At 41.9% G+C, this 57444-nt stretch overlaps 1 long non-coding RNA gene and 1 other non-coding gene across 2 annotated transcripts; both read left to right on the plus strand.

The window, feature by feature from the left end:
• Positions 1-14164: 14164 nt before the first annotated feature.
• TRNAR-UCU lies at positions 14165-14238 on the plus strand. Its single transcript has one exon. It is a non-coding gene; the product is annotated as a tRNA-Arg (tRNA).
• Positions 14239-29196: 14958 nt separating this feature from the next.
• Positions 29197-38809, plus strand: LOC122427007. The gene is made up of 4 exons (XR_006265340.1): positions 29197-29304; positions 36409-36471; positions 37724-37845; positions 38000-38809. It is a non-coding gene; the product is annotated as an uncharacterized LOC122427007 (long non-coding RNA).
• Positions 38810-57444: the final 18635 nt, after the last annotated feature.

Raw genomic sequence — 57444 nt, forward strand, 5'->3', positions numbered from 1 at the left:
CCAATGTCAGTGGCAAAAATTTTTGAAGCAGAATGTTACGTGATTGAATTGCTATTAATCCTAAGATTCAGTGCAGCCGAGATGTTAACTCTGTTCCCCTCTGAATCTGCGAATTCAGTGCAATCCCATGCTAACTTCCAATGTTTTGTTTTATGGGACCTGATTAATTAGTTCTAACAATCCATTGGAAAATAAAGTCAGGAATACCCACGATGTTTAAAAACCATGTGGAGAGGTGATAGTGGGTCTTCCCACTGTCCTTAAGTTACTTTAAAATTGTAGCAGTAACTTGTCAGGAGCTGTCTGTTTTACACGTGGTGGTGTATGAAAGTCAAGGCTGCTTTCTCCATTCAGCCTGCTTGCTCCACTGTGCCCACAAGTCATTGTCTGTATCTGACCTGGAGAGGTGGGCCGAGGGGAGGGGAGGGGGGCACGGGAGGGAGGTGATACCTGTAGGATTATGGCTGATTCGTGTTCTTGTTCAGCAGAAACCAACACAACATTGTAAAGCAATTATCCCCCAGTTAAAAATAAATTAAAAAAAAAAGAACGTGAAAAAAATTGTATCAGTGAAAATGTTGAGGCATTGACATAGAAATATGCAGATAGTTTCAAGGAACAAGAAAGAGCGGAGTGGTCACAAACCAATGTGAGAATTTAGTGTATGAGGGATAATACACTATGTCGTACACTATACATCTAATCAGTGCCCAGGGATTCAACCATTTAATGACTGGCATTATAATAATTTGATATCTATTTGACAGTTGGGGTGGGCTCAAGCTCTTCCTTATTGCATATACAAAACTAAATTTCAGATGGACTGACATGCTAAATTTTATAAATAAAACAAAACTAAAAGAAATTGTTAAAAACTATAGAAAGTATGTTTAGTCTCAGAGTGGGAAGGACCTTCCTATGTAAGACCCCCAAACTCACAATCTCTAAAAGGAAGGACAGGCTAGTTTATGATTTTTATTTTCTCTTTTTCCCTCTTTTTTCACATTTTTATTTTATATTGGCTATAGTTGACTTACAATGTTGTATTAGTTTCAGGTACAGCAAAGTGAGTCAGTTATATGTATACATATATCTGTTATTTTTCAAGTTTTTTTCCCATCTCTCAGTATTACAGAATATTGAGCAGAGTTCCCTGCGCTATACAGAAGGTTACTGTATGATTTTTAAAAGCTGGTATGTTTTGTAGATGCCATTAAGGCAAAATTTTAAAGTAAGTTACAGATTGTGATAATTTAATTATAACATAGCCAAGTTTTAAATGGATATTATGCAGAATATTCAATAAATACATGTAAAAGACAGTTCAGTAGAAAATTACACAAAGGGTATGAGTAGGAATTTTTAGAAAAGGTTTAGTTGTCCAATAGACATCTGAAAAGATCTGCTCCATGTGAATTTTGAGAAATACAAGATAAAGCAACAAAGAAATCTAAGATTTTTAAAAATTAAAATGATGGAAAATATCCAGTGTTGGCAAGCATTTGGGAAAACAGGTACCTTTGTTTATTGTTAGTAAGAATGTAAATTGGTGCAGTCTTTTTGCAGATATTTTGGCAGGATGTATCAAAATTAAAAATGGAAATACCAGTAGTGCTATTTCCACCAACCTGTGCTATAGATCTATTCACATGAGTGCCATGATTTATGTACAATAATCACATCATTGATTGCAGTAGTGAAAAATGGAAAATAATCTGACTATCCATCAAGAGTGAATTGGTCAAATAAATTACGCTATAGTCATACTTTGTAATAACATTTAACAGTTAAAAAGAATGAGGTGAATTTATATGTACCAACAAGGAAAGATAACCAAGATGTATTGTTAAGAGGAAATGCAAAGATAATACACATATTGTTATCCCTATTGTGTAAAGTAAGAGAGAAACCTAAAAAGACATGCTTGCATATGTTATAGTTCACATATAACATGTGAAAATGTGTGTTAATGTAAATGAATAGGTACTTCCTGGCTGTGTATCCTTGGGCAAGATGCTTAACCTCTCAATGTTTTATTCTCCTTGAATGGAAAATACAGATAATAGTAGTACATATCCCCTAGGGTTGTGTGATGTGAGGCTTAAATAAATTAATCTACTTAAAGTGCTTTGAATAGTGCCTGGCACACAGTAGTCACTTGATGAGTGCCCCTATTATTCAAACACATATTAAACTTGGAGAATTATTATTTGGGAGGATGGGAGTGAGATTTCAGATTCTGAATTGTTTTTAGAGCTTATTCTAAAGAAGGTCATTCAAAGCTGATTTAGAAATCCAGGAACAAAATCAGACAGTCCTGAGTTGGGTGATGCTGTTGGAAATGGAAAGGAGACTCTGAGTTTGGTGTTGGTGACGGAAGGGCCGAGGGTCAGAAGGCAGGGGCCGCTCTCAGTGTGGGGTTTTGAGTGATGGACTTAGAAAATGCTGCAACGTGGAACAAAGTAGTGGAGATAGGAGACTGTTTCTGTGGGGTGACGTATTTTGGAATGCAGGAAGATTAGTTTTGTTTTAAGTTATGTTCTTTACGCTTCTGGGAACCCATCTACTAGGAAGTAGTCAGTAGACTGGATGTAAACACTGGCACTCTGGAGAAAGATGAATGCTCCAACTACCCTTGGAGGTAGAACAGCAGAAAAAGTCTCCAGTTCTTAGGTCTCATTTTAAGGATTTCCATCTAATAGTTCCATTATAAAAATAAATGATTGTGATATTATGGAACAATCTCTGGGTAAGAGGGGCAGAGGACCTGTTCTAGTCAATTTGTTTGTCTATTCATTCCCCCCCACCCCCAACAAATATAAATTGAGCAACTCTCGTGTACCAGACGCTGCTCAGACTGATGAGGTAGAAGGAGCTCAGTTGCTCACCGTCTGATTTAGGAGACAGACATGAACAAAATTGCAATACAGTGTGCTCAGCGCTCTGAGAGCCATCTGCACGGGGCTGCATGAAGATGGGTGTGATCCAGTCTGCTTGGGGGTGTGGGGGAAGCCAGGGAAATGGGACAGAAAATGAGACTGCGGAGCTGAGTCTTCCAGGAGGGAAACAGTCCTCCAGGAAGATGTGAGGATGGGGAGAAGGGAAGGGCCTTCCCGAAAGAGGAAGCATTGCATCTTAAAGCGTGTTAGCATGGGACTGGAACAGCTTCTTTGCTGGCGGTGGTAGCTTTTTTGGGTTTCTATTATAGAGAACTGTAAGTACTTTGGCATGGCATGGCATGGGGGTAGGGGTAGAGAATATTAGCAAGTGAATTGAAAAAAGTGGCAGGGATCAGATCGTAGGTGGCGGGAGAAATATCAATAACCTCAGATACACAGATGACACCACCCTTACGGCAGAAAGCAAAGAGGAACTCAAAAGCCTCTTGATGAAAGTGAGAGGAGAGTGAAAAAGTTGGCTTAAAACTCAACATTCAGAAAACTAACATCATGGCATTTGGTCCCATCACTTCATGGAAAATAGATGGGGAAACAATGGAAACAGTGAAAGACTTTATTTTGGGGGCTCCAAAATCACTGCAGATGGTGACTGCAGCCATGAAATTAAAATACGCTTGCTCCTTGGTAGAAAATCTATGACCAACCTCGACAACATATTAAAAAACAGAGACATTACTTTGCCAACAAAGGTTCGTCTAGTCAAGGCTATGGTTTGTCCAGTAGTCATGTATGGATGGATGTGAGAGTTGGACTATAAAGAAAGCTGAGCACCAAAGAATTGATGCTTTTGAACTGTGGTGTTGGAGAAGACTCTTGAGAGTCCCTTGGACTGCAAGGAAATCCAACCAGTCCATCCTAAAGGAAATCAGTGCTGAATATTCACTGGAAGGACTGATGTTGAAGCTGAAACTCCAGTACTTTGGCCACCTGATGCAAAGGACTGACTCATTGGAAAAGATCCTGCTTCTAGGAAAGACTGAAGGCAGGAGGAGAAGGGGACGACAGAGGATGAGATGGTTGTATGGCATCACCGACTTGATGGACATGAGTTTGAGTAAGCACTGGGAGTTGGTGATGGACAGGGAAGCCTGCATGCTGCAGTCCATGGGGTTGCAAAGAGTTGGACATGACTGAGTGACTGAACTGAACTGAACTAGGCCACAGGGGAACATGGAAGGGTTTCACCTTCCAGAAAAATCACAATTGCTCTGGTTGGTGGCATGGCAGATGGGTGGGAGGGGAAAAGGGATGGTTACGGGTAGACAAGTGAGGGGTTATTCACATTTTCACATCGCCATGGTTTGAAAAGAAGAAAACAAAGGAACTAAAAGCAGTGACAATCGAGAGTGAGGGACAGATTTGAGAGCTAGTGAAGAGGCAGAATTGGTAGAACTCAGCAGCTGATTAAATTTGGAAGATAAAGGTGAGGAACGGAGCACTGACAGGCTCCATGTTTCCAGCTTAAGTGACTGGATGGTCTGTTCCTTCTCCCCAGGATATATCACATCAGTCTTCTTCTTTCCATTTGCTGTTGTGTAATCTGTTCTATTTCTGGGGTCCAGATCTCATCATAACTTACCTTGATGACTGCCACAGCCTCCTCGCTGTGACCTCTTGAAGCTATCTACCATGCAACATCCAGAGTGATCTATCAAAAATGCAAATCAAGTCATAGTTTCTCCCTTACTTAAAACCTTTCACTGCCTCTGCATCTGCTGCAGGATGAAAATCGGAAGCCTTTCACATGACATTTAACAGTCTCTAAGATGTGGTCTTTCTAGCCATATTCTTTGTCATTCCCTGCCTGAGACTTTGGACTTAAGCAACCCCTCATATCTTGTCGTATCACACGCAGAGCTGTCTATTTGCTTGTTCTCTCCCCTCTAAAGTCTTTAGTGAGCCTTCCTTTCTGTTTCCCCAACACACACACAACCACACACTCTCCCGGCCCCAACCTCTTTTGCTCCAATTAACAACAGTTCTTACTTTAAAACTCAGATTAGGTCTGCAGCTCTTGAAAACTCAGGCCTCACAGCCTGGATTAGTTTGCCCATATTTTCGGATATTATAGCACACTGGACCTACCTCTACAATCGTTCAGCTTTTTTTGTTTTATGATTCTGTTTATTTTCTGTTTCTCACCATAATCCAGAGCAGACACAGTATCTTCATGATCTCTGTGTCTCAAATGCCTAGCACATTTCCTGGTATATAGTATGTGTTTATGGGCCTGTGGAATAAATAAATTAATAAATGAGTAGGCAGTCCCATTAGCTAGATAGGTGGAACAGGAAGAGCAGAAGATTGATGGGGAACTGTAAGCTCAGGTTTGCACATTTTACAGTTGAGATTCCTGTGAGTCACATAGGGATGGCTATTTCAGGGCAGCCAAATATATCAATCTGGCTTTCAGGTGAGATGTCTGGCTTTCAGATACGGGTATGGGAATTTTTAGCTCATAGTTGGTAGTATATGGTGTGGTGCTGTTTAAGATCATTCACGGTGAAAATATGAGGAGAGAGAAAGGCACCCTTTAGGGTAGTATTTTTGACCACAACTCACAGAAAAAAATTAGTTTTTACTATGCCCCAGAACACATACACTCACACAAATCCATGTACATCTAACTAAAACAAAAATTTTATGAAACAATATATAGTCCTTTTAGACAGTGATGCCCTCTGATGTATTTTTTTTATTTCATCCTGTCTCATCCTATCCTATCATTTCTTTTCTATTTAATAATATGCAAATGCTGCTATACATTCTGACTGGCAGTCTGATAAACAGTCCTCTGTAGAACACTGATTTTAAGAAGGAAGAGGAGGGGCTCGTGAAGGAGGCTGAAAAAGAAAGCCTGGTGCGGTGGGGCAGGGGGCCATTGAGAAGTAGGTGGCAGATTAGAAGAGAGTAATGTATGTCTCAGAAACCAGAGGAGCGAACATTTTTGAGAGAATAGAGGTGTGGTCAGTGGTGTGAAATGCTGCAGAAAGGTGAAGTGAGACTATCGAATTTGGCGAGGGCATTTTTGCATTACCCCGGTTGAGGTCATTTGAGGAATGGGTAGGGGGTAAGGGAAGAATGCCTGAGCCTAAGCTCTTCTCTATAAAAATGGAGAGTACCCAGCAGTAGTCTGCTGAGGATTTTCTCATCCTTTATCTCATTTACTCCTTCAAGGCATTATTATTTGTGTGCACTTTAGAAATCAGAAGAGTAATTCAGACCTCAGAGAGGTTCATTTAGGTGCCCCGTGGCACCCGCCATCACATAGTAAGTTGGAGAACTGAGATTCAAACCTTGGTCAATCCCGACTTTAAAGTCTGCAGTTTTCCGATTGCACCGTAATGGTTAGTCTATTTTTGCAATTTTGGATAAGTAATTTAATTTCTATGGTCACAAGTTTACTAATCTATGTAATTACAGATGGAGAGGGTTGGCAAAAATTACAGACTAGAGAAATATAGAAAATAAAGAGCTTGCATGTACTCACTTAGCATTATCAATTTAATCTTCCATCTATTTTAAAAAATTTATTAGTGTCATAAGAGCATGTGGTAAAAATTCAACTGATGCATAAGGTTAAAAATGAGACAATAATTTTAAACTCATTTTCCATTTGGAGCCTTCAGTGGTCCTGGGAAGAGTTTATTCAATACTTTTGATTTTCTAATTTATCAGTTAAGACTGAATACTTAACTGAATTTGGCATTTTGGTCTTCTTCTCCCTCCCCTTCCCCTTCCCAATGCATAGTGACTGTGTTGAAGATTTAAGAGTGATTCAGTGATACCATAAAGGAATAAAAATGGCACTGAAGTTTAACACTACTCTTTGTTACATATGAAGTTAAGAGTACATCCTAAGAGTTCTCATTACAAGGAAATGTTTTTTTCTGGTTTTTTCATTTGGCTGTACCAGGCGTTAGTTTTGGCGTGTGGGATCTAATTCCTCGACCAGGGATTGAACCTCTGCTCCGCTTGCATTGGGAGCACAAAGTCATAGCCACTGGGCCACCAGAGACGTCCTGGAAAAAAAACTGTTTTCTAATGTTGCCTCTATATGAGATGAATGAGTGCTATGTTTTATCTAAGGATTGAATCTGTTATAATGTGTTTTCACCTACCTGTTATTTGATGTATTTCATTAAAAGATGTTTTGATGATTGATTAAAAAAAAAAAAAAACTGGAATTGAGGGTCAGCTTTGTGAATGACTGATCTTGAGGAAGTTACTTTATTTATCTGGAGGGCAGATAAAAGTTTCCTGTGTTTTTCTTAAGGTGGCTGAAAGGGGAGTGAGCCACTAAAGGGGGCCTACATAGAGCTGCCTTACCCAAGGCTGCTGTCTGCCTTCTAAACACCATAGCCTCTATTGCCTCTGTCTCCTCCTCTGCCCTGTGGCCCACCTGGCCCTCCTGTCCTTCCTTGGGCTGTCACCCTCTGAACACAAATGCGGGGACAGTTCTCAGAATCTCACTTCCTGGGACGAATCTTCAGGGCATCCCCTGCCTCTCGGTGGATGCCTTCTGTGAAGTGGTGATGGAGGTCAGGACACGGCTCCTCAGCCCCACCACTTCTGAGCTGAGTAACCTTGGGCATATCACTTCGTGTCTTTCATCAAGGTTTTTCTTTTGTGAAAGGAGCACAAGGATAATCACTTTTCCCATAAGCTAGGGCTGTTCTGATGATAAAATGAGATAAAAAAAATTCGAAATCCTTTTATCATCATTATGTCTATCATTAACAATGGTTCTTAGAATCATAGATGGGCAGCATGAGGAAGGACCACTTTTTAAAGGAGGAGAAACTGGACCTGGAGGAGATCAGCTGGTTCACTCCAGGAAAAATGCTTCCCCTTGGCCCTGTTTCCAGGCTGGGGACTGAGTGCTGTCTCGCTCCGGCTTTAGAAGCCCCAGTCTTCTGTAGGTAGTAATGGACCGTCATGTAAGGATAAACTGTATAGTATAGATGTTGCTATGGCTTGTCACGGGCATCACCGACTCAATGAACATGAACTTGAGCAAACTCCAAGGGATAGCGAAGGACAGGGAAGCCTGGCATGCTGCAGTTCATGGGGTCACAAGGAGTTGGACACAACTTAGTGACTGAACAACAACAGCTACAATGACAACAGTCGCTTGTCAAGCAGAAGGTCCTTGCATAAGGACAAATTTAGTTCCTGGAGTTGAAACTTTCATGGATGTACTTTTTGGTTTAATTACTGATGTATTGTGAACGATGAGTACCTTTCTCATCCAGCCATTACGGAGTCTGCCTTGCTGTGTTCACCTCAAGGTTTCCTCCTGGCTGAATGGGAGGGGGAGCTGAGGTAGGCAAAAGAGAAAGAAAGCCCAGTTTACTCCTAATATTAGGCAAAACCAATGTTCTTGAGTCCCTTGGCCAATGACTACAGAGTAATTGGCGTTTTAGGGATCCAGCCTCTAATTCTTTGACCTCTAGCCTAGAGCATTTGACCTTTTAAGAACCAAGGGCCCCGTGTCACTATGAAGATTAAGAAGCCGAGTTGCCAGCCCGTCCTCTGGTAACTCAATGCCATGGGGATTAGCAGGGCCCTGTTCAGGGCCTCCCGGTTTTAAAGCCAGTGGTGCACAGAGCCCTGATCAAAGAAGTAGAAAAGACACAGGTGTGTCGTGGAGACAGGAAGATTCCAGGATGTCTAGAGGTGAAAATGGAAAGGAAGGGAAGGACCAGCAAGTCATTCTGGACAACCCTCAGGAATCTTGATCTGTTATGGACTGGGTAGAGGAGATTCAGAACAAGAACTATAAACTGAAGATTTAAGAAGGAGAAAAGGTCTGGGCTAAGAAGATGGGTGGAGAAGAAAGAGATCTGGGAAATGAAATCTGGAGGAAGGAAAAAGAGAGCCGGAGGATGAAGGATAGACAAAATCAAGACTCTGGAGCCAAGTGACAGTCTACTGAGAGAGTGAGGATCAAGGAGCTTGAGAGGCTGGGAAACTCTAAAAACCTTCAGGATAGTGGTTACGGAGGGCAAAGACAGAGAGGAGCGGTGGGTGGAGTCTGGGGGAGACCAGGAACAGTGAGCATGGGCAAGAGTCTTTCGAGTAGATGAATCCAAGGGGAGATGAGAACAGATAGGGAAAGGGTCAAGAAATTGTGCCTTGCAGGGGATAGTGACTGGGTGGGAAAGGATTAGGGAATGCCAGCTGCAGAATGTGGGAAGTAGCGACATGAACACGAGTGAGGAGCGGTGTGGACAGAGGGGAAAGGGCATTTAAATCCGGAAATGACTAAGGTTGATGTGCCCCGAGGAAGAAGGAGAAACTGATGGAGATGGTGAGCAGAAGAAGCACTGAGAAGGCACGACAGGGAAGTTAATATTGAACACACGAGAAGGGGATGACTTAGAGTTAGCAATGGAGGCACAGAGAGCCTGATTTTTTTTCTTTTTTTTTTTTTTTTGATTGCGTTGCAAGGCATGTGGGATTTTAGTTCCCTGAGGGATCTAACCCGCACCCCCTGCATTGGAAGTGCAGAGTCTTAACTCCAGGACTGCCAGGGAAATCACGAGAGAGCCTGGATTTTAAAGAGAAGAGTGTTGAAGTAGAGAGGAAATACCAGAAATTACACATTTGGGGGGAAAACCTGGGTGAAGCTGAGAGAACATTTCCCAGGAAATTCCCAGCAAGATCTGGTGGGATGTGTCAGCCCACTTCCTCTTTTGTTAGACACTGCTAGCTTCCTCATACTTTTTGACCAAACAGAGCATTTCATATCCTTGGAGATCTCTGGAATTTTCTAGTCAGCTGAAAAAGATGGAAGATAGAAGCAACCAGGAAGGAGAGATTCTATCTCCACATTCTTCAGCATTCCTCAGACCACCTCTCCCCACCCCCCACAAGAGGCTGACCTCCGTATCTCCACTATGACCTTGAGTACCCATCAGAAGTCCAGCCCATTTTTGAAATAGATTGGTTCTAGTCTACTCTCCAGGAAGCTTGAAAGGGCTGGGTATCCCACTGGGACTGAGTTAGACCTGGAATGGTGTCTGAAAGTTGGATGTTGTGGTTAAAGCAAAATTTGCTCTCTATTTGTGCTCCTTTGACTTGATTATAAGCTCAGTTATTACTTGGATTATCTCACTTCTTTCTACTTAAAGGACAGGGAAAAGATGAGAAGGGAAAAAGCAATCTACAGTCAAGCTCCTTGACTGAAAGTGAAAAAGTGGAAGTTACTCATCACGATCTTCCCAACCCAGGGATTGAACCCAGGTCTCCTGCATTACAGACAGATTCTTTACCATCTGAGCCACCAGGGAAGTCTTGGCTGATGAAGGAAGGATATAGAAGGCTTTAGGAACATACATACTTTATTATCACAGGTTAGAAAAATGCATGAGACAAACAGACAAATGACAGGGAGCAAGGTCCAACAAAGATGCAGTGTCTGGAGAAGAACCAAAGACCCTTTGCTTGCCTATGGGTTTGTCCCTATTGCCTTCTGTAAAGAGTAGGGAATTAGGAACTGAGCACCTCTAACTTCTCCAGAGTAGGGCCTCGCCCCACAGGCCTGACCTTGCAAAGCACCTTTCTCAGCCTCCCTGGGAGGTGCTGACAAGAGGAATGAGATGGGCTGACTCTTAGGGGTGAGAAAATAAGATAGTTGTTGGGGACATTGAAAAATGATATATGGAAACCACTTCGGGAGAATGTGGCCACGTTCATGTGAATGAATAAGATTTGGGACACCGCAGGGGCTAGATGAAAGCATAGTGTGTAAAGGCTATACTCTCTAAACTGTTACATCGTCCTTCTCCATCTAATATCCTTTAGCATTTAAAACATGGATTTGTTGGTATAGCTATAGGGGAGCTGTGAGCAGGGCCAAGGTAGGATGTGGGATTTAATTGTATTTGTTTCTGGGCCAGCGGGAGAAGTTTCTGGCATTTACCCCGTGTATCCCAGCAGCACTTTATGAATGAAATAAGGTGTGAGCATCAGCAGTGTGTCTGTGGGGTCAGAGGGTGGTATTCAATTAGAGGCATGAGTAATGCTTGAGTCATAGATCTTTGGAGAATTCAATCAGTACAAAAGTTTTTTTTGGATGGAGAATGTACTCATCTTCTTAAGGGTTTACATAAACACAAATGACATCCCTAGCTTAGAGAAGAAAAAGATGTACTGTCTTTAATCATTTTGATGGCTTAACCTTATCTTCCCTTCCCCTTTAAAAACTACCACTTTCTTTGATTGTTTCCCTCCTTATTTTTAAATTAAAAACCTAATTGAGAGACATTATTCACACTTATCAAGAAGCTTTATCTGATTGATGGATTTAAAGTGAAATAATAGACGTCAGAGGAATGTCTCTTATTTGATAAAAGCCCTTGGACAAAGTCCAGCATATTTTTGTTGATATAGAATATAAGTGTAAAGGGTCCTGGAGTAACTCTTGTTGGGGAGGGGTGTTTCTTTGCTGGAATGGAGAGGTTGAGGTGGGGAGTAAAGAAGGGATAAAGGAAGGGTGCTCATGAGGAAGGAGGCAACTCAGGCAAGATAGTCAAGAATTATAACTCATGGGATAGAGGAAGGAGGGGGACAACATCTTGAAGTCTTAGCTCATCTTTCGCAATAGCATTTTTTTATTGCCCCCAGTTTACAACGAGGAAATGGAAGATTGAGAATTTAAGTCACATTCTCGGATTTTTGAAGCAAGCAAACTACATAGCTTGCTACTGAAGCTGGCCCTTTGGTTAGTGTGAACCTGGAAAATCAGCACTTCATTTGGTGGGCAATAAGACTAATTCCATCCTCCCAGGTGGCTGGGTGGTAAAGAATCTGCCTGCGAGCAGGATACACAGCTTTGCTCCCTGGGTTGGAAAGATCCCCCGGAAAAGGAAATGGTAACCCACTCCATTATTGTCGCCGGGGAAATCCCATGGACAGAGGAGCCTGCTGGGCTACAGTCCCTGGAGTCACAAAAGAGTTAGACAGGATTTAGCAACTGAACAGCAACAAACAGCAAGACCAGTTCCATCTTTTCCTGTCCATCTTTCAGAGTAGTTCCTAGATTAGAATTTACCTGCAGGATCCTTGAGGGTGGGACCATGTCATTATTATCTCTTGTCATTGTATGCCTTTAGCCCCAAATGAGAACATTTCAAACGGTGACTGAAGGTCTGGAGGGAGTTGGAGAACTGGGGCTGTTCATTCAGGTTGTGGGGAATGCATGATCTCTTAAGGTAGTGAAGCTTTGGGCAAAACTCGGGACTGGTTGATTTCTTGGGTCTGGGGCTAAATCTCTATGAAGAGCAGAGGATGTGTCGTGTCTCAGAGAACACTGACTGAGTCTGGTGGGAAGTATCCCAATAACCTAGGCTTTCCTTTTGCTCATGCCTGGGGGGCTCATGGCTGGCCTGAGCATGGAGCTTCCCTTTACGAGCACGTGGGCCTCCTGATGAGTTCCCTGGCCAGCACCTTGCTCCTGGCCACTCAGCATAGTACAGTCTTTGGCCAGCACCAAGTCCTGGGTGTCAGATTCTTGGAGTTGCCCAGGGTAAACGTATGAAGAATGGTGCATTCTGTGCTCCTTGCTTTAGGTTTGTAATATGCATAAGCAGTTTTGCTTTTCTCAGCTCCTCTCTCTAGGTCCTAGACGAAAGGCAAGCTTGACTAGAGTGGCTGCTTCTCCCCAGGTGTCAGACTCTTCCCTTTGCATCCCAGCCTGACTGCATCGCCTTGCTCCCTGTTGCTCCCTGATCCCATCACTGGGGCTGTAGGAACGGGTAGGGAAGTATGAGCTCTTACCCTAGGATACAGTCTTCGAGTTAGAAGGGCCCTTTAAGCTCTTCTGGTTGACGCCCCTCATACTGTGATGTTCTCACTTGGCCATCGCCTGTATCTTGAGCTGTACTTGGAGGCAGGTGGTAGTGACCAGAGCTGTAGCCCCAGAAGCACACCCTGAGGCTGGGCAGAAGGGGATTCTGAGCCAGCACTTCACTCTAGTTGTAACCTTTTGAGTGGGAGTGGGGTCATGAGCACCGAGTCAGTCTTTCGATCAATGTGCTGTCATTGGGAACACAGAGGCCAGTTGTCCCCTGATGTGTCTGGGAATCAAATAGAATAAAATGAGCTGGAAGGTGAGGTTAGAAGGACTTAGATTAGACTTTCAGAAGGACCGGCATAGCGGAAACAGTGATTGTAGTATTGTTTTCTCTAGAAGGCTTTTAAAAATAGGAACTGATTTATTTGATCTGGGGTAGGTATGGAAGTCGTTATGCAAGGTTATGGAGTGATGGTCAGTTTGATTGTCTGGGGTCACCTCTAGCAAGCCCAAACAGCTGAGAAATCCTCATTCATTAAATAAGACAGTCCTGGGAGGAAAGAAAGGCAGGCTTGGAGCTGGGGAAGGTGGGGGAAGGGAGGCAGGTATTCGTGGAGGGTTGCTTGAAGACCATCTGTGTTTCATTAGAGCTGCCACACTCACCCTCCCACCGGGTGCCCTCCTTCCCACCTTCCCTCTCTGTCTGTCTGTCTCTCTCTCAAACACACAGACCACCGCTCCGTCTCCACTCCCATCCTTAATTCTAGAGAGGATGCTGAAGGAACATCATATCAGACTCCCGTTCCCTCTCCCCCAGGCTCCGTAGATACAGCGCGCAAAGCTGAGAACTGCACTGTCTTCTGGAGCCCAGTTTCCCTGTCGTCTCTGCTGCTGCCGTTCACACTGTTTCTTTCCGGAGGCAGCTTCTTTGTCTGGGGATCGAGGGTTTTCCTAAATCTCCCAGCTTTGCCCAGCCCCTGCCTGAGAAGAGCTGGACTGGGATGAAACCACAGTGAGGGAGAGGGGTGGAGGTAGAGAAGGCTTCGGGTTTTCTCTGCTGGACTGGGTGCACTCTGCTTAATTAGCATGAGAATAGAAAGACATTCTCCCTACCTCCCTTAGGGATGGAGAGGAAAGAAGAGCAAAGACTCTAGCTCTGTCCTACTCCACCAGAGATTCTGGGACTGGGGAAATGACCACTTTCACATTCCTCCGATCCCCTGAGGACCCCAGGACCCACGGTACTGAGAAAAGCTTTGATGGAGCCGGCTGGTGGATCTCCACTCCAGATTTTCCAGCTGTCCCTGTCCCCCCACCGCTCAGAGAGCAGGATGCTGAGATGGCTCGGTGATGCAGAAGGTATGTGCTTTTTCAGTTCTGGTGCTGATGCTGTGTGTGTGGTGAGGTCTCTGTGGCGCAATGGACGAGCGCGCTGGACTTCTAATCCAGAGGTTCCGGGTTCGAGTCCCGGCAGAGATGGTCACCTGGCAGGTACCTCTTTTATTTTGTGTGCTATCATGCTAGGTTGATAGTTATATTTATTCCTCCCTGGGGGTTCTGGGAAGAGAAAGAAAACCTGTTTCCTTGGGAATCCTGGACCTCCCCTCTTTTTCTGTCTCCTCCCTCTTTGTTCTTTCCCTGTTCCTCCCTTATTAATTTTCTATTGTCTAGTGAAGGCTCAGATGCCTGCTACATCTCTCTGCTCAGCCTGACACAGCCTTTGAATCCTTTGCTTCGCAGAAGAATCACTGGCAAAGAGTGACCGGGATGCCTGGTCATAGGTTTTGAAACCACTATGGCTCCATTCCTTTACCTCTGAGCGCATGAAAAGGCAGATCATCCCATATGCTGATAAGGAAAAGTGCAATTGTCCTCTAAGGTAACACTCACCTTGACCAAGATGGGTCGGGAGGTGGATGGGGTCCTGTAGAGGGTGATTTCCTATGCCATCTTTGTCAGCTATCCTTTTGTATTCCAAAGGATAGGCTTTTTGTGTGTATGCTAAAACTCATCACTCACTTCCTCATCTACAAGGTGAGATGTAATCATTGTTCTTCATCTCAGTGGAATAAACTACAGAGCAGCACGCTCATTATCAGCAGCAGACGAACTTGTCCCCAGAAAGCCAAGGTCTTATACTTCAGTGGTCTGGACTGAGAAGTTTGCAGCCTTTCCTGCTTGCAGGACAGGCTTTGAGGTTTGCATCCGAATGTTCTTTTCATAATTCTTGGTTTCCGGCAAGCAGTTTTCTCACCAACTCTCTCATCCTGCATCCACTTCAGCTCTCTTTCCCTGTTTCATCTAATGAGCCATATTCAGGAAGACTGGAAGCTTGGTCGAATTGGTTTTCTATTTTGGGCTGGTCTGGCTCTCTGCATTTCATATTGCAGCCTCTCCTCTATTAGCTAGAGGGAACCGCCTGAGCCGGGAACTGACCTCCACCTCAGGTGAACTCCGGAAACCTGAGGAGACTCACCTCTCCTCCTGACTGCTGGGGAGTCAGCATCTCTCCCTCCCAGGGCTCTGAACAGGTGACCAGAGCATGCAGGCAGCTGTCACTTGCACTCTAAAGAAGCTGGAGGGGGTGAGATCGGAGAATCCGGCCCATGCTAAGAAGTGGGGAATTGATACGGCAGGCAGGAGGACTCTGGAAGGAGATTGATTTTTTTTTTTTTTTTTTTTTAGCTTGTGTGTGTTTGCAGCAAACTGAAACTCCTGAAATTCTTTTGAAGTTAGTCTGGTACTTTTAAAGGGACTTAGGAATCTTGCAATAAGAACCAATACAGCTTTCCCTTCCTGAGGTACTTTGATGGAACACCAGTTCTGATATTAACTCTTTCCTGACAGCCCGATGGATTATGGCCTTTGGACCTGAAATCCCTGGACAGCCCTTCTGGAGCCTTTTATTTTTAGCTCAGCTTATCCTAGATCTTTTTGCTTTAAGGTCAGGCCTGAAAGGAAAAAATGGTCCCTGTGTGTGGATGGGGGCATGGAGGGTTGTAGCGAGGGAGTTTACAGAAGAGGCATTTCAGAGTTTTCAGCCATAATCCAGAATACTACCTACATCTTTCTAGTCCACCCCTCACTCCCCTGCATCATTCTGTTATAATGGTGCTGCTGAATGCTAACAGTTTTGAAAAGTAAGAGGGTTGTCCTTCTAGCACTGTGAAAGTTTGGGACAAGGGTATACATTCATCATGGCTCACTCTAAGCTTTTCTCGATTCTGGACGCTCTCTATGAATGTATTCTTTATGAAATATAATCCTTATGAAATTGTGGGAGCTGGGATGGGATGTGTGCCCAAGTAGGCAGTGAATTGAGATTCATTTAAGTGCTTGATCAGGGTGCAATATAGCCAGCTCCTCAGGTCAAGTTCTATATTAGTGAGAATTTAACTACACAGATAATTCGCCGAACCTGATTGTAGCTAGACAATGGTTTCCATTTTCTAACTTGGAATCAGGAGATCCTGGTTTAAGTTGCAACTTTGCCAAGTTTCCAAGTCTCTCTGATCTTTAGCTTGCTTATTTATTAAAACAAAGTTGTACTATCTATCTTCCAAATGTGAAAATGAATGAGAAAGCCCATTGTACAGTTCTGTATAGCTCTGTAGAGCTGTGTACGAGTGTATAGGTTTTGTTAGTTTGGGGGGTGCTTTTGTCTCACTCCTCAGCATGAAGAAAAGGTGCCTGGCCAGAGAGTAGGGAAATGACAGGCTCTGAATGATCAGCCCCTGCCTGGAACCTCCAGGGTGGCTGTATGCCACCAGCTGGGGCTGGTACTGACCTGTGCTACCCTAACAAAGAGGATGGAATGGGCTTTCTAGCTGGTGGAATCCTTCAGAGGGCAGATGGCCCCTCTGTGCCTTACATAGGTGACTTCATCTCAGCCAGGTAGGTAGAGGTCCCTGCTGGCTACACCACTGAAGGGAACTAAGAGCTTCCACTTATTTAGACATCACCCAGCTTTTAGCTCCCTCAGCCTCTGAGGGGTGATGTTTTGGGAACTTGTAGAAGAACATCGCCAGGACCAGTGGCAAGATTTTCCACATTGGTAAAAATTCCTATATATGTGCTAGCAACATTTTTCTTAACACAAGAGAGAGAATTTTTAATTTATGAATATCATAAGTATTACATTTTAAAGATATTCAGAATGTAAAATAGAAATGGGTGGATTTTTTTTTTTAATAAAGTCACTTCACTGTAGGACTCAAATGCTTCACAGGTACTGAAAATGACCATTAATTACAAAGTGTGCAGACAGGATATGTCTTATTTATTATTGTATTCTCACTGCTTGAAATATGGTCAGCATTTGATGGATATGTTTGAAAGAATTAATGCTGACTTAGATTGGCTATAAATTATGTAGGTAAGAAAGAGAAAGAACCATAGCTCCTAGGGATCAGGAGCACAGGCAATGTCTTCTTTCATTAATTCATCCACTTTACAAATATTTATCAAGCACCCACTTTATGCCACTTTCCAGGCACAGGGATCCAAAACAGCATTTCCCACTTCCCTCATGGAGTGCATATTTCTGTGACAGAGACAAAGAATAGGTAGGTAAATAATATTATGATAGAATTGTAGATAGAGATACCTGCTGGAGGAATCGATGATAAAAGAGTGATGTGAAGCCTGGTGGTCACGGAAGACTTTCCCAGGAGGTAGCATGTGAGTGAAGATAAATGAAGCAAGAGAGCCTGATGAAATCCAGATGATGGGCATTCCAAACAGAGAAACAGCAAGAGCAGAGAACCTGAGGCAGGCATGAGCTTGATGACTTTGAGAGAAAGCACAAAGTTAGTGTGGCTGGAGTGGGAACAGCGATGAAGAGAGTCATGCTCAGAGACATGCTGGACATGCTGGACATATGGGACATGCTGGAACTTCCCTAGCAGTGCAGTGGTTAAGATTCCATGCTTCTAATAAAGGGGCATGGGTTCAATCCCTGATTGGGGAACTAAGATCCCACATGCCATGGTAGTGTGGTAAAAACAAAAAAAAACAAAATATGGGGCATGTCATACAGGATAATGTACTCAGCCCCATCACAGCCAACTCTGCCTTGTGTATTAACTCTAGTATCTCCTCACTTTTTCTTTACTATCCTGCAATGAAATTTGTAGGTAATACAACTTATAAGTATAATTAAAACAAATCAGTAACATATCCTTTTTTGAAATATAAGGAAATGTAATAAATGCTATGTATCTTAATACATAAATGCCACGCTAACAGTCTTATACCTATATGAAGAATCACCTCCAATGCAATAACTATAGATGCAGACACACAAAAAAGTGCAGGTAATTATAAATATCACAAAGAATATCAATCATCAGCAGTGTTGTGATTTTCCAAACTGGTGCACACTTGTTGATAAATTTATGATCAAAACAAATTAAATATTCTTGCAAAGCATGCACCATTTTGCATTCCTGAATATTTTAGGAAATTTTAAACCATGCAGAAAACTGTATTTATATGGAAAAATGAGATAGACTTTAGGTCCAGATACCAGCAACTAGCCTTTTAGTAGGTCATTCAAAAGAAGTACACCACTTGAGGCAAGTCTTCTTTGTGTGAGATACATCTACATATTGCAGGACATATGAATCCCAGGTACCCTTCCTCTCTGTAGCTAGTAGTGGTCCCAATCATTAAGAAACAAAGCAAAAAAAAAAAAAAATACTCCACCAAATTTTCAAATCACTACCTCAGGGCTATTGCAGACCAAGTGGTAAGTCTTGTAGATCAAGCTTTCCTTCATGCTAATGAAAAGTCATTGGTGGGTTTGAGCAGAGGACTGGTAGAATCTGATTTATGTGTTAAAGGGCTAATTTTGACTGTTGGTAAAGAATAGCCTGTGTTGGGGAGAAGGGAACGTTTGCTGGTCTGTTGGACGCAACACCTTTTGGAAGCAGCCGGGTGTGGCACTGGGGTTCCCAAGTGACACCACTAGAAATGGTCCACCCACAAAAGTCATCTGTCATCTCTGGAGAGCTAGCCTGGCATGGATCATTTATATATTGTCTAGGAACTAGTTAGTTTATTGTCCTTACAATGATTCCACTTATTAGCAAAAATGTTCATGTTTGTTTGCATTTAAAAGCCATAGGAGATGGAATCTACTCTCCTAAACATGATTTCAGTGTTTATGTCTTTTTTCAGTTTCTATAGATTATAATGGAACAGAATGTCTTTAAACTTCTTTGTGTCCTCCTTGGAAGATGTATCTTTTTGCTTCTGTAATGTAATGTTGTCCTGTGATGGTTCTCCTGAGAGAATGGACGGTGGGTGAGACGGAGTCTTCTGATACGAGGAGCTGGAAAACACCAGCATTAGCGGAGGAAACGACTATGGGGACGCACGGACCCGGGTCTGCGCCAGAGGTCTGCTGTCTACTTCTGTAACTTTGGGCATGCACTAGGTTTCTTGAGCCTTGGCTTCCTATTCTAGAAACTGAGCCAACTGTTATTTAGAATTAAATAAGGTAAAATGGAAAAGGGTCTGGATAGGTAGATCCACAATGGGTGCAGAAACAAACACTAGCTTCCTTTGTTTACGGATGGTTTATCCAACCAACCTTCTTCAGATTGAGCGTTTCAAGCTAGTTTCTTGGAGATTGTGTGTGAGGCTCTGGGGGACTTAGCCATGGACCACATGTCTCCATACCTTGAAAATGCTTGGGCATAGTGGAGTGCTAGAGGGAGTAAGAAATGCATGATGCCTCTTACAGTAATTACCACCAAGAGGACTGTCTCTCTCCCGTGTTCCCTATGGAAGCTCTGGACTTCTCTCTGGGGCTCTGAGCATAGAAACCTGCAGGAATCATTAGTCCAATTCTGGGAACAAGGTTTCACAGGCCCCATGGAGAGGGCCACGTGAAGTCTTTTCAACTAGGAGAAATGCTGGGCTTTAAAACCAGGTATGAGAACCAGGGTGTCCAGAGAACAGACAGATTCCTGGGGAGCTGGGAAGAGATAGGAGTCCAGAGGTCGGCTGCTGTGTTCCTGGCCAGGGCACTTTCTGGGAGTTGCCTGCCATGGACCCAGCCCAGTCCTGAGTTTTGGAGGAGCATCATCTGGGAATCGCTCACAGCCCCTAATAATCTTCCTTTTGCTACATCTATAGTCCACTTTTGAGGAGGGACATGGTGCCATCCAAAATATCAGACAATTTAGAACCAATTATACCTATTTTGAAGGAATATGCAGCTTATTTTCTTTTCTAATTGTGCACAAACTTCCAACAGTACTTTAACATCGTTTTACTTAACTGTGCCCCTAACAGTGGAGGAGAGTGATGTTTTTACCCCCAGATGTCAGGAAGCAGAGACTGAAGTGGCTTTTGACAAGTACAATATTTCTTTGAAGTCTTATGCTTTATGCTATATTTCAGTACAGTTTTGGGGTTCTGCTTAATTATATCTGTGTTTTTAGGTACATAAATAATTATCTGGCTGCAAACTTTATAGTAAAAATAGTGTTTGGCATGTCCCACATATGAGTATCTGGTATATACTAGTTATAAAAGCACAGAAATATATTAATATTAAAAACGAGTTTGCGACCCCTGAGTGTTCACTCAGAGTTGAGGGGGGATATAGCCTGGAGACAGGGGAAGTAGTAGAAACCTGACAGAGAATGAACATTCATTCAGTTACTCATTCAACAAACGCTTACATAGCACCTACTATGTGCTAAGCATTGAAGTAGGTGCTGGCGGGACACAAGGATGGACAAAGAGAGGCACAGATTATCACGCAAATACATTGTAGAATTGTGACTATGAATGAAAGGGCAGACGATAGAGAAGAGGACATTTATGATGGGGGGAGCTGACCTCCTCAGAGGGGCCAAGGAAAGCTTCTTCCAGGAAATGTCTCTTGACCTGACTCTGAAGATCAGTAGCAAATAACCAGGCAGAGAATGAAGGAAAGAGCTTTTCAGACAGAGGAACAGGGAGCACAAAGGTCTCATGGTGGGAGAGAGAATAAATGGCTAAAAAGCGAGTGTGGTTTGACTTCAGAGAGGAAGGCAAAAAGAGGCATGAAATGAAATTGGAGAGAGACAAGAAGCTAACCCACAGGGCTTTGTCATGACTGTAGGGGTTTTATCTTTATCTGAAAAACAGGGGGAAACCACTGAAGGGTTTTAAGCCAAAGAATAACGTGATTAGCTTTGCATTTTAGAATGATTGTTCCAGCTGCTGTTCAGAGGACAGGGTGGAAGGGTGCCAAGCTGAATAGCAGCTCAGTAGTCGTGAGAAGTGAGGTTAGCTTGGATTGGGCGATGGTGGTGGTGGTGTAGTTAGAGAAAAGTAGATGGGTTTTAGAGATTTTTATGAGCAAAAATGTGCAGGATTTGGTAGTAGGTTGGCAATGGTACAGAGAGGAAGGAGCTGTCAAAGGTGACTCCAAGATTTCTGGCTTGCCTACTATTGACCAAGACAGAAAACCCTGCAAGAAGGCCAGGTTTGGGGTAAGGGAGCTCAGCTCTGAGCTTCTAACTTTAAGGTGCTTTGAAGCTGAGAGCTGGGTCAGGGCCTGAATCAATGATTTAATTTTGGGAGTCATCTGCATGTTGGTGGAATTTGAAGCCAGAAGTGTGAATGAGATCACACAAGAGGAAAAGTATAGTGAGAAGGACCTAAGAATGAGCTAAGAAAAACTCTACTGTTTAATGGCACAGTGGAAAAAGAGAAGCAATGGCAAGGGAAGTAGGAGGGAAACCAGAATATCATTTCTGAATCCAAAGGAAGGGAGCATTTCAGAAGGGACTTGATTGAGTACCACATGCTACTGCAGAGCCAAGAATAAGCAGAACTAAACTTATCCGTTAGAGTAAGAGATGTGAAAGCCAGTGGTAGTTTTTTTTTCACTTTCTATGGCGTAAAAGGGCAAGCAACCAGATTGGGGTGCAGAGGGAAGGGGAGGGGAGGATGAGGAGAGAACGCAGAAAGGCCACTCTTAGAAGTCTGGCTGAGAAGGGATGAAGGAAGGCTGGTGAGCTGGAAGGCAAGAAGAGCCAAACAAAAGTCTTTTTTTTTGTTTTTTCTTTTTAAAACTTTTCACTTTGGAAATTTTCAAATGTAAATAAATTCAACAGAGTAGTGTTGTGAACTGTCACGCACCCCTCACTTAGTTTCGGCAATGATTAACTCGTGGTCAAACTTGTACCTATATATCCACCCATTTTATCTGTGTTGTCAGCGGGAGAGACTTGAGGAAAACCCCCTGGGGAGGAAATCACTGAGAAGGAGAATCTGAATAGTCAAGAGAAAGAAATAGAGAAGAAAAGCATAAATGATGCTTAGGGTTTCTGAGAAAGTGGGAGGGGAATAGGATGTAGAGCACGCTAAAAGGGAGTCCCTTGGGTACCTGGAGAGCCACCTTCTGTCTTGCTGAAGGAAGGAAAGAGGGCAAGGTGGTAGGATGGGTGCAGATATCAATTTGCATGTTGACCTCTGGAAGATAAGACGGTTTCACCTGATGATGGAGGTGGCTCCTCCCCCTCCTCCTCTTCCTCCTCCTTGTCCTTCTTTTAAAGTAAGCGATCATGTCATCTTCTGAGAGTAATTGGGAAAAAGAGGACGTTGGTGTTTAAAGAGAGCATAGAAATCTGGGTTAGTTGTTGTGGAGAGAGAGGGAATGATGATATAGCAGAGAAGTGTGAAATATTTACTAGATGGTATTAAAGGACCAATTTGCAGGAGATAGGCTGGCTCTGAGAAACAGATCCAATTTCACACACATATATATGTACATTTGTATGTCTGGCTTGTTAATGCGAGCCTTCATAATATGCTGCTACTCTAGTCCCCAGTGGAAGAATGTGTTTAGGTACACTGTATTTATGTGTTCCACAGAGTGCGTGGACTCCACAATCTCCTGAGTGTGTAAGCGGAATATATATATCATAAAGGGAAGTGATTTTAATTCTTAAAATGTAGGTGTGTCTAACCTGGAGAAGGAAATGGCAACCCACTGCAGTATTCTTGCCTGGAGAACCCCCGTGGACAGAGGAGCCAGGCGGGCTACAGCCCCTGGGGTGGCAAAGACTGAGAGACTAATCACAGCATGGTGTATGTAACAGCACATTGGAGCTTGTGTTTCACATTAATTGGTTCAGCTCGCCACCTGCTGGAAATCTTGCTTAACAACACCAGCCTGGGTTTTCCGAGGCAAAATCTAAAATCTTTTTTCTCTGAAGTCAGTGTTCTTGCATACAGCATTTCCCTTATGACATGCGAGCTTCACTTATCAGATACTCTTTTACTTTTTTATTTGTGTGTCAAGTCACAGACATTAAACTATGTTCTTTTCCAACTTGATTTTGGTCAAAGATCACATCTATCCCATTTCAGTGCATGTGCTCTGTGAATCTCATCCATGATCCATATACAATAGAAGAGAAATAAAATGTCAGACTTATCTGAAACGGCATGAGGGAGAAGCAGATTATTGGTTAAAGGTGTATAAAGCATAAAAGATAGAGTCCAATTTTATCCAGATTAAGAGATGTCTTATTTCGTAATCCCTCAAATTCAGATGTTGTCCAAAGTTTCCTATCACAAATTCTTCTCTTCTAGGTTCTTAAAGTAAAATATTTATTTCTCCATAGTTTCCAAACTGACCCGTCAGGAAACCAGTCTGCTATAAAGTATCCTTCTCATGGGCTATCTTAATTTGAATACATTATCATTCAAAACTTTTCTCCAAGGTCTTCAGGTGACACCATTAAACCTAATATTTATCATAAACCACATCATCTTTATCCATTCTTCTGTTTATTCTTCCAGTTTCTAGGTTTTCATCAAATAATTCTTTTCCTTTGAGTTCAGTTACTCTATGGGAGAGTTCTGGGATAAATCACTCTTTTTTTATTAGTTTTTAAAAATTTCTATTTAATTTTTCTTTGGAGGATAATTGTTTTACAGTTTTGTGATAGTTTCTGTCATACATCAACAGGAATCAGCCGCAGGCATACATACGTCCCTTCCTTCTTAAACCTCCTACCTCTCCATCCCACGCCTCGAGGTTGTCACAGAGCTGGCTTTGGGTTCCAAATTCCCACTGGTTATCTATGTCACATGGGTAATGTATATGTTTCAGTGCTGCTCTCTCAAGTCATCCCACCCTCTCCCTCCTCCACTGTGAACAAAAGTCTGTTCTTCACTCCTGAGTCTCCTTTGCTGCCTTGCAAATAGGTTCATCAGTGCCATCTTTCTAGATTCCATCTGTATGCACTAGTAAACTATATTTGTCTTTCTCTTTCTGACTTACTTCACTCTGTATAATAGGCCTCATTAGCACTGACCCAAATGTGTTCCTTTTTACAGCTGAGTGATATTCCATTGTATATATGTACCACATCATCTTTATCCATTCTTCTGTCGAAGAACATCTAGGTTGCTTCCATGTCCTCACTATTGTAAATAGCTGCAATGAACTAGTGCTTCAGTGAACACTGGGGTACATGCGTCTTTTTCAGTTATGGTTTACTGAGAGTGTATGCCCAGTAGTGGGATTTCTGGGTCATATGGTAGAATCATTCCTAGTTTTTAAAGGAGTCCCCATACTGTACTCCACAGTGGCTGTATCAATTTGCATTTCCACTAACAATGCAAGAGGGGTCCCTTTTCTCCTCACTCTTCTAGCAGTGGCTAAATCACTCTTAATTGCTTCTTCTCCTTTAATTCAATCAACTCTTCATTATGGTCATTTTTTCATATACAGATAATCATGATTCACGGGGAATTTAGAGAAATGCCAGTATAAAGTACTGTTATTCACAAGAAAAGCAGCATTTGTTCATTTGCTCGGCCAGTCCTCATTAAGTGCTTACTGTGTGCCAGGAACTTTGGGAAGCACTGGGGGGATGTGGGGGACGGGACAGACGTGATTCTGATCCTTAGAGAGCTCTCTGTACAATGTGGAACGCAGACATTCATTATAGCATCCCAACATGTTCTGGTGAGCCCTCTGCTAAAAGAAATACAGAGAATGTCCTGAAATGTCTGGAAGACTGAGAGTCATGGACGTCTCCCTTGAAGAAGTGGTATGAAGCCATGGAGGAAAGGGAGAACACAAAAACTCCAGGAAGGCTATGGAATAGGAGCCAAATGCTGAGAGCCAGATTACAGAGGGGCTGATAAACCTTTTTAAGAAGTTTGGATTTTATTATAAGAACAGATACCAGCTATGAGAAGTTTTAACAGTTTGTGTATGAATGACACTCAGATTTGGATTTTGGAAAGATTATTCTAGCTGAAGTTTGGAGACAGCCTGGAGGGAAAACCCTGATGGGACAGAAGTTTCGAGGCATGTGTGATGTGGCGTTGGCTTACATTAGGACAGTGGAAAAGGAGAGAAGTGAGTGAATCTGAGAGATATTTAAGATGTTGAACAGATAAGACTTGGTGGAAATTGGTTGTAAGGCGTCACAGGAAGAGACCAGTCCAGGATGGCGCCCAGCTTTCTGGCTTGAACAAAGGGAGGTGCCCTTTAGTGAGACAGCAAGTGCTAGACAAGATGTAGATTCTCAAGGCCACAGAAGGTGAGTATTCCCCCTTGGATATGTTGAATTTGAGGTGTCTAAGGGGTATTGGGAGATATGTCTAGTGAGCAATTAGCTATATAAGCCTGGAGCACTGGAGAGGAATCCGGGCTGGAGATACAAGTCAGGACGATCAGCCTGTTGAGAGTAAATTGATGTTTTGGAAGTGGTCAATACCTCACTGAACATAAGGAAAAGAAGAATGACTAAAAAGCCCTGAGGAACACATCTTCTAAGGAATCATTAAAAGGGGGGGAGCCAGCACAGAAGACCAGCCAGAGAAGCTGTGAGATGACCAGGAGGGCCAGTGACAGAGCCAGTGGTTAGAATCATTAAAAAAAAAAAAAAAAAGACATGTGCAGCAGTGGCCAAAATTGCTGATAACAACTAATGTTTTCCTTTAAGATTTAGTGACACATGGCCTTGTCCAGTGAAGGGACATAGTCAATTTCAATGAGTTCACACACAAGTAAGGGATGAGGAAGTGGGGCAGTGAGTGCAGAAAATGAAAAAATCTGTTGTAAACTGGAGTTTAGGGACGCAGTGGGAACTGTCAGGAGAGGTATGGCTAGGGAGAAATACTGTTGTTGCTTGTTCTTTGGAAAGAAAAGGGTTGAGAATGTTTCAGTGCTCACAGAAATTATCCCACAAAGAAAGAAGGGCTGAAGGAAACAAGGGAGGAAGTATTCACTTGATAGTTTAGTCCCTAAGAAGGCAGCCAGAGGTAATAAATACATAAATAAATAAGTAAATAATTCACTATGCTTTTTTGTGTGTGTACAGAAACTGTCCTAGGACCATTAGCTCATTTGACTCTTATGCAGCCTCTCCGAGAAGTTCCATTATTATTAGCCCATTTCTTCGAGATGTGGAAACTGAGACACAGATAGGTACCAAGGCCACCCAGTACATGGTGGGGTTGGGATTCATATCGGGGTATGTGACTTGAGACTTGCACCCATGGTCACAAGGCCCTGTTGTGGGATCCACAGCCTAGCTGGAGACATAGATGGGAGGTGTCCATCCTTGCTCTTGTAAGAGGTCTGGGGAGGAGGGGCTGGTCTGGATGCAGATAGGTGTCAGATTGGTTGGCATTATCAATTTTTTAGGGATGCCGTAACAAATTACTCCACTGTGGGTGGTGTAAGAACAGAGGTTTATTCTCCCACAGTTTTGTGAGTCAGAAGTCTAATGTTAAGGTGTCATCTGCTCTCCCTCCCTCTGAAGGGGTCACTTGTCTGGGGCCGCATAACTCCGGTCTCTGCCTCTGTCTTCACTTAGCTGGCATCTCTGTGTCTCAGAACTCTTTCTGCCATTCTCTTATCAAGAGACCTGACGTTGAATATAGGGCTCACCATGAACCCAGAATGATCTCATCTTGAGACTCTTAATCACATCTGCAATGATTCTTTTTCCAAATAAGTTCACAGATTTTGAGGGCTAGGAACTGGGCATATTTTGGTGGGGTGGGGGGTGTACTATTCAATCCACTACAGTTAAAAAGATGAAGGAGTTTCTGTCTGATGGATCCCTGTATTCTATGAAGTAGAGTGTGAGTACTTTTCTGAGATTGAACTCAGAAGTAGAGGGGTTAAGTATCTGAGGAGTGAAGAAATCTGGGAGTGATTATTATTGAAATGTGGAGAGTCGACTGAATAGGAAACACAATATGTTTGTGGAGCAGCGTGAAGAATGCAGATAAAATTTGTTATCATTAACTTATAGCTGTGTGATTTTCTCTAACAGCAATTTGCAGCTGGGTACACGCATGGAGAAAGCTGACAGATGAAATGACAGGAGTTACAGTCAAGAGGGAGGGGCATGGATGGGGAAGCAGGACAGAGGAGGAGGTTTGGGGTACTGGCGGGGCAGTGGGGGGGAATTCTGTCCGTAGGAGCAAGGCTGGGTGTGTATGCAAACAGGGTCCGAGGAGGACTGATGGATGGGTCAAAAAGCAGGCGAAGCCCTGAGAGCAGTTCAGTGAACTATGTATGATACTACAAGGTTATTCTCAGAGTGTGGAGTATTTGATTGTATTGTTTTGCATGAGGAAAAGAATCTGGTTGCTGTAGAGGCAAAAGAAGGTTAATGGAAATGGACAAGTCAAGAGAGAAGGCAGGGATAGAACAAAACAGAAACAGATTCAAGGTTATAGAGAACAGTGGTTACAAGGGAGAAAGGTGATAGAGGGGTAGGGGATTAAGGGGTACAAACTACTGCGTATAAAATAAATAAGTTTCCAGGATATGTTGTCCATCATGGGGAATATAGCCAATGTTTTATCATAAGTCTGAGTGAAGTATGATCTATAAAAATACTGTGATTATGTTGTACACCTGAAACTGATATAATGTTATAAATCAACTATACTTCAGTTATTTTTTTAAAAAAAGAGAAGGCAAGATTCAGGACAAGCCATTCATGTGAACAGAGTCACACAGAAAAATGACAGGATCTGGGTGGTAAATGCTGCTGATGGTGTGATGTCTGACCTGGGGCTCAGTGGTTGGAAGAGGCTGTTGAGGTGGGTGTGGGTCCCTTGGAATGACACTAGGTGCTGTGTTAGTGAAGATTCTAAGAGAAACAGAACCAGTAGAGAGAGAGAAAGTGTGTGTGTGTCTGTGTGTGTGTTTACAGAGAGGGAGGGAGAGAGAGAGAGAGTTATTGATTGATGTATTATTAGGAACTTGCTTATGTCACTATGGAGGCTGAGAAATTCAGATCAAGGAGAACAGATAGTATAGTTCCATTCTAAGGCAGGAGAGGACTGATGTTCTAGCTTGAAGACAGGCAGAGAATTGTTTCTTAGCCTTTTATTCTACTCAGGTTGTTAATGGATTGGATGGAGCCATCACATGCGGAGGGGCAATTTGCTTTACTCAGGCTACAGATTCAAATGTGAATCTCATCCAGAAGTACCCTCACAGATACACCCAAAAATGATGTTGGACCAAAGATCTGAGCACTCCCTGCCCCACTCAAGTAGATACATAAAATAAACCACAAACACCTTTATTACATGAATAGTCTTACTCTACTGGTCTTAGTATCCCTGATTTTAAATGACGGGGTAAAGAAGATTATTGCTAAAGGTCCTTCTAATTTTAACTTTCATGTTTTGAAGTATAATTTCAAACCCTTAGGGTGGGAAGAAAGTGTTAGTCGCTCAGTCCTGTCCAGCTCGTTGTGACTCCATGGACTGTAGCCCACCAGGCTCCTCTGTCCATGGAATTCTCTGGGCAAGAACACTGGGGTAGGTAGCCATTCTCTTCTCCAGGGGATCTTTCTGACCCAGGAATTGAACTTGAGTCTCCTGCATTGTAGGCAGATTCTATACCATCTGAGCCACCAGGGATATCCTGGTGGAAGGGTGGAAAGAAACATCATGTTAAAATTCTCCTTAATTAAACATAACCCAGAAATGACTCCTGTGAATCCACAGATCTTAGAGACTAATGATTATTCTCAAATTCTGGCTAATACTCACTATTTACCTGCTTTTAAAAAATATTTACTTATTCTTGGTTGCACTAGGTCTCCATTGCTGCGTGCAGGCTTTCTCCAGTTTCTGCAAGTGGGGGCTGCTCTTCATTGCAGTGCGCTGGCTTTTCACTGCAGTGGCTTCTTTAGGTGGAGAACATAGGCTCTAGATGCATGGGCTTCAGTAGTTGTGGTTCTTAAGTTTAGTTGCTCCATGGCATGTGGGATTGAACCTGTGTCCCTGCATTGGCAGACAGATTCTTATCCACTGTGCCACCAGGGAAGTCCTCTTTTTTAACAACAACAACAAAAACATAAAAGTCTTGACAAAACTTTCAACAGCACAACCACAGAAACTTCTCCTTCTTTCCCCACAGAAACCATCAACACATGATTCCAAAATCTCCCTGGGCAACAAGAACTAGTTCTGGCTTGTTCTCTGTCTTCTCTGAGTGTGGATTAAGTGATACTGTTGTCAGGACAGAAGTCATCTCAGGTGAGTCTCTCATTTAGGTCAATGTAGCAAACTTGCCTGCAAGCCATGAATTCCAAGTTGTTACCTTTACTTGAAATCTGTGCATTTTATAGGTGGGCTGAATATTTCTTTTGAAGTAGGTGTACCTGAAAGTAATAAATACAGTCCTTCCTGGAAGCATGGGTTGGGATGAGAGGACATTTTGAAGCATAGCACATTTGCCTAGTTTGGGGTTAAGGAAAAAGAGAGTGGAAGTTCAGCCCTCAGTGTACATGCTTCTGCTGGAGGAGTTAGATAGAGAAGCATCTTCTCAGATTGGCACATTTTACCTTTACTCCACTTGGAATGCCCTTCCTCCATCTCCTCACTTGATGACTTGGAACAACCTCTGAAATGTCAGCCTCCCGTAGGCAGCTTTTCTTGGCTTCCCTTCCCACCCACTCTCATCTGGATCAGGCGCCCTACCTTTGTCTGCCTGTCGCCCCCCTGTGTGTACGTCTGTCATGGCATTCCCCGTGGCATATTTACTTGTCTTTTATTTCTGTCTCCCCGACACAATGGCTGACACATGAGGCGATAAATTCATTTATACTGAAGTCATTTAATTGTGCACTTTTGATGAATTTGTCATTATCTTGCTCCCTTTGCTATGTCTGGCAACTATTTTATATCAATCACTATGCTAGCAACTAGGAGCATACAGATAAAATATAGGAGGTCCTGGCACTCGTGAAGTGTGTATTCAGGTAGGATAGACTGACAAAGAGGAAAGCAGTAGAAGAAAAGTAAATAAGGTGGCCATGATTTGTGATTACTATGTCACGAAGGGAATAAATAAGAGACAGACAGAGGCTGATGGGTGAAGGCACTCTGGGTAAAATGAGTAACAAGCCTCTCCCAGTTGGTGATGCAGGGGAGAAGTAGGGAGGCAAATACTTCAGGCAGAGGAAATGGCAAGAGGAGGAGCTCAGTTAAATGTGGATGGAGTAGAGTGAGCCAGGCATCCTGGAAAGACATAGGAGTGGGATCACTCAGAGATGTTGCCGATAGTTAAGAGTTCGGAAGGGAGGACTCGGGAGACGAGTGAGGAAGTGCTGCAGATCATCATCCGTGAAGGGGATGGTCTTGGAGTCATGCAAGGGCAGTAAAGACAGAAGAATGTAGGCTTGATATTATATGGTCATGTTTTTGATAATTTAGATGAGAATGATGAAGGAAAGAAAGGAATCAAGGATGTCTCTTACTGAAATAATGGATTGCTGTGTACCGATTTGGGAAGATTTGGAAGAAGGAGAAAGAAACAGCTTCAAGATCCTACTGTACAGCATAGGGAACTATATAAATATCCTGTGATAAACCATAATGGAAAGGAATATGAAAAAAAGAGTGTATATGTATGTATAACTGAATCACTTTGCTGTGTAGCAAAAATTAGCCCGACATTGTAAATCAGCCTATGGTCACCTAATCTATGACAAAGGAGGCAAGAATATACAATGTTGAAAAGACAGTCTCTTCAACAAGTGGTGTTGGAAAAACTGGACAGCTACATATAAAAGAATGAAATTAGAACTGTTTCTCATGGCATGAAGCTAATTTCGCCAGTTCTTAAGATAGTCAAATGCCTTCCTGGTGGTTCAGTGGTAAAAAATCTGCTTACAATGCAGGAGATGCAGAAGACATGGGTTCGATCCCTGGGTTGGGAAGATCCCCAGGAGGAGGATATGGCAACCCACTCCAGTATTCTTGCCAGAAAAATCCCAGGGACAGAGGAGCCTGGTGGGCTACAGTCCATGGGGTCACAAAGAGTCAGACACAACTGAAGCGACTAAGCACACAAGATACTCAACTGGAACTGGCAATATTTGATAGAAACCTGGAAGGTCACTGCTCTTTGGCTTTTTAACTCCTTTTTTGGCAGGGACAGATTCCTCTTCATCTATGCTTTTTCTTTTCTGAAATTAGTTTGTGTGGTAGTTAATAGTTTTTTGATGAGATTCAAAGTTCTGTAAGGGTCATTGCCCCTCAATCATGCTGCAGGGGTGAAGGCTGGCCAGGACACCTGGCTATGTGTGGTGGGAAGAGCTGATTATCATAGTTTCTAGACGGGGCTTCTTAAAGGCTTGGAAGGAGACGGGTGTATGAGAAAGAGAAAGCATTTGTGCAGGAGAAGAGAAAAATGGAAATGATAAAAAGGAACGATTTCAGTTTTGCCACGTGCTGCACAATCCTTAGCACTCGTATCTGCCTTCCACAGAACATCTAATAAAATTTGTGCCACTTGTCAAAGCTGACACTGCTGCTTCCTGGGCCCAGTGTGAAGTCACCGCAGAGGCTACCCAAGGGGTAGCCCGTGCACATTTGGGTTACATTAATTTTTTATTGTGAGATAAATTATTCATAGTCAAGGATGTATATAGAATATATGAACAGTTTAAAATGTATAATTACAATCATAAAATAAGCACTCAAGTTCCAACCAGCCAACTTAAAAAGAGAACATTGCCAGTTCCTCTGAAGACACTTGGGTGAACCTCCTCAACCATGAGAGATGAGTCGCTCAGTCATTTTCGACTTTTGCGGCCCCGTAGACTAGCCTGCCAAGCTCCTCTGTCCATGGGATCCTCCAGGCAAGAATATTGAAGTGGGTCACCACTCCTTCTCCAGGTGATCTTCCTGACCCAAGAATCGATCTTGGGTCCCCTGCACTGCATACAGATACTTTACTGACTGAGCTGTGAGGGAAGCCTCAATGGTATCCCTCCTACTTCCAGAGGTAACAAATCACCCCCTTAGTTTTCTTTATTGCTAAATAATAGTATGTTGTTGTTGTTCAGTCGCTAAGTTGTGTCCAACTCTTTGTGACCTTTTAGACTGCACACACCAGGCTCCCCTGTCTCACTGTTACTCAAAGTTTGCTCAAATTCATATCCCTTGAGCCAGTGACGCCATCCAACCATCTTATCCTCTGTCGTCCCCCAGCTTCATTTATTTTTAAACTATGTGGAAACATATTTTTAAACTGTATGCTTTGGTTCTGTCATCATTGTACTTTTTGAGATTCATCCATGTCCTTAGAGGTACAACAGTTTATGTCCATAGATGGGTTGTGCTCCACGATATGGAAATACCACAATTTATTAATATACCCTGCCTTTGACAACATGTGATTTGTTTCCAGGTTTTTCTGTTATAACCAGTGCTGCTAGAATATTCTTGTATCTCATGGTGCAAGAGTTTTCAGATCATATACTTAGGAATAAGATTGCAGAGTCATAGGCTATATCCCTAGTCAGTCTCATCAGGGTATACTTTTTTGCTTTCCAAAGTGATTCTTATCAATTTTATGTTGTCTTTTCAACAAAAACAATAAGGATTATATCCAATATGAATAATAACAGAGATTTTGCAAACCTGGAGGCAATGTTATTAGTTGGTCCTCCCTGTAGAGATAGCCACGGTGCAGGAAATGGGTAGACACTCGGGCCGGTGAAATGTTGGTGGTACATGTTCCTTTGTTTCATTTCGTTCTTCCCTAACCTTCATTCTCAGACAGGAATATCTTTTAACATGTGGATGTAGTTAGGGGTCTCCTAGGAGGCTGAGAATGTCAGAAAACAGGAGATTCAAAGTTTGAGGCAGAAAAAGAAGGGGACATTGCCCTGCACACATATTTGAGGATCTGGAATGTCCAACAAACAGTGAAGGGGTAGAGGTTGCTGTGCAAACATTTTTGTCAGAAATTTTGGCCCCAGAGTTGAAATGCTTTTTGCAGCTAGGAATTCCCATGGTCACTGTTGGATGCATTAGTGAGAACTGCAAGTTTTTCTAACCTTTCATCCCCAAAGGATATGGAAATGCGAGTATCATCCTGCCTGAAATTCTGGTACCCTGACACTAAGGCCACTTTGTCCTGTGTTTCCTGAAGTAAGAGTACCTGGTACCCACACACCTTCCTCTCTGCATCCTCTTCCCTTCTAGGGGATTAGCCATTAGCCAATCACATTAGAAAAACAACCTTGAATCCTCTCAAGATCCCTGAAAATTAGATATTATCCCAACTTTAGAGATGAGAAAACTGAGGCTCAGAGAGGTGAGTAACTCACCCAAAATTAGGTCACTCCTAAGTGGTAGACTAGAAAGCTGAAGCCACACCTGTTTCACTGCATCTGTGTTTTTCCTCCCTGTTTTTTCCTGTTCTTCTGTTCTCTGTCTTGTCCTTTATAACCACATGGTCCTGAACAAGTGTCTTCTGCTGTCCGAGCTTTAGATTGAAAATTAGCAATTCACATAGGTTTAATGAACATTTATTAAAAAATGAAAATCACCCTATGGACATCTCACATTCTAGTGAGAGCAATGTTCTGAGCTGGCAAAAGATCTTTCTCCCTCTATCTTACTAGTGGTCTTGTTGCTACTATTTTTACAAAGTGAAAGTGAAAGTGAAGTCACTCAGTCATGTCCGACTCTTCGGGACCCCATGGACTGTAGCCTACCACGCTCCTCCGTCTATGGGATTTTCTGGGCAAGAGTACTGGAGTGGGTTGCCATTACCTTCTCCGGGGGATCTTCCCGACCCAGGGATTGAACCTGGGTCTCCTGCGCTGTAGGCAGGCGCTTTACCGTCTGAGCCACAAGTGTCTTCTAAATCTACGCTTACAGCCTGTGGCTAAACATGTGAGTGTAGCCTGTTCCTCAGCTGGTGTGTGCCTACAGTTGGGTAGGTCTTGACTATAAAACTTGCTCCAGTGTGTTCTTGGTTGTCTGTTATTTTGATTTCATCCTATTTTGCTAACCAAGAGCATGTTTCCTCTCATAAAAGTGAGTTTTTTGTGGGGGCCTTTTTCAGATCTGCTGTTACAAACTCACACACACACCTTAGCGCTGGTATCTGTCTCAGGAAAGCAGTCAGGCTTGGCAGCACAACGGGTATGCCCATCAGTACCCACGGGAAACTGCTATTGCAGCCTCCCAGGTTCATTACTTCTCCATTGACACCTCACCCTGCTAACAGGGGGTCAGAAGCAGAGACAGGAGGTGTAATTCAAATGTGGGAAAGATTCAAATCAGCCTCTATCGTGGTGTGGCTCGGGGAAACCCAGTCCCTACCACCTAGGAGGCTAACTGATTCAGACCTTTCTCCTCTGGGACAGCCACCTTGCTGCCTTGCGTGCTGGTCCACCTCACCTGTTTCTCTCTTACTCCCCTGGTTGGAAAGAAAGATGCTGGTTCTCCAGGGTAGCCCTCATCTCCTAGGAATGTGAAGACCATGATCTGAGGAGCTGTTCTCTATGACCCCAGCCTGTGTGCATATGTGTATGTGTGCGCTTAGCTGTGTTCACCTCTTTGCAGCCCCATGGACTATAGCCTGCTAGGCTCCTCTGTCCATGAAATTTTCCAGGCAGGAATACTGGAATGGGTTTCCACTTCCTACTCCAGGGGATCTTCCTGACCCAGGGATCGAACCTGCATCTCTTGGGTCCCCTGCATTGGCAGGTAGATTCTTTACCACTGCATCATCTGGGAAGCCCCCTTTATGACCCTAAATACTCCCAAAAACAATTAATTGAGATTAAAAGAAGTTCTAAACTCTTCTAATAATGATCATGCACGTGAAGAACAATATTAGGGATCTCAGGTTCTGATTCCTTTTTGCAGTTGGTTGCCCTGTAATCCTGTGTCCTCTACTTGAAAACTGGGTAGAGAATCTCAAAAAATCATCAAGATTACTGAGAATAGCAATGGATGAGAGACTAGAAGTTTTTCATAGTCTAGAACAGTAGCTGGCAAACTTTTTCTGTAAGTCAGATAATAACTATTTCAAGTTTTATGGTCCCTTCTGTCTCTGTGGAATATGAAACTCTGTGGATTTACAATCTTTAAATGTACAAACACCATTCTTGGCTCGGTAGCCTTACAAAAATGGACCACAGGCTGGATTTGGCCTGTAGTTTGCTAACTGCAGTCCTATAAGCTCATCTGCAATTTTAGAGCAGCTGGATATTAGAGAAAAACCCTCTAGAGACTTAATATGGTATATTTTGAAAGGAAGCAATGAGCAGAAATATCAGGCTCAAGCATGAGTAATTAGAAAATAATCTGGAGAACAAAATGGACAAAGGAGAGTAAAGGTAAGGAAGAACAGAGATTGTGAGGCAATTATTTAAAGGAATTAGGGATGTGGAAAAGAGGCAAGGACAGGGGATGAGGATTGAATGGAGTATCTTGAACAAAGTAGAGAGTCTGGGAAAATGGTGTAAATGAGGCAGATTTTCTCCTAAGCATGTATGTATGCCTGCATGTTCAGTCACTTCAGTCGTGTCTGACTCTTTGTGACCGTACAGACTGAGGCCTCCCAGGCTCCTCTGTTCATGGGGTTCTCCAGGCAAGAATATCGGTGTCGGTTGCCATGTCCTTCTCCAGGGCATCTTCTCAACCCAGGGATCAAACCTGCGTCTCCTGCATCTCCTACGTTGTGGGTGGATTCTTTACTGCTGGGCCCCCGGGGAAGCCCCTCCTAGACATAGTTACTGGCAAATACACACAAGTCCTGCTGTGTGGCAGACTGGATTTTCATAGGGATAAGACGAGGAATTTACTCCCGTCTGTGGCTTATCACTACATGCAGGCGTGCTCAGTCACTTCAGCCATGTCTGACTATTTGTGACCCTGTGGTCTGTAGCTCACCAGACTCCTCTGTCCTTGGGATTCTCCAGGCAAGGATATTGGGTGGGTTGCCATTTCCTCCTCCAAGGGATCTTCTCGAGCCAGGGATTGAACCTGCATCCCCTGCATCTCCTGCATTTCAGGCAGATTCTTTCCAGTGAGCCACCAGGGAAGCCTGGCTTATCACTTCGGTCCTCTTTTAACCGTATGTGTCAGGTCACAGGTCTTCACTTGCTTTCCTGCCACCATCCAACACTGTTAGTTTAGTGCTTGTTCAATCAGCTTTCATGATTGAAAAATAAAAAGGAGGGAAAGAGTGCATTACTTCCCTAAGCTGTAGGTTGGCAAGGGTGACTGGGAAGAATGCAATATTGTGGAACATTTTCTGTGGATTGAGAAGTAAGTGCAATAACATCAATCATGGCACTTTAACCAAAATACAAACATGTTTTCTCACAGATAATTGACCACAAGAGGAAACTCAAGATGGACAAAGAGGACAATCGGAATATTAATGAAGAGGTAATACATGTCAAAGAGAAAATAAGAAAATGGATTTCAACTGTATGACTAGGTTGAAAAGCAGGTAAACAGGCCAGTTTCTGCTGGGAGATAATTTGAAAGGCTGAGACCTTTTAATACCCAAGAAATATTGAACATCACAATATTTGCACAATATATTGAACATCTCAAACAGGCCCATTTTCTCAGAATGATGGAAGAGCCCTGAACTAGGAATCAGAACGTCGTGGGTTTAGCTTTTAGTCTGCTCAGTAATTTGAAATCCGTGTAATCTGTGTGATTGAGATTTTCCAAGTCTCATTTCCTCATCAGTAAAATGGAGATGGTATGTTTTTCTTTTTCCATACTGTTATTTTGATTTATACATGCATATTAAATGGCTTTGTAAAGCATTTGGAACTATGATAATGATGGAGATTTTATTAGTTTTAGTATTCTATTATTATTTATTACTATTTTATTAATGAGTTGGCTTCACTAATAGAGCAGGCTGGGTATTATGATTAGGGGCTTCCAAAAGACTAGCCACCTGTCAAATTTTGCATAAATTGAACTGTAATAGTATGATTAAATCATTTCACGAGGTCCAAAGTTTCTATAGTCCTTAGGTTATGAAAATAAGAAATATTAAAAAATACAATTACATTAAAGATGAAATTTAATTCAATTGTGTCCCTCTCAGCACTTGATTAGCCGGCCATCCTAGCAATATCTTGAGAGAATGGAGCCGAAGAGAGAATTGCCGAAGAGCTTTAGGTCATCACAAAAGTACTGAATGAATGCCTGTCTGAACATTAGAGGTGGGCAAGGCATTAAGGAAGAGAGGGGTGGTCTTTTGCAATTGTCTTCACAATTTTGACTCAGGATAGTTTGTTCTGCCCATATCTAGGGGTCTTGAGAGAGGGCAGCCTGTGATCTTTTTTCCTTTGAATTCCTTCCCAGTGCCCTCTCTTCCCCTAAGCAAGTATTCTCAATACAGGATCCTGGCTAACCCTCCTAGAGTTCTCACGGCATAGATAGCTAATGTCCCACAGAGAATGCATACTTCCCTTCCAGGAGCCTTGTATCTTATGACCTGTATTCTAGGAGTCTTCCAGGAGACTTGCCAAGCTGCCTGTGTCTAGGCGGGGCTGGGTGCCAACGGCAGGTTGTATGGATGTGATGTATGTCACGTACAGGCTGAGCTAGTTAAGAAGTAAGTGCTTTCTCCACTCTCTTGTTTTCTTGTCTGCTTACTGAAAATTGATACCAGTGGTAATACTGGAAATCAAGTCTTGAGGAGGGAACTGCCACTAACATGGAAGGAAACTGGGCATCTGAGTCACTGCTTGAAGGAGAGCTGCCCTATCAGGAGCACCTACATCATACTGGAATGTGAGCAAATAATCCACTGGGACTTTTGGGTTTTCTGGTATCACCTGGATTAATACAGCTGTTGATATAGTAAACCTTCCCAGACTATTCCTTTCTCAATTGCGAACGGCTAGCCTTTTCTCTTGATATTTAGCCCTTTCCCTTTCTTCCCTAGGTCCTTTCTACCCTTCCTGCTGAAAGTTTGTTGCTGAGCCGTGAAAGACACTGGGATTCTTGGCCTCCAGAGGAGAGGAATTCAATCCGGAGCCAGTGGCAAGGCTTGATCACTCAGAGCTTTTGTGTGATAAAGTTTTGTTAAAGTATGGAAGAGATAGACAAAGCTTCTGACATAGACACCAGAAGCGGGCAGGAAGAGTGCCCGCCTGCTAGCCTTTAGCAGTATGTCATATACCTATCAGCAAGCTGCTAATTAGAGAAAGGAGCTGTCTCAAAACTCAGAGTGGCAGCAGGCCCCTCACCCACAACATGCATTTTGAGATAACATTGGCCCAAGGTGAGTCATCCCCGGCCATAAAACGATTGACATGAATCTTGAAGAAAGGCAGGTTTTCAAGTAAGTATATAGTTTCATTAAGAAGCAGAGTAGGAGAACAGTGTATGAGTAACACATACTGGTTTGTTGAGCCCTTATCAGTCCTGAGTCTTAAGTGGAACCGACTTGAAGAAAGACGGAGTTTAGGGTAACTACATAGTTTATTAACATAGCTTAAGAAAATATTTTCATAAGAGAAACGTATTGGTTAGCTCAAGGTTTGAGAAAAGTCAAGTTCAGGTGGAACCAGGTGTCGTCATGGCAACCCAGAATTTTAAAAGAAACCTTTTAATTTTGTATAGAGAAGGAAAAAAATCTGACACTTGTAGTTTGTTTTCTCCTGCCACTTAAGGGAGAGATAAACAGTGTCTGATGCTTGCAGCCTATTTCCTTCATTTGGAGACCCCAGGCCTTCTTGCCTGATACCCTCTCACTGCCATCATCTTCAGATGAATAATGACATTAGCAAAGGCCAAGAACAGAACAGTGGTTATTTTATTCATGCGTACATTCATTGATTCATTTGTTTGTTTTTTCTCTGCCTGACTCAAATGCATGGTAGTAGCCCAGATGTTGGATGGGAGCCAAGAACAGATGTTTGCAGGCTATTACCCTAAACTCTTGTATTGGATATAAAAAAGGCATAAACAGTAAAGACCATAAGTTTCGATGGCATGACTTTAAATTGGGAGTCTAGAGGAAGTGTGCTTTCTCGCCAGTTTATATCCATGGGATTTGTTTCATTTTTATTTCTTACTTCTCATGTGGCAGAGTGCACTTGAGATGTAAGATTCACCACTGGTGCACCCTGTGGTCACTATTGGGTTTATAAAGCCAGCATAGGGAGATCAGAGAGTTGTTTAAAACCTGAAGCCATGTTGTGAGCCTGGAACCAAGTTTAAATACTTGGATATAAGAGAAACTGAGAGCCCATGTGTTGAAGGAGGATAAAGTTACACATGCAGAGCAAGTAAACAAAAACCTAGAAAACAGACACAAAAAAGGAGGTTACAAAATCACACTGAACTCGTGTCTGAGAGCTCATAATTTTCCCACTTATACAGATTGTGCTCACAGGTACACTTGCAATTTGATCAAGTACAATCTATACTTCAAACAGTTGTCCTAACCTGTTATTTTAGTAATGATGTTGGGTATAACTGTGGTTTCTAAACAAGAAAATTATTCCACAGTCACTTAGGGATTAAGTGGCTTAACTGGAATGAAACCATGATTGCAGGGCTCACTTTATAGTTTCTATCACCAGTTTATACGGCCAGTATAGAATCTCACTGGCCTTGAATAATCCTTTAACTTTCCAAGAGCCAAATACCTGGCTTTGGAGGAAGAGATTCTTCTTATGTGCTGGAGTTTGGACCAGGCTCTGTTGTTTGAATCCAGACTCTGCCACTCACTATCTCTATGACTGTAAGTGAGTTACAGAAACCTCTCTTTGCCTCATTTCACTCATTAGTAAAATGAGGATAATCATATGACCTACCACTGGTTGTCAGAGGGATTAAATGGACCAAGAGGAGTAAATCATTAGAACAGTGTCTGCTAAATAAGCATCAGTTTTTGCTATTGTTTTGCTGTTGTGGGTTAAGTGTATTTCCTCCTGTTTGAGCTTTTATTGGACTGGAATGCAGCTAATTCTGCCTGCAGATGTGAAGGTCCTGACTCAGGTTCTTTCAACCTTATTTGGAGGATCCTTACAACACTAGTGTCCTTTCCCTTCCAAGTCAGAGCTCATTCCAATCTTCTCTTTTTCTTTTTCTGATTGTGCTGGGTCTTTGTTGTGTGCATGCCTTCCCTAGTTGTGGTGTGCAGGCTTTTCATCGTGGTGGCTTCTCTTGCTGCGAAGCACAGGTTCTAGGCACACGTGCTTCAGGAGTTGCAGCATGCGGGCTCAGTAATTGGGGCTCTCTGGCTCCAGGGTGCACCTTCTCTCTAGAGCTGTCGCTTTCTCCCTTCATCTTTTCCCCACTGATTCTCTCTGTCGTCCTTGTGGTCGTGTCCTCTTCCCTGGCAATTCTACCCATGGCAGCCCTGTCTTTCAGATCTGGCTCAAGAGTTCTAGTGATGAAGGGTCTTCTTTTATATTGGTATATGGGTACTAAATTTGGAGGAGGACTTGGCAACCTACTCCAGTATTCTTGCCTGGAGAATCCCAATGGACAGAGGAGCCTGGTGGGCTACAGTCCATGGGGTCACAAACAGTTGGACATGACTAAGCAACTAAGCACAGGATATGGGTACTAACTACCTAACGTTTTACAATGCTAGCTTCATGGCAGGAGAGGACACTTTAGTTCAGGATTAAAAGATTGGCCAATAGCTGTGATAATGACGCAGGTGATCAGAAAGACAGACAGAGATGGCAGATCAAGATGCTCCAGAATCCTTGTGCAAGACAAATCATGTGTATCCTGTCTGCTCAACTAAAACCTGTAACCAGTTAACCAAATTGCATGTCTAATAGATCACATATAACTAGACACCAAAAGGAAATATTTCAAATGTCTTTTGCACACAGGACTCTGGCTCACGTCTTTTGGTGACAGGTTGTCTAAGGACAAAAATAACTCAAATGAATCCTAAATTTCACTCAGAGTTTTTATTGTTGATGTTGTAATTCTGAAATTATCGTATGTGTGTTGTAGAATAAAGGGAATAAGCAGGGAATTCCCTGGCAGTCCAGTAGTTAGGACTGTGTACTTTCACTGACGAGAGCCTGGTTTGATCCCATCCCTGGTTGGAGAACTAAAATCCTGCAAGCTGTGTGGTATGGCCAAAAAAAAAGCAAATAAACAAAGCTGTTGATGATAGGATCCAAGTTTTTCAGTGTCTGAGAAAAGACAAAATATAGAAACAAAGAAGGTAATGGAGAAAACCCTATAATATCTAACCTAAGTTGGAAATATCAATAAGAGCACAAGGTTATATATGATTTATACATAGTCTATATAAAATATAGCATGTGTTATATACAATATAATCTGTGTGAAATTAAAAGATGCTTGCTCCTTGGAAGAAAAGCTATGACAAACCTAGACAGCGTATGAAAAAGCAAAGACATCACTTTGATGCTTTTGAAATGTGGTGCTGAATAAGACTCTTGAGAGTCCCTTGGACATCAAGGTGAGCAAACCAGTCCATACTAAAGGAAATCAAACCTGAATGTTCACTGGAAGGGCTGATGCTAAAGCTCCAATACTTTGGCCACCTTATACGAAGAGCCAACTCATTGGAAAAGACCCTGATGCTGAGAAAAATTGAGGGCATGAGGAGAAGGGAATGACAGAGAATGAGATGGTTGGATGGCATCTCAGTGGACATGAGTTTGAGAAAACTCCAGGAGATACTGAAGGACAGGGGAGCCTGGCATGCCACAGTCCTTGGGTTGCAAAGAATTGGACTCGACTGAGGGACTGAACAATAACAACAGCAATTTATATTTACCTGTGTATAATCTATAAGTCTATTATATATCTATGTCTATATACATATATATGTGTGTGTGGAGAGAGAGACAGGGAGAGAACAAAAATTTGAGAATATGCTCTATTCAACAAAAGAGTTTAGAAACCAACATACGCCAGTAGCAATGAGCACACCTGATATTCAAGTACTGTTTTCTAAGATGCAATTTTCACTAAAAAGAACCAAGGCTCCTTAGAGAAATGATAAGTTCTAGCTTTGAAGCAGGAGAAATTTAAAGTGAGGTTAAGATTTCTTATGCCATCATAATGGAAAGAAGTTCCAAAGAGTAATAGGGGTCTTGCTAAAAGGAAACAGCTCTCACTGGACAAGTTTAGGACAATATTAACCTCAAAAGAATAATGCCTGTGATTGATTATATCAATCAAAATGTCTGACTTTATAATGATACTCAAGAAAAGATGAAAAAGGGGAAATAAAACCCTATTTACTACAGTGGAGATTCTCAGGACACCAACTTCTTATTATGAAAATTAGTAATTAAAAGGAAATAATTAAGCTTTACTCTGTGTTGGTCTGGGTAGATGGATTATGCCACAACCTCAAAATCTTAGTGGCTTGAAACAAGAGAGTTTATTTTTCATTTTCCCTCCTCGTCTATCTTGGGTTAGCAGGTGTTCTGATCCACATCTTCCTCACTTAGGGATACAAAATGACAGAGACTCAATGATTTAGAATGCTATTGTGGCAGGAGAAAGGAATGTGCTAGAAAATACACCATATGTCTACTCGTATTTTCATGACCCAAGCTTGTTATATGGTCACGTCCAAATTTAGGAGGGTAGACAAGTTCAATCCCACAATGGCAGATTGCGTAAACTTTTTAGGAAATAGCTTTCTTCTTCCCTTTTCCCCAGGAACACAGTAAGCGTCCTCCTTCTACTGACTTTGTGACTTGCTCCAATTGAGGCCGTGTGGGCAGAAGAGACAGCACACTGGCCCGGAACAGTGGCTTTCCAAGGCATCTCACCCTTTGTCTCTTTAGCACTCGGGTCACCCAAGAAGAGAAGAGCAGGCCCCAGGAGCCATTGCTTCTTTTTCAGACTCCTGAAAAAGAGACACACTGCACCGATCTGGAGCCTGGAGCAAAGCCCAGAAGAGCTACAGCTGAGCCACAGGCAAATCACAGACTCGTGAGTAAGAGATATTCGTTGTTGTAAGTCAGTAAGATTTGGGCTTGTTTGTTGCTGAAGCAAAAGCTGACTAATCCACCCATCATATACTCAGAAGGAAGATTAAAAGTGGAATATTGGTGGCTAGCCACATTGCCTTTTAAAGTGAAGTGAGTACTCCAGATTGCCAACTAATAAATGTTGAAGGAATGATACCACTAGACATCACTATTTTGCCATCCTGAAGTAATTAATTCCAGCAGTTATTATCAATGAATTTGGAACCATTAGGTGAAAGTTTATTTGGAAATAGAATATTTGGATGAGGCTAAGTAGCATCTTGTGGGTTACTTCCTGCTTGCAGGGGGTTCGTTGTCGCTTTGGAGAGAGCTGGTGAAATCAAATTGTATGTCACTGATAGAGTTCAGCTTGACATTGTGTGCTCCTGGCATGATACGGTTTGAAGCAACAGCGCTGCCTTTGAAATATCCCTGCCTGAAATATCTTTCATCTGTATTTAATCAAGACTTTAGAGTTTCAATATACAGGGAGTACAGGAGACATAGGAGCATGTTAAATGATGTTGCAGGAGACAATGCATCAGGAATGTGGTAATTTTATAAGGTGATTGTTCTAATTTCTTCAAAATCCCCATGTCACAGGGATTAAAAAAAAACAGTATGTGTGGCTGTTCTGATTTAAAAATGACAAAAGATATAAGACAAATGTAGTGCATAAACCTTGATTGGATTCTAGTTTCAAAAAAACTCACTAGTTTAAAAAAAAAACTATAAAAGTTTCAAAAGTTTTTCTAGTTTCAAAAAAAACTATAAAAACATCTGTTGGTCAGTTTGGGAAATTTGACCATATGGCCTGATAGTTGGATGATAACAGGGTATTTTTTTTTATAATATTCCTAGGTGATGATAAAAGTATTGAAGCTCTGTAGAAGACATTTTTCTTATAGGAAATGTATGCTGAAGTATTTAATGGCTAAATATCAAACCCAGTTTCAAATAGCTTGACAATAAATTTATACAGATAAACAAACACCAACATAATACTTATAATTCAAACAAATTGTTAACATTTCTTGAATCTGAGTGGTGTATACAAGTGTTCATGATATTAATCTTTCAAATTTATATTGGAAACATTCTATATAAAATGTTTCACATAAAAAACCTGAGTGGTGGAATTTGAATCTGTGCTCAAAATGTCATTCCAATCCAGAAGTCTAGCAGGATAAATGTGACATCAATTTTTCTTTTTTTTTTAATTAATTTTTATTGGTGTATAGTTGATTTATAATGTATAGATTTCGGGTATACAGAAAAGTGAATCCAGTCTGTTTTAGATTCTGATATAGGTCATTACAGAGTATTGAGTAGAGTTCCCTGTGCTATATAGTAGGTTCTTATTAATTATCTATTGTATATATAGTAGTGTGTATATGTCAATCAATTTGTTTTCTTTTACTTGCTTTTGAGCCATTTTATTTCAGGCATCCTTATCTTGAATGGTTGCTCCTGACCTTCTGCATCCTCCATTTTTTTTTTTCCACCATGCAAAGAGCGAGCTATCAATTGATTTAGGGAAGGAGATCAATAATTACACTTTATTTGAATTATGACCCACCTGGAGAAACCATATTTTACTGGATAACTAGTGCTTCTGTTTGGAATAAACATTGCATATACAAAATGCGTGAACTTCGTGTGTTACTATTTTTCCTATAATCCCACATCTTCTGCCTCATAAGATGAGGCATATTTCTTCTTTATGGCTAAATGTCTCCCTTGTTCCAGAGCACATCCTTTGCCAATGCCTTTGTAATCCTGATCTGATCTGTTTATTCTGACTCTTTCATGCAACTTCTTTTGACACTTGGCCTTCAGCCTAACACACACACACACACATCTGTCACCTCCATATAAAGCATATTTTTCTGCTATCTACTAAGCCTCCTGAGATGTATTGATCTATTTCTGTTCTTCCCTTGACTGCAAAATTTCTAACTACCGTCTATCCAAGCTCTTGCCATTTCTAGCTATTTATTCATTATTCTCAGTCATTTCTGAAGCAACTCTTGCTGGTCACGCACAAAAAACAACTTGAGAGTGGAACCCAATTTTTCAATTGTCTGTACTCATCTGTATTTCTCTCTCTACAATTTCTTAAAAAAAAAAAAATACCTCTTCCATCTAAAGTTTTTTTTTTTTTTTTTTCCTGCGATGTCCAAGGGATGTAACAACAGTTTCAAAAGCACACCTAGTACCAAGTGGCTCTGGAAGGCCTGAGGTCCACAGGCCTTTTCTAAGCAGGATTGGTCACTTCACCGGATTCTTTCCTATCAAATCCAAGGCCACAGGGGTTCTATGAACTCAGGCCACTGTCTTCTTCCAGGCTCAGTTTTCCTCTCTCCACTTTAAACCATCTGGGCTCATGTGTGTTTTTCCTTTATGGCCTTTCTGTTGCCTCAAACCTGGGCTCCTTCTCAGTGTAGTTCTTCATACTGACTATTTGGAATGTTTTCTTAGCTTTGATTTGCATTTATCTGGCTATCCTGTCTTTTAGGTCTTTCTGTTTCAGATTCATGCATAACATCCTGAAATCCACAGTTTTACCCTGCCGTTGCATTTAGGTTCCCAGAATATCATGTGGGGCCGAGTATAATGGACACCCACCTTTTTGACTCAAAAGACATGAATTAGAACAAACTCTGGGAGATAGCAAAGGACAGAGGAGCCTGGTGTGCTGCAATCCATGGGGTCACAAACTTAGTTGGACATGACTTAGCAACTGAACAACAACAACCTTTCTATAGAAGGAGATCATGCACAATAGCAGTTTTGCCTAATAAATGTAGTTCTTTGGGCTACTGTGTCTGGTTGGTGACTCTGTAGCCAATTCAAAGGTCAAGGATAGGGTTGCTTATCTTGTGCCTACAGACCTGACTTCTACAATCCTAGGAAGAAGACATGGCTTCTAATTCAGCTTTGACTATCAATAAAGATACAGGCACTGACATTTTGATGACTGGCATTTCTGTTATCCTGCCTGAAAGAGGAGACTGAAAAGTGTTACGCCACTGCACGGGAAACCAGAGAGCAAACTATGCAGGATCCCTGGCTGCCTCATCTGGACTTCATGAAGGCACTTTCCCAGTCAATACATGCTCCACAACCATTCTCAGGATCGGCTGGAAGAGAATGATCAGGCATGTGGTATGATAGTGAGTTATGTCTACTCTTGTAAGATTTGGTATGAAGTTGTACCCTCTTCTAGGGAGATATGAATAAACAATCTCAGGAGTCATGCAGGTCAAGTAGGCTAATGTGAACTGGTGAAGATCATTTTTGTCATACTCCTGGACATATAATAATGCTCAAGGCCATACCTCCCGGACAGCTTCCCCTGGTACCCTAGCAGGGATGAGTCCAGAGGAAGGGAATAGAGTCAATGAAAGTTGTGGGGGTTGGGGTGGAGAAGGAATTTCCCTTTAATACTCATCAAATAGTAGCTTCATCCCTAGAGTCTGTGTCCCTGGAGATCTGGTAGCTCCATAAAGCACATCCCAGATAAGAAACGCTCTGTTCTTAAGAAGGAATGAGATAAATGGTCAGGTTCAGGTCTACTCATCTTTTTTTTCAATGTTCTTAAGACCATAGCTTTGGATACTAGTTGGTAATTATAGATCCCATGTAAAGTGGGATTTTAAGCCATTGGAAATACTTTCTATATCTATCCTGTTCATTGGGGGCAGCCATCTACTCACCCCATTCACACACTACAGGGTCCATCCCTATGAGATCATACCTGTAGCACTCCGTGTGGATGAATTTTCATCTATCATATGGCTTCCTTCTGAACTTCGACATCCTGGCTAAAATCCTATGCCAAGTTCATCTCCTAGCACTCCATGTTCTGGAGCTTCACGAAATTCACTCTCACCAGTATTGCCTCCTGTCACAGTCAGCCACCCTTCTTGTATTATAGGTATCTGGGTATTAACAAGTCATATTATGAATCAAGGGAGAGGTCTTCTCACAACAGGTTGTAAACGTACCCTTGTCAGGAAGCATTTAACAAGAGGCTTCCTGTGAGCTGTTTTGGATCTGTCAGGAACCCTCTGGCCCTTATTGATTCCTGAATATTCAGGAATTAAGAGGAGAGGCACTCCTTTCCCCGGGCTGAGGAATCCAGGCATTTCTCATTACGGTGATAAGTACCCTCTTCCTTTTTAAGAGCCTTATGGTAAAAGGTGATTGTTTGCAACTCTCTCTTTGATAGGGATCATCTTATGTTTTGTAAGTCTGGAATTTTAATATTTATCTTTGCTGAGAATAACTACAGTATATATGCCCACGCCATGTTGATTAAAACACCTTTGCTCCATCAGAGCTTTGGTCCCCGTGTCTGTCTTTCTTTCTTTTCTCTCTCTCTCTCTCTCTCTCTCTCTCTCTCTCTCTCTCTCTCTCTCGCTCTCTCTCTCGCTCTCTATTTCTGGCTAATTCCTTGGACCGCGGAGGCCCGCTGAGCTCACTTTCTTGCCTGGGCTTCTAAGACCCTCTCGAGAAGGCGCACTGTGCCTTCACCCACTCGAGAGGGCGCCTGGTGCCTACATGCAGCAGCGCAAGCCGTAAGAACAGGGCTCTATTGGCTTTCCGCCTAAACCAGGGGATATCAGCCAATTTCTCTCTCTTGCTCTCCGGACCACCAGGTTCCGGTCCATTAAAGGACCAACATACCCTCACTTTAGATCGTGACTGTGCCTTTGCTTATGTGCAGTGTTTATTCTTGGAACCAGACGAAGGGCTCTTCTGGGATTATATAGATAAGAATGTTTAATCTTAAAATAGGTTTGCGTGCCTCAATTAATCCTGCTGGGGTTGCTGTGCTCCTCATGAAGAAGAAGGATGGGAATTCAAACCGTGACAGTGTTGCTCTAGCCTTATATGATGACGACATGTGCCCACTGTCCATTTTCACCCATTGGATTTTTATAGCTGTGAGGCTGGAGTATTCATGAAGCTCAGTCTTGTGGAGGAAAACAACCAATCAAAAGAGGGATAATGGCATAGGTAAAGTCTTCCAGACACTCTTAGGGACACAGAAGTATTAAGTAATGTGTTTCTTTTCAGGACGGAACTTCAGTATCTGAGCAGCTAATCAGTGTGACTCTTCATAATCCAGTGGACTGAGTGACTGCTATTCAGAAGATCTATCAAACACTCCTCACACTGTACGTTACTTACCCAGGCCTTGGTCTGTTTGAGGCTGGACCAACTAGCACAGCACACACTCCGTAAGAGCTTGGAGGCCTCACTTCTGGGTGTTATGTTCTCCAAACAGGTTTATCTCCATAATGTAAGATGATATATCTTCTGTATTTAATGGTAAGCCCTCAAGACTAAGGAGTATAACTCCTTTGGGAGTTCGAAGGCACTCCTAGAAGATCAAATCCCTTTAATCACTTCATTGTCCATTCTCCAATTTCCTTAAGAAAGGTCAGGTTTACCTGAAACTTGGCTGCAGCTGCTGTCCATGCTCAGTTTTGTTCAATTCTTTGTGACCCCGTGGACTGTAACTCACCAGGCTCCTCTGTCCATGAAATTCTTCAGGCAAGAACACTGGAGTGGGTTGCCATTTTTTCCTCCAGGGAAACTTGGCTACACACCAACTTTTCTTTTCTTTTTTTTCAGGAAATCTTTCTTCTCAAATCTTATCTTAATTCACTACATCATGTCCTCTCTAATTCTTAAAGACAGATATCACACTAGTAAAGTGGCTAGATTTACATTTATCTCTTTCAAGATAATGCCGCTGGGAGACCGCTACCCTCAACTTACTTGTTCATCTGGTTTTGCCAGGGTTGTCTACTCAGGGATGGGAAAATAACTGCTTACTTTTAAATTTGCATAGAGACTCTCACCTTGAGGGGTCCGAATTCATAACCCTGAGGCATGATCACTATAGTGGCCAAGAAAAGCTCAGTTCCTACCAGATGTGATGTTATTTTTTTTAAATAGGGATTTGAATTCCAGATAATGTACATACTATGTGACCCAAATGTTCAGATCCATAGTGCTATGACAATGCAAGTACTGTACTCAATGTCTAGCGGCATAACCAGCTTATGTAATAACATAACCTCATTGTATTCATTAGATTAATTGTATTCATTAGAGTTGATAGAATTCACTGAAAAGCAATGTTAAAATATGCCTAGGTCATGGGACTTCTTCCCTGGTGGTCCGGCGGCTTAGACTCTGTACTCCCAATGCAGGGGGTCAGGATTAGATCCCTGGTCAGGGTACTAGATTCCACATGCTGCAACTAAGAATTCATGTGCCACAACTAAAAAAGATCCCACAGGTTGCAAATAAGACCTGGTGCAGCCAAATAAATTAAATAAATTTTAAAAAAATCTAGTTTAGCACTCTCTAAAAGAACCATAAGTACCTCCAAGAAATTTCTGAAGAACAGAGAGGTCACTATAGCAGTTTAGTTACTTACATTTTTAAAAATGACTACATGACAAAAAATGGCTATATGCAAATACTATAGCAGTTCAGCTACTTAAAAACGTGTTTGAGCACACAGATGCTCAACAAACCTATTTTGAATGAGAGCATAGATAAATGAATACGTAAAAGCTGATTTGTAGGTCTTCTGCTTCTGCTGGGTGTCAGCCTGGTGACCACCCCCTCCCAATGCTAATTTCCTATCCTTCATGTGGTCTGTCAGATCTTCTTGTACCTTATATCTGAGCTGACACTGTGTTAGACATCATTGCATGAAAGCTCCACTATTGGTGTTGGGAGTGGTCCTAGGGGAACCACTAGTAATAATAAAGATATTACTACTTTATTTGCTACCAGCCCTGGAGCTGAGAGATTATCTAGATTCCATAGTAGACCTGCCCATGCCTGTTCCAAGAGCCTCAGTGGGGTACTAATGTGATTGTGCTTCTACTAATATCTCTTCCAGTCACTTCCACTGCCCTGCTTCTCTGGCAGGATTTATCTGCTCATCCACCTCTCTACTTGGCAGTTTGGTTAAAACTGCAACCTGAACCTCACCCAAGGCTATAGGAATTTATTGGGCCACCTGGCAGGTGGTTAGACAGGAATGGTCTGAGTAATGGTTTTCAAAATTTATTGTACATCAGAGTCACCCTGGAGAGCTTGTTCAGACACAGCCTGCTTGTGCCACCCCTTAGAGTTTCAGGTTTATTTGATCTGGCTTGAGGCCCAAGGATTTGCATTTCTAACAGGTTTCCAGGTGATGTAGATGTTGCCAGTCCAGAGGCCACACTTGGAGACTCACTCCTCCAGGTGTGAATTCCTTGAAATCAGGAAACAAAGGAAGACCTCTTTGCTTTCATTTCCCTCTACCTAAAATATCTTTGGCTGATTTCTCAAATGGATAGAAAAACTATTCAGATTTGGCTGAAGAAGGAAAGAGAAAGCTAAGAATTTTGATGGGAGGAGCCTTAAAATCCTGTCACCATTGTGCCTTTTCTTTCCAGGGGCTTAGCACCCAGGTGACAGCAAGGGCCACTCAGGTTTCTAAGTAAAAGTAGACAGGGGCACTTTTCCTTGTTACCTTTCAAATCTTCTTCTTATCATGTTAATACATGAAGAGATTTACTTGCTGTATCTTTCTACCCTAAGAAGACTAACAGTCATCCCTGAAACTTTGACTTAAGGACTAGTTTGTTGTGGAACTAGATTCCAATGAGGTAAGGCTTGTGTTAATTTTTCTTGAAAAAGCTCGGGCAGAACCATTTGCTCATCGAAAAACTAGAAAGGAACAATGGTTGTGGGTTTCTGTGGTGGGAAAAGCGGTGGTATTGACTATATTCCAGAAAAGGAAAATCTGTGGGTAGTTTGATTCTAAACCTCCAGTTGACTGAGGGAACAGAAGTTAGCTTTTATTTCACCACAACTGAGATTTTAACAAAAGGAAATGCATTTGGCTGTGGCAGGAATTAGAATATATTGTGCAGGAGGTTGACCCAGACTGAGTCTAAAAGGAATTCTGATTTTCTGGGTGTGTTGGTCTGCAGGTGTCTTATTGATGTGAGTTTATTTTTAGAGGCTTTTGATTTCTGGCCAAAGGAGGGAGAAACTTTAGGGCTGGGGATCTGTTTCTAAGAAAAAGACAAGAACAATGGCATGACAAAGTGCCGATGATGTAATATTAGGTTAAAAACATCAGAATACAGAACTGTATTATATATTATTCTTTTTTTGTGTGTGTGTGTTATTTCTTTTTTTTTTTTTTTTATTAGTTGGAGGCTAATTACTTCACAACATTTCAGTGGGTTTTGTCATACATTGATATGAATCAGCCATAGATTTACACGTATTCCCCATCCCGATCCCCCCTCCCCTCCCTCTCCACCCGATTCCTCTGGGTCTTCCCAGTGCACCAGGCCCAAGCACTTGTCTCATGCATCCCACCTGGGCTGGTGATCTGTTTCACCATAGATAGTATACATGCTGTTCTTTTGAAACATCCCACCCTCACCTTCTCCCACAGAGTTCAAAAGTCTGTTCTGTATTTCTGTGTCTCTTTTTCTGTTTTGCATATAGGGTTATCGTTACCATCTTTCTAAATTCCATATATATGTGTTAGTATGCTGTAATGTTCTTTATCTCTTGAAGTTAAAAAAAATACCTAGGAGATAAATGCTTCATAGATTCAGAGGACAAGAAGTATAGATTTTAAACTTTTTTCTATTGCACATTTTAATTTCTATTTCTTGTAGTATTACATGACAGCATATTTGTTTCTGTTTACTTAAGATTGAACCCCTCTCCCCCCACATTCACAGCTAGATTCTTTGAATTTGAGGAATAAATTATATTCATGTGGCAACTATTCTTTAAAATAGGTTGAGACATCTTTTATAGCCTTATTAAATACATAATAAACATTTCTAAATGTCCCATCAGATGAAAATTGTTAATTGTGTTATTTAGCACTGCTATATTTTTGCTGAATTGTTTTGACTTCTTGAATCATAATTTATTGAAAAAAATGTGTGCTATAATCTCTCACCATCATAGTGATTTGTCAGTTTATTTCTGCAGGTCTTTTGACTTTTGTTTATATCTACTGAGTCTACCTATTTAATAGAGTGTGTACATGTTTAGAATTGTTATGTTGCTTTAGTTACTTTAGTCTTTAATCATTGTATAGAAACTCTGTCTTTAATGATGTTATTTGTCTTAAAGTCTTCTTTGACCGATTTTAATTTATCTATACTGGCTATCTCCGCATTTGACTGACGTATCACTTCTCATTCTTTTCAACTTTTCATTATTTTCGTGCTGTAGGTGTGTCTTTTGTAAGAAGCACAGAAGTTGGATTGTGTTGTCATCCAACCTGATATTCTCTTTTAACTGACAAGTTTGATTTACATGTATTGAGATAATTGATATATTTGGATTTGGTGTGATTAATTTTATTTTCATATTATACTTCTTTTGTTTGCTTTCTCCTTTTTAAACATCTTTTTTTTAGGATGAATATTTATATATTTCCCTTGCTTTTTTAAAAATGTATTTATTTTCAATTGAAAGATAATTGCTTTGCAGTATTGCATTGTTCTCTTGCTTCTTGTTTCATAAATCCTATGTCATTCTGTGAGGACAAGTCATTTTCTTAGAGTCCAGGTAAATTGCTACCAGATGTTTTCTCACTCCTTTTAAGAAATGGAGGTGAAATTCACATAACATGAAATTAGCCAGTTTAAAGTGAACAATTCTGCGGTTTCTACAATGTTCATAATTTATATGCAAGCACAACCCTATCTAGTTCCAAAATATAACAAGGTCTCTTTTGCTTTGCTCTGTAAGACATTTTATTAGACCTCAGGCCAGGTTGTTTTACTTTTCTTGTAAGAAAGAGTTCTTTCTATATGCCTCCTGTGCTGTGCTGTGCTTACTCTCTCTCTTGTGTCCAAATCTTTGCGATTCCATGGACTGCAGCCTGCCAAGCTCCTCTGTCCATGGAATTCTCCCTGCAAGAAAACTGGAGTGGGTTACCATGCCCTCCTCCAGAGGATCTTTCTGACGCAGGGATCGAACCCACGTCTCCTGCATTGCTGGTGGATTCTTTACCGCTGAGCCACCAGGTAAGCATCTATACACCTTCAGTTCAGTTCAGTTCAGTCGCTCAGTTGTGTCCGACTCTTTGTGACCCCATGAACCACAGCACTCCAGGCCTCCCTGTCCATCACCAATTCCCAGAGTTTACCCAAACTCAAGTCCATTGAGTCGGTGATGCCATCCAATCATCTCATCCTCTGTCATCCCCTTCTTCTCCTGCCTTCAATCTTTCCCAGCATCAAGGTCTTTTCAAATGAGTTAGCTCTTCACATCAGGTGGCCAAAGTATTGGTTTCAGCGTCAACATCAGTCCTCCCAATGAACACCCAGCACTAATCTCCTTTAGGATGGACTGGTTGGATCTCCTTGCAGTCCAAGGGACTCTCAAGAGTCTTCTCCAACACCACAGTTCAAAAGCATCAATTCTTCAGTGCTCAGCTTTCTTTGTAGTCCAACTCTCACATCCATACATGACCACTGGAAAAACCATAGCCTTGACTAGACGGACCTTTGTTGCAAAGTAATGTCTCTGCTTTTTTAATATGCTGTCTAGTGGTCATAACTTTCTTCCAAGGAATAAGCGTCTTTGATTTCATGGCTCAACACCATCTGCAGTGATTTGGAGCCCCCAAAAATAAAGTCAGCCACTGTCCACTGTTTCCCCTCTATTTGCATGAAATGATGGGACCAGATGCCCATGATCTTAGTTTTCTGAATGTTGAGCTTTAAGCCAACTTTTTCACTCTCCTCTTTCACTTTCATCAAGAGGCTCTTTAGTTCTTCACTTTCTGCCGTAAGGGTGGTGTCATCTGCATATCTGAGGTTATTTATATACACCTTCAACACTTTCCAAAGCATATGTGGACTGCCCTCAGCCTCATTCTCTGTCCACTCTGCTATTAGAATGATCATTAGATCTGATTAGACTGATAATCTGTTAGACTGATGATTATTCTAATAGCAGAGTGGAAGGGAATGAGGCTGCAGGCAGTCCACATCTGCTTTGGAAGATGCTAAAGGTGTATAGAGGCTTACCTGGTGGCTCAGAGGTAAAGAATCCACCATCAATGCAGGAGACATAGGTTCGATCCCTGAGTCAGAAAGATCCTCTGGAGGAGGGCATAGTAACCCACTCCAGTTTTCTTGCAGGGAGAATCCCATGGACAGAGGAGCCTGGCAGGCTGCAGTCCATTGTGTGACTTCTTCTAATTGATTGGGCTTCTCTTGTGGCTCAGCTGGTAAAGAATCTGCCTGCAATGTGGGAGACCTGGGTTCAGTCCCTGAGCTGGGAAGATCTCCTGGAGAAGGGAAAGGCTACCCACTCCAATATTCTGGCCTTTAGTCCATGGGGTAGCAATGAGTCGGACATGACTGAGCAACTTTCACTTTCACTTCTAATTGATCTGAATCTTGTTCTACTGTTTATTTTATTCATTTATGTTTTATTTTTTATTAATTCAGATATAGTTGACATATAACATTATATTAATTGCGGGTGTACTGACTATTTATTATAGATACTGAACACTGGATTACAAGCAAGCCCCAATCCCTAGTAAGGATTGTGTACTAGAGCTCTGCCTGACTCTACCCCACCTACACAGCATGTTATAGTGAGAATGTAAAATTCCATGGACCACTAATGGAATGGAATGTTGCCAGGATCCAACACCCCTACCCTCACCCCAAATTTTCCTTGATGTTTTCTAGATGTTGTAATTCCTGAATATATCAAAAGAAGGAGGATAAGAACAGATAACATTTTGGCCACTAAAATATCAAAATGCATGCAGAGAAGGGTTTGATCTCAGTTTTCTACCTGGCACAGACTCAATTTCTCTAATTCAGAGGGGCAGTATTGCAGAAGGGATAAAATGTCTCCACACTTTTTGGTTTTAGGTGGACAGATTTTGGGTAGCAAGGTATATTAAGGCTACTGATTGCACTTACCAAGCAATTACCATCAGCTTCTCACATTATGCTAATAGGTTTTCTGATGGTGGTGTAAGATTTTTCTTTTTTCTTTGCAAATCTTCACATCTATCTTTGTCTTCATGGCTAATTTGCTGGAAAGTCAGAAACATCTGCTTTGGAAAATCTTCACAGTTTTTTTTTTTTTTTTTATAAATGACATTTTGAGGTTCATAGGCCCTCATATACCAAGGGCAGAGGAATAAGGCCTGAGAGAACATAGAATTTGAGTCTTTTGTGCATAAATGGCACCTCCCAATCTGGTGACACTTCAGATTCTGGTTTTCAGAGTTCTCATCGAATAAGATATTATAAAAGGACTCCTGAAGCAAGTTTTATGTGGAAGCAGGGCCATGGTCTTTGTCTCAGCCACACTCAGAGATCAGGGAAGAGGCTGAAGGGAAACCCCCCTCGCTGCCTCAGCCTTGTCCTGTGAGCTGGTTACAGACAACTCTCTCCCATGGCTTCACAAAGACACCTGCCCTCGAGACACCTTGAGGTCCTGAAATTCTGTCTCCTTCATACCTTCTCTAATATGATTTCCTTCCTTGTTCTTCATGGGGGAATTTAGAGCAGCAGATTTGACTGACTTTCCTGGGTCTGCTTTGAGGCAAGTTGGTATAGCACTGACTTGTAAAACATAACAAACAAAAAAGTTGGTAAAACATAACTCACATGACCTGAGTTTAATGTCTGGCTTCATCATTTAGAAGCTCAATCATTTTCTTTACTTCATTTGTTTTTCACTGATGTTATCACTACTTGACACATATTTTTATTTGTTTCTCCCCCTAGTGTATAAACCCAATTTTGGCATGGAATTTTTCTTTGAACTGTATCTCTACTGTTTCGTATACAGGCTAGCACATTGTCATTAATATTTATTGCATTAGGCTTGTTTCCTTTTTTTTTTCTTTTGCAATCCTAAGTAACTCTGAAATGAGCATCTTCAAGTTTTCATCATATGTAACTCTGATGTGGAATCTTTTTTTGAATTATTTCACAAGATACATCACAAGTGCAATTGTTAAGTCAAAGTCATAACTATTTTTTGACTCAATATGTATTAACAAATTGCTTTATAGGATGTCCTGCAAGTTATCAGAGTTTCCATAAATAAATGTTACTAATTTAATAGGCATAGAATGGTAGAAATTAATTTTAATTTCTTTGATAAAGTTTCTATACTTCCTATAATGTGCCCTAGTCTGTCACAGGAGAAGAATCGTGTCACTTCCATTTTTCTATGCTTGACTAAGAAGCACGAGGCATCATCAAGCTTCTCTGGTGGCTCAGACGGTAAAATCGTCTGCTTGCAATGCTGGAGACCTGGGTTCAATCTCTGGGTTGGGAAGATCCCCTGAAGAAGGAAACGGCAAACCACTCCAGTACTCTTGCCTGGAAAATTCCATGGATGGAGGAACCTCATAATACCGTCCATGGGGTCACAAAGAGTTGGATACGACTGAGCGACTTTGCTTTCTCTAGGTATTATGAGTATGTTGAGAAGATATTTAGCTACTAAAGAAAAACTGTGGCATCTGGTTAAAAGGAAAAAAATAAAGCAAACAGGGCCTTATTTATGCCATTTTCTCATTTTTTCTGTTATCTTTCATGTATCTCATCTTTTTCTTGAAGTCTGGGTGAGATTACAGTCACTCAAGTCTGAATATGAAGAAATTTTGATGATTTTTCTTTTCACCCTCTGTTTTGCCAAAAGTTTTCACTTTTGTCTCAGGTTCAAAGGATTTGTTAACAAAATAAGCCACTTGTTATATACAAATAAATAATATAGATACTTACTAGAGAATTATCTGCTTACTTTCAACATACTAACATTAAAAGAAAAGAAAAATAGAAAGAGCAGAGAATATATCACCAAATTGGGTTTTGACCAACATCCAGACTCAATCAGCACTGGGAAGTCCCGCGTCACAGCTCAGCTGGAGCCCCAGTTGGGAGAGGGTCTCAGGCAGCAGGTCTGCTCCGTGTGTGAAACTTCAAAGACTGAAGTTCAGGGTTCCCGTTTATAATCCCAGGACAGAAGCAAACTGATATCATCATCAATCTGTGACCAAAAAAAAAAAAAAACAACAACAAAAAACAAAAACCAAAACAAAACAAAACAACAAAAAAAAATCTGTGACCAAATTGCAAGCCTGCTTTCATGTTAATGCTGTTTGTTTTGTCTTATAAAACTTGGAATGTTGCTAAGTGCCGGGCTTGGTTGGCCAGGCCCCCTTCAGGGCTCAACAATCTCAAGATTCCTCTCCCATCTTATCTAAGGTGTGGCAAGTCCTGCACTCTGAGCAGGCGGGTTAGAAGCAAGGTCAGAGGTCTGCTCTGCTTTGTCTCTGAGG

The sequence above is a fragment of the Cervus canadensis genome, chromosome 2, assembly GCF_019320065.1.
Source record: "Cervus canadensis isolate Bull #8, Minnesota chromosome 2, ASM1932006v1, whole genome shotgun sequence".
In the NCBI taxonomy this organism is placed as follows: domain Eukaryota; kingdom Metazoa; phylum Chordata; class Mammalia; order Artiodactyla; family Cervidae; genus Cervus; species Cervus canadensis.